This window comes from Neoarius graeffei, chromosome 8, assembly GCF_027579695.1.
Source record: "Neoarius graeffei isolate fNeoGra1 chromosome 8, fNeoGra1.pri, whole genome shotgun sequence".
Classification (NCBI taxonomy): Eukaryota; Metazoa; Chordata; class Actinopteri; order Siluriformes; family Ariidae; genus Neoarius; species Neoarius graeffei.
The window spans coordinates 48,109,168-48,168,641 of NC_083576.1; the positions used below are offsets into that span (position 1 = coordinate 48,109,168).

Sequence of the window (59,474 nt, forward strand, 5' to 3'; positions counted from 1 at the left end):
CAAAAACAGCAAGCAGCTTTCTCAAAGTCTCGAGAGACACATGAAGGTTCGTTTTAATATCATACATCATCTTCAGTTCTCCTTTAATGTTAAATGCGGCTGTTTTCAAAGAGGGGTGTCTCAGTATCCTTGTTGTACATTTTATTTCATGTTAGGGGCAGTGAAGGCGAGCTACATCATCGCGTGGGAGATCGCAAAAGTGTCCAAGCCATTTTCGGAGGGTGCATTCGTCAAGGATAAATACGCATCTGTTGGAATCCAATCTTTCTATCAGTCATTGCCACCAGAGTACCCAATTATCACGGCCTTTGCCGGTAAAATACTCTGTATGTTCGAGACAACATATTTATGTGAACAGGCATTTTCAGTAATGAATATTAATAAATCGAAACTGCGTAGTCGTCTGACCCATGGACATCTCAACGATGTCATGAAAATAGCAACTGCCCAGAGTCTGTCCCCCAATGTCGACAAGCTGGTAAAAAGTAAAAGACTTCTGGCTTCCACATGTAAAATGTAGCTGGTATTTCTCCCCCATGTAACCTTGTGCTGTGTGCTTGAGGGGGAATAAACAGGATGGGTGTGTGGAAATATATGTGGGACTTGACCAGCAAAGTTAATGTGCCATCTGTAGTTTGTTTTTATTGGTATGTTCAGTCATATTTGGCTCTTTTAAACTAATGCTACTGGATATTTAGTCACTTGACCTATTGGTGGAATTATTTACCCTGGCACTTCTTTCTTTTGACTCGTTTAGGCCTACTTGCCAATCGTTTTAATTGGCCTAATTAGGCCTATGCATTGACATGTTTTTGATGTGCAAGATCAATAAATCTGATCTAAGTCATTTACAGTTTACACTTGTGTTATTTGTGTCTTAGTCCATTTCTGTAGCATTTTTTTTTATAAATGTAGGCTACTTGCATGCTTAGACTGTTACATTTTCAGAGGGTAAATTGCTTTTGTCTGCCATGTTATTGTGCGCCTCATTTTGAGGCTATAGCTTTACAATTCCTTTTGGGCGTATAGGCCTTCAAAAATCATATAAAATAATATCCTTTTGTTGAGTTAGTGTCTGGTCTTTTCAGGCCAAAAGTTTAATTCGGCCCCCAAGGTCCCACTTGAAAAAAAATCTGGCCCCCTTACCAATTTCACCCTGGCACCCCTGTAACACTACCAGCAAATATTACTTCAAGGCTACTCTTAACTAATAGGAGACAACATTGTGGCATGAAGGGCTGATAGGAACAGAGGTGGTGGGGAATTTGGTGTAATTTCTTCGTCCAAAATGCTTAATGAATGTATTTATAGTGCTCACTGTTCCTGGCAGAGGCTCTATATCTACTGTAACCCTGACCAGCATAAAGTGGAACATTCTTGTTCCCAGCTCTTTTGAAAACACTACGACCCCAGAGAAGCCATTAATGTTTATTTTTTTGCGTTGAGTGGAATTAAAGGATTACCACCAGGGTTCTCCACGGATTGAAAATATAGGGGGGTGGGGGTCAATCGGATGACCTTGAAACAAATTTGCATAAATTTACATATGTCATTTTGCATAAAATTTGCATAAAATACTCTCAAATAGTAATCATTTAGAATAGAGGAATCAGTGGGACTGGTACAAAACACAAATCAACATTACACACTTACACATCATATTCAGACATTGAAATGGAACTGGAAATTTTTTTTTTTTTTTATTTAGCAAACTACAAAAAAAGAACAGAAAAGTACAGAAAAGTTTTTGTATTAACTATATTCACACTGCTCCACAAAAGCTGACATTGTTTGAAATGGAAATGTAATTGCAGGCACCACTGGAAAAAAAAATTTTTTTAGAGAGTAAAGTAAAAGATGAAAAAGAAAAGAAAAGATGTTTTAACTATATTTACACTGCTCCATGGCTATATTTGCCGCACCAACTTTGAACTTTTTGTTTTTATCCTTTATTTCTCTGCCGACAATAACAATCAGTTATCTCGAACTTGGTATCGATTCACATTATTATAATGGTGTGTGTGGCAGCGGGGGCGTGGTCAAGCATCTGTCTCTGTCAGGAGGGCGTAGTCAGGGAAGGTAAGTGGCAGAATCACTACACCTGTCGTTAATTAATGTTTGTGTGTCTTCCCAATGACCGCGCCCTATTTAAGAAGAGAGAGCGAGAGCAGAGGGAGCTCTCTCCCGAACCAGACGGCTGATGTGTGTGAGAGTATATATGAACGCTGAAAAGCTGAATAAAAGAGAGTTTTGTGAACTCAGTTCTGGCCTGCCGTCCTTCTGTGCTCCACCCACCTCCATGAACTGTCACAGTGGTGCTGAAACCCGGGAGAGCACAGAAGGACGGCAGGCCAGAACTGAGTTCACAAAACACACTCTTATTCAGCTTTTCAGCGTTCATATACTCACATCAGTCGTCTGGTTGGGGAGAGAGCTCCCTCTGCTCTCGCTCTCTCCTTAAATAGGGCGCGGTCACTGGGAAGACACACAAACACATTAATTAACGACAGGTGTAGTGATTCTGCCACTTACCTTCCCTGACTCCGCCCTCCTGTCACAGACCGATGCTTGACCACACCCCCGCTGCCACAGCGTGTTATCTCCCGGCGCAAGAGCAATGTGTCAAAAACGCCGAAGTGTGAAACGCTTTTCTTAGACTATAATCGTCAGACTGACTAAACTAATTGCTGGTAAATGAGTTTCACACTTGGGTGTTGTCGCGTTGTCAGTACTCCAACAGAGAAAGGCTATCTGTCACAAAGAAAACAAAGGGACGTCTCTTCCTTTTGTAAAGGGGCGGCAGAAATTAAACGGGGGCGGGAATCACAGAAAGGGGGGCGGCCCGCACCTCTAAAACCCCTCGTGGAGAACCCTGACCACCACCTCCACCTGAGAATTCTGGTAGTAAAAGCAATTACTTCTTAAATAACTATATTCCACTATTTTTTTTTCAAAAGTTGTTTTTCAAAGGTGGTCCAGTTTTTTTTTAATTATTAAAATGATCAATTTAATCTCAGTGGTTTATATCTAATTTTCAAATGTATTAGTACAGGTGAAAAATAACTTGCCTTTCAGATCTCACAGGACACATCAATTCTGCTAATATTACCATTACTACGACACCTTTTTTTATCCAGCCCTATAAAAGTTGGATGACTTGAGTTTGATGAATTTTCAGTGTATTTATTTGTACATGAAATGTATTTATTAGCACCGTCTAGGTTTTAAATTCAGACTCCAATACTGTTTATGGCTCTCTGAACTTTAATACAATAGATAATCTTTAGAATCAAAGCTTTTTAATTTGAGAGGAAAAAAAACAGCGAAAGGTTTATGAAATTCGTCATTTTGCACAGTAAGAACTCAAACAAGGCATAAGCATGAATTTTAAACAATTCCCATTAACTTATAATACACAGACACGCAGGACTGGCATTTTATAATAAATAAAATTTATATAGTGCCTTTCAAGAAACCCAAGGACGCTTTACAATAATAGACAAAGAAAAAATTTAATTAAAAAAATAAATAATAAAAAGTAAAAAGTCCACGAAGTAGGGGTCAGGATGTAATTCCCATGGTGTAGCAGCCAGTCCCACATCTCCAGCACCGCCGCCGCCGCGACACCGTCAGCAACATCGCTCTAACACCACGCCATGGACCCACAAAGCGAGCAGAGAAGCTCCGCCACGCAGAGCGCTGGTGTGTCCCAAACCCCCTGCACAGCCGCCGTGACGCCACTGAGCAACATCGCTCGGAACATCACGCCAACCGTTAAAGCGCAGAGCGCTGGACAACCATGATGTAAAATGAGCAACGAACTCACTGCAGTCCACAGCTGGGAGCGCAGGCATCACCCACAGCGAACCAAGGCCTGGAGGGGACCGACGCCTAAAACTAGGTACAGTATTGTTACTTTTTAAATCAAGTATCTTTTATAAAAGTTTTTTTAACCAATATTTACTTTTAATTCACCAAATTATGTAGTGTATGGCCAAAGGTATCTGGACACTTGACCATCACACCCATATGCAGGACTTCCCAAACCTTTCCCACAAAGGTATAGGATGTCTTTGTATGCTGCAGGTTTACAGTTTCCCTTCACTGGAAGTAAGGGGCCTAAACCTGTTCCAGCATGACCGTGCCCCTGTGTACAAAGTGATCTCTATGAAGAAATGGTTTGACAAGTTTGGAGTAAAAGAACTCAAGTGGCCTTCACAGAGCCCTGACCTCAACCCCACTGTGCACCATGGCTCTTCACCCAACATCAGTGCCTGACCTCACTAAAGCTCTTGTGGCTAAATGAGTATAAGTCCCCACAGCCACACTCCAAAATCTAGTAGAAAACCTTCCCAGAAGATTGGAGGTTATTACCTCGCCTGGGACAGAGTCCACCAGGGGGTCAGGTATTGTTTTTAGTTGGGTTTCTCTGTTTTTCTTTTTTTGTTAACGATATTATGGGAAAACAGCTGGATCAATCTTCATGAAACTTTCAGGATAGATGGGCATTGGTCTCAAATAGAACCTCCAACATTTTGAGGGTCATCCAGTCAAGATCACCAAAAAGGTCAAAATTGTTTTGTTGTGGCTACTGCCTCATATCGAGGTGCGAGCCACTATGTCGTTGTGCTGCACATGTGCATATACGTGTTCCAATTAAATTGGCTGGTGAGTGTATATGATTCGGTTCACCATTCAAAATAAATGGACAAGACTAAAGAAATTGCTTTCAGACATGTTTATGCTTATTAAGCCTAGGTCACAACCGGACGTACGATTTTTTTTGGCCGTGCGATTTTTTGCGTTTCCCAAATCGCTGCGGTTTTTTTTTTGTTCATGGAGAAAGACGCACGTTGGCCGTAAGTTCGTCTTGCAACCTGAAAAAAACGTAAGCTCCCGTAGAGTTTGTTTGACATGACAAAGAACTTCTGCGGCCAGCCTATGGCTCGAAAATCAGCACGTCACATGCACGCCCTCCGTGCATTTCTTGCGTTTTTTGCACGTAGACTGGCCATAGGAGCATGTACGGCCGGTTGTGACCAAGACTTTACAGAGGGAAAGTGCGTTCCACTGAACTCTAGTGCTGGGCCATTTCCGGGAAATATGAGTTTTGGTTATGGCAACAGCGTGTGTATGTCAGCCTGTGTTCGGAGGTTTCAGTTTTGAAAACTGTAAGAGTAGAATAATATAAAAAGTACATACACGTGGTATATTTTACTTCTGTGATATATATTTTTTTAATTGTTCATTTTTGGATTACGCTTCATTTTTGTGGCTACTGCTTCATAGAGTAAATATATTTACTGTATGGACATGGTATCAGAAAACAATCTTATTTATAAGCTGTAGCTACATGTACCCATAGGGTACCTATTTTTTTTTCGTGATATCTTCCTTCATATTAATCATAAATGCTACCTTATATGAGAGAATCTGAAATGGAATGTTCAAAAAGCACATATGGGTGTGATAGGTGCCTGTATACTTTTGGCCATATTGTGTATTTCTTGTCATTTGGAACATAACTGACTCGGTCACTCATCTCAGCAGTTTAGCTCTCTGACCAGGTTATTGAACCATAAGTGCTAAAGAAGTCAACTGGACTTGCTTGAAATTCTTGAAGATGTTTCACCTCTCATCCGAAAGGCTTCTTCTGGTGGGATCTGAGGCGGGATTCCACCAGCAGTTACAAAAAGAAAAGTTGTGAGCTGTCTACAACAGCTAGAAAAGGACCATGCCATCAACCTATCTCTGTACTACAGACTGTACCCTGGGGAAGCCATTCCTCTCATTTATGGACTCCAAGATTCACAAGGAAGGAGCTCCACCCAGACCCATTATCAGCAGCATAAACTCGGTCACCTATAACATTTGGCAAACATCTAGCCACCATTCTGGCTTCCGTTGTCGGAAACACGCCACATCACCTCAATAACTCCCAATATTTTGCCACTAAAGTTGTAGACCTAAAGCTAGACTCGGATGAAACCATAGTTTCCTATGATGTCACTTCTCTTTTAACCTGCATTCCCACTACAGAAGCAGTCAAACCAGTTAGGAAATGACTACTTGAAGACAGCACCTTACCAGACAGAACAAACCTCACCACGGATCACATTTGTACCTTGCTTGTCCGCTGCCTGAACACCAGCTATTTCCAGTTCGATGAATGTTTCTACAGGCAGAAGCATGAATGCACCATGGGCTCACCAGTGTCCCCTATAGTGGCCAATCTATACATGGAGGAAGTGGAAAATAAAGCCTTGACCACTTTTTCAGGAGTTGCTCCCAGTCACTGGTTCAGGTATGTGGATGACACCCGGGTAAAAATCAAAACCCATGAGGTGGAAGCCTTCACAGAGCACATCAGTGCAGTGGATCTCAACATCAAGTTCACTCAGGAGGATGTCGGTGGAAACAACCTAGCCTTTTTGGACTACAGCATGCACATCAAACAAGACGGAAGCCTTAGCAGAAAGGTCTACCGGAAACCCCCACACACAGACCAGTATATACTGTTTGACTCTCACCACCCACTGGAACACAAATTGGGGGTCATTAGGACCTTACCTGACAGAGCTCAGAACATTCCTATAACAGTAGAGGGAAAAGAAAAGGAGCAAAAACACATCAAGGAAGCACTTCAGAAGTGTGGGTATCCTAACCGGGCTTTTGTCAAGACCAGAAAAAGAAACAAATGCAAGAACGTAGTCCAGAAATGTAGTGAATGACAATCTGAGAAACTCAGGAGGATCTTCTACAAACAATATCCCTGTACACTTCAGACCCAGCAACACTCTGAGGCAGAAATTGGTCCATACTAAGGACAGAATACCCAGATACAAACAGTACAACGTAGTGTATGCAATTCAGTGCAGTGAGGAATGCACAGAACTGTACATTGGGGAAATGAAACAACCACTTCACAAGCGCATGGCTCAACACAGGAGAGTCAGTTCCTCAGACCAGGACTCTGCAGTTCATCTTCATCTCGGTAAAAAAGGACACTCATTTCAGGACTGCAGTGTCTGCATTTTACCCAGAGAAGACTGGTGGTTTGAAAGAGGAGTAAAAGAACCCATTTGGTCCACTAGAGAATAAATACCTGGAACTCCCCTCTAGTCAGACAGAACTGAAGAAGACTTTCGGATGAGAGATGAAACATCTTCAAGAATTTCAAGCAAGTCCAGTTGCCTTCCTTAGCACCTATGGTTTACAATGACCTGGATGACTGAGAACCTTCACAGACAGACCAGGCTATTGATATCATGATTTTGCATCCAAGTATATGAGTGTCTTTGGACCTTGGATGCGTGTGTGTGTCATTTTATATATATATAAAATGTGAGTGAGAGAGAGACATGAGTGTCTAGGAGAAGGTCATTGCTGAAAAGGCTAGCTGGAAAAGGTGCATAAGCAACAGGGATAACCGCAGACTTGAGAGGGTCGTCAATAAAAGTTGATTCAAGTACTTGGGAAAACTTCACAAGGAGTGGACTGAGGCTGGTGTGAGTACATCAAGAGCTACAACGCACAGACATCTTCAGGAAAGGGGCTACAACCGTCGCATTCTTAATAGCAAACCACTTCTAAACCAGAGAAAACATCAGAAGCGTCTTTCTTAGGCTAAAGAGAGAAAGAACTGGACTGTTGCTCAGCAGTCAGGAGGCTCAACTCCCTCCCTGTTCTGCCCCCTGCCATAGATTCTGCTCGTACACCCCCCTGCCCCCCCTTCAGCATCTGACGGCACCCTCACAGTCGTCCCCCCCCCCAAATACCCCACACACTCAACGCTCATTAACACACTGAACTCAGGGACTGCACATTTCACTTTACCTCGCTCATTTGCACTATTCCGCACTACCTCACCTTAACAGCTATTAGTTTGTTTATACTGCTTATTTCATGTTTACCTGCTATACCTCAATTGCCCTTGACTGTTTATTTGCTCCAGTGTGTGTGTGAGTGTTTAGTCTATGTCTAGTTCTTATCTAGTGTTTATACTGTTTATATTGTTTATTTCAATTATTCTATTTTTATTTATTGCATTGCCTGTTTGCACCGTGGGTCAGAGAGGACTGCAATTTCATCTGTGCTGTACGTCGAGCATGTATAGCATATGTGACGATAAACTTGACTTGAATTTGATAAAGCACAGTGGACCAACACCAGCACATGACATGGCACCCCAAATCATCATAGACTGTGGAAATGTCATGCTGGACTTGAAACACCTTGGATTCAGTGTCTTCCTCCAGACTCGAGGACCTTGATTTCCAAATAAAATGTAAAATTTTACTTTCGTCTGAAAAGAGGACTTTTAATCACTGAGCAACAGTCCAGTTCTTTCTCTCCTTAGCCTAGGTAAGACACTTCTGACATTTTCTCTGGTTCAGGAGTGGCTTGATATTAGGAATGTGATAGTTGTAGCCCCTTTCCTGAAGAGGTCTGTGCATGGTGGCTGTTGATGCACTGACACCAGCCTCAGTCCACTCCTTGTGAAACTCTCCCAAGTTCTTGAATCAACTTTTCTTGACAATCTTCCGAAGGCTGCAGTCATCCCTGTTGTTTGTGCACCTTTTCCAGCCAGCCTTTTCAGCAATGACCACCTGTAGCTTACCCTCCTTGTGGAGGGTGTCGATGATCATCTTCTGGACAACTGTCAAGTCAGCAGTCTTCCCCATGATTGTGGTTCCACGTACTGAACTAGAACAAGAGCTAGACAGTATTTTTACTGTTTTGCTCAAACTAGAAATGAAATATTCTAATAGTTTGACATACTAGATTTCTGATTTTCATGAGCTACAAGTCATAATCAAAATTAAAACACAAAATCCTTAAAATATTTCACTTCACATGTAATGAATCAAGGATATATTAAACTTTTTAAATTAAATTACAAAAAAATTAACCTTTTCATGATATTTTAATATATTGAGATGCACTAGTATACAGTGGTGCTTCAAAGTTTGTGAACCTTTTAGAGTTTCTATATTTCTGCATGAATATGACCTAAAACAACATAAGATTTTCACACAAGTCCTAGAAGTAGATAAAGAGAACCCAGTTAAACAAATTAGACAAAAATATTATACTTGGTCATTTATTTATTGAGGAAAATGATCCAATATTATATATCTGTGAGTGGCAAAAGTATGTGAACCTCTAGGATTAGCAGTTAATTTGAAGGTGAAATTAGTCAGGTGTTTTCAATCAATGGGATGACAATCAGGTGTAAGTGGGCACCCTGTTTTATTTAAAGAACAGGGATCTATCAAAGTCTGATCTTCACAACACGTTTGTGGAAGTGTATCATGGCACAAACAAAGGAGATTTCTGAGGAGCTCAGAAAAAGCGTTGTTGATGCTCATCAGGCTCGAAAAGGTTACAAAACCATCTCTAAAGAGTTTGGACTCCACCAATCCCCAGTCAGACAGATTGTGTACAAATGGAGGAAATTCAAGACCATTGTTACCCTCCCCAGGAGTGGCTGACCAACAAAGATCACTCCAAGAGCAAGGTGTGGAATAGTCAGTGAGGTCACAAAGGACCCCAGGGTAACTTCTAAGCAACTGAAGGCCTCTCTCACATTGGCTAATGTTCATGAGTCCACCATCAGGAGAACACTGAACAACAATGGTGTGCATGGCAGGGTGGCAAGGAGAAAGCCACTGCTCTCCAAAAAGAACATTGCTGCTCATCTGCAGTTTGCTAAAGATCACGTGGACAAGTCAGAAGGCTATTGGAAAAATATTTTGTGGACTGATGAGGCCAAAATAGGGCGGCATGGTGGTGTAGTGGTTAGCGCTGTCGCCTCACAGCAAGAAGGTCCGGGTTCAAGCCCCATGGCCAGCAAGGGCCTTTCTGTGCGGAGTTTGCATGTTCTCCCCGTGTCCGTGTGGGTTTCCTCCGGGTGCTCCGGTTTCCCCCACAGTCCAAAGACATGCAGGTTAGGTTAACTGGTGACTCTAAATTGATCGTAGGTGTGAATGTGAATGGTTGGCTGTGTCTATGTGTCAGCCCTGTGATGACCTGGTGACTTGTCCAGGATGTACCCCGCTTTTCGCCCGTAGTCAGCTGGGATAGGCTCCAGCTTGCCTGCGACCCTGTAGAAGGACAAAGTGGCTAGAGATAATGAGATGAGACCAAAATAGAACTTTTTGGTTTAAATGAGAAGCGCTATGTTTGGAGAAAGGAAAACACTGCATTCCAGTATAAGAACCTTATCCCATCTGTGAAACGTGGTGGTGGTAGTATCATGGTTTGGGCCTGTTTTGCTGCATTTGGGCCAGGACGGCTTGCCATCATTGATGCAACAATGAATTCTGAATTATACCAGCAAATTCTAAAGGAAAATGTGAGGACATCTGTCCATGAACTGAATCTCAAGAGAAGGTAGGTCATGCAGCAAGACAAGAACCCTAAACACACAAGTCGTTCTACCAAAGAATGGTTAAAGAAGAATAAAGTGAATGTTTTGGAATGGCCAAGTCTAAGTCCTGACCTTAATCCAATCGAAATGTTGTGGAAGGACCTGAAGCGAGCAGTTCATGTCCACCAATATCCCAGAGTTGAAGCTGCTCTGTATGGAGGAACGGGCTAAAATTCCTCCAAGCCGGTGTGCAAGACTGATCAACAGTTACCAGAAACATTTAGTTGCAGTTCTTGCTGCACAAGGGGGTCACACCAGATACTGAAAGCAAAGGTTCACATACTTTTGCCACTCACAGATATGTAATATTGGATCATTTTCCTCAATAAATAAATGACCAAGTGTAATCTCATCTCATTATCTCTAGCCGCTTTATCCTTCTACAGGGTCGCAGGCAAGCTGGAGCCTATCCCAGCTGACTACGGGCGAAAGGCAAGTCGCCAGGTCATCACAGGGCTGACCAAGTGTAATATTTTGTCTTATTTGTTTAACTGGATTCTCCTTATCTACTTTTAGAACTTTGTGTGAAAATCTGATGTTTTAGGTCATATTTATGCAGAAATATAGAAAATTCTAAAGGGTTCACAAACTTTCAAGCACCACTGTATATGGCTATTTGTTAGACCCATAGAGCTTGTAAATTCAGAACTTTCCACTGGTTAAATACATTCGGTCCAAGTAGCTATTATTCACAGACAGATGTTTTAATATTTGGATTAAACCCAGTCATTTCCAATGAGCTGTCAAATAGGCTAATAATTTTCCCATTTCAGAGCTGATTAAGTCCGTGCAATAATTCTGTTTCTTATGGAAGCAAAAAAAAAGGCAGCTCAGTTATCCCAGTCCATCAGGATAACTGGCCAGATTTTTCTAAGTACTGTGGTGGTCGGTTTTTTTTTTCCATTACGATTTGCATAATTAGCATAAGAGATTACATCAATCAAGGATGTCACCAAGAATTCTCCAAACTGTTTGTCACAATCAATTTAGTGTATGTAAATTTCTGACTTTGATCTAAGTAATTAAAAATTCTCTCTCCGATTATTCTGCCATTTTACAAATAAAAAAAATTGGGGGATCCTAACTGACCTAAAACAGGAAACGTTTCCTCAATTTTACTGTCAGATATGGAAGGGGGGGGGAGTTTGTGTCTTTTTCTAAACTGTCTGTAAACTTATGGCTGCAAATGTATAGGGATGTGATGGTCAGGTGTCCACAACTGTTTGGCCACCTCGTGAAGCTTTAATACATATATTTGCTCATTAAAATGATAGTTTACTTTTCCATCACTACCTGGAAAATTAAATTGGATTTACACGAATAAGCTCTGATTATGTGACTATAGGTCCACTGATGAGATAAATCAAGTGCTCACAAAATATGAATCCATAGACACAAAACAGATAGTATATATAAATTATTTTAATAGATGGCTGGTCAAAATGCATGTTGCAAAACTTTTGGGCAGGGGCATGGCATGATCTTCATTTAATGTTTTCAAGTCCCTGTGAAGAAAAGAAAACATTTCAGAAAGCTCTTCAATAAAAGCACACTAATATAAACAGACATACACATCTGATGACAATGACAAAATACAAAGAAGAAAATGAAGACATTTAAAAGGAACTTTACTTTTGACTGGTAATATAGTCCGGTCCCTGACACCCGCTTGTCTCTCTCCATCAAGTACCACTGGTAAGGAACTCTTGCAATTCTTTTCTCCTACAAGAAAAATTAGGTTAAGTCTCCAAAACATTTGTCAAATTCAAACTTTCTTTAAACCTTGTACTGCAGATGATAAATCTTCTAAGACGAACCTTTCTTGCAAATCTAAGCTGATTGTACGAAGCAAAGATCCAAAGAAATTAAGTGTTATTTGCTCCATTTATGCTAAAAAGCATAATCTTAACTTTTCATGTCTGGCTGGCTCAGTGGTTTGTGGGTTACAAATGGTGATCAAAAGCAAACAATGTTCTTAATCTTATGTCCAAAATAAATACATGACATTTATGGTAGCAGTGTTTATACAGAGCTCCAGTCCAAATAGACTGTACTGGTGTTTTTATACCCTTCATTTACACATCCGTGAGTGAGTAAAATAATTTGCTACTCCTGCCTACATCATTCCCATACCAATTAAGATGGAGCAATTTTAGTACAACACGTTGGCAAATGGTTTGCCTCAGTGCAATTTCCAATTAAAAAAAAAGTTTTTAAGCCAGTTAAGTTAAATAACTGCTCATAGTATATGAAGTGCTCAAGGTGGAAAGAGTACTTTGAGGATTTATTAAATGAGGAGAATCCAAGAGAGAATAGGTCAGATTCGTTGGAGACAGCAAATCAGGACCAGATGGTATCCCGATTGAGGCTTGGAGATGTTTGGGTGAGACGGCTGTGGAGTTCCTAACGAGATTGTTTAAGATCCTAGAGAATGAGAAAATGCCAAATGAATGGAGAAAGTGTGCGCTAGTCCCAATATACAAGAATAAGGGAGATGTACAGAGCTGCAGTAATTACAGAGGAATAAAACTGATGAGCCACACCATGAAGCTATGATAAAGGGTATTGGAGGCGAGATTGAGAAGAGAGGTAGCAACCTGTGAACAGCAGAACGGATTTATGCCAAGGAAGAGCACGTCAGATGCAATTTTTGCTTTAAGAATGTTAATGGAGAAGTACAGAGAAAGCTACATTGTGTGTTTGTAGACCTGGAGAAGGCATACGAAAGAGTGCCGAGAGATGAGTTATGGTATTGTATGAGAGAGTGGAGTGAATGAGAAGTATATTAGAGTGGTGCAAGACATGTATGAGAACAGTGAAACAGCAGTGAGGTGTGCAGCTGGAACAACTGAACGGTTCAAAGTGAAGGTGGGACTCCATCAAGGATCTGCTTTGAGTCCTTTTTTGTTTGCCATAGTGATGGACAGCTTAACGGACGAAGCAAGGCAAGAGTCACCATGGAACATGATGTTTGCGGATGATATCGTGATATGCGGTGAAAGCAGAAAGGAGGTTGAGTTGGGTTTGGAGAGATGGAGGTATGCATTGGAACGAAGAGGAATGAAGGTGAGCAGTAGCAAAACAGAATACATGTGCATCAGTGAGAATGGGGATGAGAGTGGAGTGAAGATGCAAGGAGTAGACGTAAAGAAAGTTGGTGAATTCAAGTACCTGGGGTCAACTGTGCAGGAAAATGGGGGCTGCGATAGTGAGGTGAGAAAGAGAGTGCAGGCAGGGTGGAGCAGTTGGAGAAGGATTTCGGGAGTCATTCGTGAGAGGAAAGTCCCAGCAAAAGTGAAAGGTAAGATGTATAAGACAGTAGTGAGACCAGCTGTGATGTATGGATTGGAGACCGTACCTTTAACGAAGAGACAGGAAGCAAAGTTGGAGGTGGCGGAGTTGAGGATGTTAAGGTTTGCGATGGGAGTGACAAGGTTGGACAGGATAAGGAACGAGCACATCAGAGGGACAGCACATGTGGAGAGCTTGGGAATTAAGCTAAGAGAGATGAGACTGAGATGGTATGGGCACATCCTGAGAAGAGATGCAGAGCATGCTGGAAGGAGAATGTTGAGGATGGAGCTGCCAGGCCCATGAAAATGAAGGCCAAAGAGGAGATACATGGATGTGGTGAGAGAGGATATGAAAGTGGCAGGTGTGGTAGAGAATGATGCGGAAGACAGGGAGCAATGGAGACGAAAGATCCGCTGTGGTGACCCCTAATCGGGAGCAGCCAAAAGAAGTAGTAGATCAAGTGCTCAGAAACAAAGACAACAGAAATGATTCTTGTTTTTGAGTTTGAACAAGCTTCCAAAAGATTGTGGAAAAAAAAAAAAAAGAGACATATTACTGAGCAAATTACCAACTCGAGCAGACTAATATGCAGAGATATTTTATGGACACGAATGTTTTACTGGAAAATACACCACTCAGTTTTCATACAAGCTACATCCGGGACATGAAGAACCAAAACTGTGACATAAATCTCTGTGTCACTCATGAGGAAATTGATGAATTGTTTTGATAAATTTGGGTACTTTGTTTGTGAATGTATCTATATAATAAAAAGAACAATCACACTGTGGCTTGAAGATATGAAGTTTATCTTCTCGTGTTGAAAAATTCACATTTTCCATATGAAATACATCGCGGATCTGAGTGACAAATAATATTGGCTGGCGTTGAGTGGTCTATCAGATATATTCCATTCAGCTAGCATGATATTGAACGAGTCGAAGATGAGTAGCTGAATGGAATATATATCTGATGGACCACAAAAAAAAACCCCAGCCAGTATTATTATTATTATAATAATACATTCCTTTCGGACATTCAACGCTTCTTTCTCTTTCAAAAATCTCTCAATCTTCCATACGTCACGAAGAAAACCTGGCAGCCATGTTTGTTTACAAACTGTCACAGTCACTCGCTAGCCCGGAAGTTTTACGTCTCCGACATGTGGTCATGTTGTCCTGACAACCATGCAATATCAAACCATATTAAATGCTCATTCTCTATTGGGTAGAGTGACATAATACACATAGGATAAGCGATATGCTAACAATATTGCATGCTATCAAACCAAATGAATGAAACCCCCTAGAAGGGAGAGGAATACATACATGTTATTTACCAGCTGGGAGGTCTGTATCGTGAAATACCGTGACCAAGGTCTTGAAAGTACTGAGCGAGGCCCTCTGGGCCGAGGTCAGTATTTAAAGGAACAGTCCACCGTACTTCCATAATGAAATATGCTCTTATCTGAATTGAGACGAGCTGCTCCGTACCTATCCGAGCTTTGCGCGACCTCCCAGTCAGTCAGACGCGCTGTCACTCCTGTTAGCAATGTAGCTAGGCTCAGTATGGCCAATGGTATTTTTTGGGGCTGTAGTTAGATGCGACCAAACTCTTCCGCGTTTTTCCTGTTTATATGGCCAGTGATATGAAACAAGTTCAGTTACACAAATTGAAACGTAGCGATCTTCTATGCTATGGAAAGTCCGCACTATAATGACAGGCGTACTAACACCTTCTGCGCGCTTCGGCAGCGCATTGATATCTGAGCTCCGTATCAATGCGCTGCCGAAGCGCGCAGAAGGTGTTAGTACGCCTGTCATTATAGTGCGGACTTTCCATAGCATAGAAGATCGCTACGTTTCAATTTGTGTAACTGAACTTGTTTCATATCACTGGCCATATAAACAGGAAAAACGCGGAAGAGTTTGGTCGCATCTAACTACAGCCCCAAAAAATACCATTGGCCATACTGAGCCTAGCTACATTGCTAACAGGAGTGACAGCGCGTCTGACTGACTGGGAGGTCGCGCAAAGCTTGGATAGGTACGGAGCAGCTCGTCTCAATTCAGATAAGAGCATATTTCATTATGGAAGTATGGTGGACTGTTCCTTTAAGGCCGAGGTCACGGTATTTCACCATATGGACCGACCTTAAGCTGGTAAATAATATTTTTTTCTTTACCAAATTCTAACAGAAAATGAGAACGCCTGAAAGGGAAAACCGAGCCAAGCCGCCATTTTGAATCTTCATTCACAGCTGTAATGCAAATTGCTTTCTCCTCAGTATACAATTGCACTCCCATGGCAGGAAGAAAACTACATTTTGCCACCTACGTAGTCCCCTGTTTATACAAATAGGAGCCATTCAGGAGTCAGCCATGTTTTTGCTTGGCGTTAGCAAATTGGAGGTTTTTAGCTTTCTCCCAAAACGTTCTCTTTAATTTTGTCTTCCTCAGGGTAGTAAAACTCGCTTTCGCTGTGAACACTGTCGTTATCGCCATCCATGCTGGAAAATTAATGCTATTCTCCTGAGAAATGCGAAAATAAAATGTTGACAAAAATTGCTACCATGTTTGTTGTTGTGAACGAGCGAGTCGCCAGAGGTCCATAACCGGGGTCCATACCGTAGGATACAGACCCGCTCGCCAGCCAATCAGAGCGCAGGATTTGGACCACAAAAAAAATAAATGGTTTTTATTCCATCAGAAAAGTGTCCTGTATGTATAATAATTCCTGATATTTCACTCTGGTGATGTCACTCCCAGTTTTTTCCCCTGCTGACTAGACATGTCGTCAAAATGGTGAACGAGTTCAAAATTAAAATTATTTTTGATTAACTTGCTTTTTTTGTGTGTGGATGTGTCTATATCAGCATTTCTCAGCCTTTTTTCAGTCACGGCACCCTTCAGAAGTATGCAAATCCTCAAGGCACCCCCATATAAAATATATGCATTCACACTGACCATACGCTGACCCCGGCAGTGACATTGTGAAAGGGGGCCGTGAGACAAATTTTGATGATGCATGAGGTAGCAATGATCTGCATTAGTGTAACTATCATTTTTCATCTCATCTCATTATCTCTAGCCGCTTTATCCTTCTACAGGGTCGCAGGCAAGCTGGAGCCTATCCCAGCTGACTACGGGCGAAAGGCGGGGTACACCCTGGACAAGTCGCCAGGTCATCACAGGGCTGAAACATAGACACAGACAACCATTCACACTCACATTCACACCTACGGTCAATTTAGAGTCACCAGTTAACCTAACCTGCATGTCTTTGGACTGTGGGGGAAACCGGAGCACCCGGAGGAAACCCACGCGGACACGGGGAGAACATGCAAACTCCGCACAGAAAGGCCCTCGCCGGCCCCGGGGCTCGAACCCAGGACCTTCTTGCTGTGAGGCGACAGCGCTAACCACTACACCACCGTGCCGCCCCTACTATCATTTTTTGGAATTTTAATTCATTTTATTTATTTCAATGTTAGAATATATCATTTTTTGACAGCACCCCTAACGAAGCCAGACGGCACCCCGGTTGAGAAAGGCTGGTCTATATGATATAAAGAACATTACACGGTGGCGTAAAGATGAAGTTTATCTTGTTAAAAAATATAGCACTCGTTTGCTTCACTCACTCATGAAATATGTTCACCACTTATAAACTTCATATCTTCATGCAACCGTGTAATATCCTCCATGAATGTGAAAGAATATGACAATCGTCTCCTCTCTTCTTGATTGTACTTTCAGGTGAGGAGCACAATGAACTAGCATCACCATTCTGCATGGATGTCCACTGCACATAATATGAAAAGTAGCTGGACTTTCCATTAACCATGTAAGCTTGTGGTTATTTTAAGATTAACTCAAGGGGGACGTCGTGGCTCAGGTGGATAAGGCGCCATACCATAAATCCGGGGACCCGGGTTCGATTCCGAGCCGAGGTCATTTCCCGATCCCTCCCCGTCTCTCTCTCCCGCTCATTTCCTGTCTCTACACTGTCCTAACCAATAAAGGTGAAAAAGCCCAAAAAAAATCTTTAAAAAAAAAGATTAACTCAAATCAAAAGATACAGAGAGAATGTCCTTTTTTACATTATAACAGTACAATTATTATCCATTGCTTATCTAATCACAAAAAAGGGGCACATAACCACTAACTGCATTATGATGTTCAGGGCTCAATATTAAGCACTGCCCGATTGCCCGGGGCAAGTGAAACATGCATTCGGGCAAGTGGGATATATCCCCGACATGCCGGACCGAGCAAGTTGGAATAAGCATTTATTATGAACTAGCACCACAAAAATTAGGCTTTTTGATCTTTTATTTCATTTCCTAAAAGCATCCCTCACTACGTATCCGCCATTATGTCTTGGCTGTTTTCTTAGTCTCTGTTTCATTTACTGCTTTGCAAGTTATTTTATATACCTCCGCTGTTGTATGGTACGCATACCGTTTATAGACCCCTTGTGCATGACGTCACACATCACGTGATAATTACAGCTGTGGTCAGACAGACACTGTCTTTCATGCAAGTAAGGCTTAATCTGTCTTCAGTCTGGTGAATTTTTGTGCTGTTTTTGCTTGTTCAAACAGAGAAATAGATAAAAGGCATTATCATCTCCCCGCTATCAAGAAAAATGTTAACAAATAGAAGCAAATGCTTCAAGAACAACGAGGAGAGGAGCTCAGCCTGAAAATGCCAGAGAAATTCACGATTGTATTTAAAATGCATTTTACAAAAACAGAAAGTCAGAAGTGAGGATGGAAGTGTTGAAGAATCTCGTTTCATTTTTTTCTTCCTGCTCACATTCAAGTCTACGCCTTCATAAAAGTGTTTGATTTTCTTACAGATGAAGCAGCTTCCTTATTCTACACAGAAAACCCAGATTGGTTTCAAACAACTTGGGCATAAAAAAAAAAAAAAAACCTCAACAAGGAGCAATATGCACGATAAATCATGAAAGAACAGAACAGATTAAGAGCAGAGAGAGAGCTGGAGCTTTGTTTCTGTTATCAGAGGAACACAGTCCTGTGCAAAATATTTATACATCATTCACCTCTAGGTTTATTAAAAAAAAAAAAAGTCCTGCTTCATGACAGACCGGCTGCACTGATTCAGTTACAGGTTGCCAGGTCTGTATAAAAACACCCACAACCTACACATTAAACAATTTTTAAACTCAAATATCCTGTCTGTCATGATGCAGTGGGTTTTTTTCAAACCTAGAGATGGATGATACAACAACCACCCAATATATAAATATTCTCAAAAGCAGTACTGTTCAAAAGTCTTGGCACCCTATTGTTTTCTTCATACAAACTTTGCTATAGATTTCTATTTTATGATCTCTACATTATAGAGTAATGAACCTACAGTCTGAGAGAGTTCTACACAAACACACCGAACTTTACAACAGCTGCATGCATGTGAAATAGAAATAAAATCAACTAAGGCAGGAAAAACTATTTTGGATAAAATTATTATTGTCCGTTACCAGTAAAAAGTAACCAATCACCAAACTTAATAATAAACCATTTTATGTTGCAATTCACAACTATTCTATGGTTTTCCTTAAAAAACAAACAAAAACAAAGTAGTACTCGCAAAATTGGGGGAAAGTGATAATATTGGGGGGCAAGTGGAAATTAAGTCCCACTTTCCCCCCAGGGCAAGTGGGTTTAAAAGTTAATGTCGAGCCCTGATGTTTGATTTAGGATATGAATCTCATCTCATTATCTCTAGCCGCTTTATCCTGTTCTACAGGGTCGCAGGCAAGCTGGAGCCTATCCCAACTGACTACGGGCGAAAGGCGGGGTACACCCTGGACAAGTCGCCAGGTCATCACAGGGCTGACACATAGACACAGACAACCATTCACACTCTCATTCACACCTACGGTCAATTTAGAGTCACCAGTTAACCTAACCTGCATGTCTTTGGACTGTGGGGGAAACCGGAGCACCCGGAGGAAACCCACGCGGACATGGGGAGAACATGCAAACTCCACACAGAAAGGCCCTCGCCGGCCCCGGGGCTCGAACCCAGACCTTCTTGCTGTGAGGCGACAGTGCTAACCACTACACCACCGTGCCACCCTAGGATATTAATACTTTAATATATTGTCATTAGGTTACCTCTTATAAAAACATACACAAATATTAAAAGGCAGTGGTGGCTCAGGTTTGAGCTAGATTAGAAAATTGAGTTAAAATCCCAGGACCGAGTCACTGGACCCTAGAGAAAGCCCTTTAAAGTGAATATCCTGGACCAATTTTGGGTTTTTTTTATATGAAAGCATGTCCCTTTACACACTCATCCAGAAGGGTAATTTTGCACAAGGCTGTCTGTCTACAGGAGAAAAAAATAAAATAAAACGCGTCTGGAAAAATCCCAAGGGAGTCTGGAGCCAGATTCGTGACGTCACCTGCGGAAGCGCCAGCAGGCTGCGCGAGCTTTGCACGGTTTCAGTGCACAGCCTGTGTAGACCAAGCGCTCCCATTTCTCTCTCATTGTCCGGTCTTTTGGGAAACGATGAGTACTAATCCCATCAAGATTGGTGTTGCTACACCCTCCTACGATACATCTGTTAACCATTTTAATAATTACGCGATAACGTTGAAGAAATTTGCAGAAAACCACCAGGTCGGAGGCTTCCCGCACGCGGCGCCACGAAAATCAATGTTTGCCAGGAAATCCAAATGCCAAGTTTTTTCAGAGACTGACCAATTCGCCTCAAATGGCTTGATTTCAACTGAGTTTTTCTGGTATTGCGCAAGGTAAAAAAATTGCAGAGAATGCAGAATGTTACAGATATTTGATCAAAGTTTAATATAAAATAGGAGAATTACATTGATCTCGCTCCTGAATTTACCCGTGATGTGCACTTTAACCCTCCACTCAGGGGCATTGCACCAAATTCTGGGCCCTATGCACAAGCAGTGGCCATGGGGCCCCCCCCAAAAAAAGCTCACCAGTTAACAATGCTGAAAGTATCTAACAACAAGGGCGTACTACCAGTCCTGTCAGTCATGTAGCCACACATTAATCTAACAACTCTTAAATGAATAAAAATCCCTAATCACACAATACGTCACTGAATCTTTGTTTTATTTGCAGAATGATTAAAAGTTGCAACAGTAAATGCCACCAAAGGTCACCAAACATAATAGGCCTGCATGAAAATTGAGCACCTTTGCATTGGGCTGAAGAGAACAGATTTTTATCAAGTAGCTTATTTATTACATAAAAGAAATGCCATTTCCAGATTTCTACATTAACAAAATACTTCCTTTAGAATGAAAGGTAAACAAAACTTGACTCTCGTCATTTTTCAATTTAAAAAGGGCAAAAAGAAAACAGGCTTCCACAAAGTGCTAAACACTGGAATTTATACCCCAGCTATTAGCCTAATTATGTTATGGCCCAATATAATTTAATTTTAGATTAGTATACTATTGCAATGCAGAGAAAAAAGGCATCATGTTATTTCTAATTGTGTGTTGTGCAGTTTTGAGCACTGACCATCGCGGTGGTATTGAAGCATTTATAACCACGGGTGTTCATTTAATGTAGGCTATTTGCTTTCACACTTGGGCTCACCTTTCTTGGGAAAGAAGTTTGTGAGCAGTTGCTTTCCCTCATTTCTTTTCTTGTCTCTTTCCTGCCTCTCTTTTCGTTTCTAAAAACCGGATTTTGTTTTCTTGTGTATCATCTTCCATAGTACAATGCGTAGCGCTGCTTCAGCGGAATGAACGCTACGTTAAATGCGCCGAGTTAAAAAGTCCGGTGAAAGCGGACTAAACCATTTCGTGCAAAGGGTGGGGGGGCCTGTCCCCAGACACTATATGTAGGCTAGGACAAACAATTCAATCCATTAATCAAACGATTTATTTACCCAAAACATTACATTTACATTAGTTAGCAACATATATTGTGATCTTTAAATGGTATTGATATTTAAAGGAAAATAAAATTACAGACTCCTCAAGGGCCCTCCCCCCACTTGGGGCCCTGGTAACTCAGTCCCCCTTTTCCCCCCACTACGACGTCCCTGCCTCCACTACTGTCCTGTATGTCTGGATTATAACACGTAGGGCCAAATTACTCAATTCTGATTGGTCAATCAAGGAGGGATTTTTTTTCCCTTAACACGGGGCTGTATTTCTGAAATGCTATTGGCTAGTTCGTTGCTTGGTTACGGTTACAAAAATTAGCAAATTTTGTCAACAAAATGGCTGACTCAGCAATGCCGCGTTTCGCTATATTTGACGAAGAAATGATAAACCAATCGAAAGCTGCAAGCGAAAATACCCCCCCCCCAAAAAAAGTACGAATTCTCGGCTTTCCGTGTTTAAGAAATGGGCCGCAGAAAGACAAATAAACGACTCTCTAGTGGCATATGAATGCTGAGAGTTAGACAAGGTGCTATCGCAGTTTTAGCAGACGTGAGGAAAGCAAATGGGGGGAAAACTACGAACCAGACTCTCTTAAAGTAATGCAGGCTTTTGTAAAGAAGTTCCAATAATTTTGTAAACCACTTTCAAAACCCTCCTGTCGTGTCATGATGAAAGACGCTTTAGAAACTGATTCAAACGTGCGAGATAGCCTTGCGCCCTGATTGGTTCAGAAAACGTGAATGACAAAATAATGTTGTGAACTTGAATGGCTTCCGAAGTATGAATTTGGCCCTAAATATTATAAACAAGTAATCGTATGGCTCCTCGTAAAATTAAAGGATCAATTTCACTCGTGATTTCGATCCTTAATTTTCCTCGGCCCCACACAAACAAGCCTCAAACTAGTTTGTTCTCAGCACTCACCTTTCCACCATTAGTAAATTTCTGTATGTAGGTAGTGGCCACTCCAGGAATAATCAAACAAACCGTCATTACAGCAAATCCAGGCAGGATTTCATACCACATGATGAAGGTAAAAATTTAACAAGGGTCTTGCTGTACTAATAAAGAGAAACTGCAAAGTCCTCTCCTGTTCGTGTTGACGGTCATGTACAGACTTCCGCTACACGGTCCTCCACTTCCTGTTTACAAACGGCGCCATACTTTTTCAGCTCCCTCTTGTGGTGCGTTCATGATTTCTACGTACGAAGTACAGAAGATGTTAAATGCAAAGAAGTGTAACAGTGACTCAAATATACATATATCTATATAGAAAATATACATAGTTTGAAAAAGAATGACTCTTTTTAGTTGAAGAAAAGCATCACTGTGTGTCAGTGGACCAGAGACCAGGCAGCCAATCAGAAGCGGCCGTCTGTTCTCGGGAAAGTGCTACAGAAAGTTGGGTGAAGTCCGAGTGAACTCCTCACAGTTTTGTCAGTAGCTGCATTTTGAACCATGAAAGAAGACAAAGAAAATACGCGACCCAAAGACAAGAAAGTGGAGATTAAATGTGAAGAAAATGAAAAAACCGAGAAGCCGAATAAAGAGAAGAAGGAGGCCATGACAAAGGTAGCTAGTTTGTTGATACGAGCAGTTAGCTTCTTAGCTTCGTCTAAGACCGAGCTTAAATATTTAAAAAAAAAGTAGATAGTTGTGCCGTTTTTTTTACAGTATCGCATTTTTTTTACTTTATTAACTGTTTAAACAAGCAACCAGTTAGAGTTATGACTTCGTTGTATACTTTCGTGCAAACTGGCGCTAATCTAATATGGAGCTAATCTGATGGAACAGTTAGCATAAACTCACATCTGTACAAGTGTCACGGATTGAAAGGCACAGGGTTTCTTATTCCACAAGAGTATTTACAAATAAATATCTTAACCACACACACACACACAGGTTTTCCTCAGAGTTAAAACAGCTAGGTAACTTAATGTTTTGGTGGCAGCGATAAAGCCTTTCGAGCTCCTGGTGAAATGACTGAACTTGTCCTGAAAACGTTGTTCGGTTTGTGTTTGAATCAGATTGTGATCCGTCGCCTCCCTCCCAGTCTAACTAAAGAAGAGCTGGAGGAGCAGTTACAGCCTCTGCCAGATGTGGATTATCTCGAGTTCTTCTCCAGTGACACCAGGTTTGAGGCCGACTCTGTAGGAATCGAGCTCAATGAAATGACAGCTATCCGAACTAAAACATGCTCTCATGAAAGGTGATCAAATGTTCTGTTTCTTTACAGCCTCTATCCTCATCTCTTTGCAAGAGCATATCTAAATTTCAAGAACCAGGAGGATATTGTTCTTTTCAGAGACCGATTCGATGGTTATGTGTTCATTGATAATCGAGGTTTGTATAGAAATCTTTTGCAGTCTTTCTTTGTGTCACTCCTCCACCCCACCCCACCCCACCCCTGAGCCATTTATAAGATGATTTTTTTTTTATTGTGTACAATAGCAAGATAGAATACACTGTGTGCACAATTATTAGGCAAGTTGTATTCCTGATGATTAATTTTATCGTTGAACAAATACAGTGCTCTCAGTCAATCCAAATTGTTAATAAACCTAAAACCAGAATGATTAACAAAGGAAAGGGGAGTTTAGGCCTTCTCAGGGGAATATATAAGTGTGCAGAATTATTAGGCAACATTTAGTGTGCAGAATTATTATACAACTAAATGAAAAGCTTAAAGTTTCCCATCTCACTTGTTTATTTTAATTTTCAGTGTAACAAATAAACAACTCAGAATTAACAAATAAACACTTCTAGCATTTCAAAAATATTCAGTGACCAATATAGCCACCCTTCTTTTCAATAACTGCCATGAGCCTTCCATCCAGTCTGTTAGTTTTTTGATTTGTTGACGATCAACTTTTTGTGCAGGAGCAACCACGGCCTCCCAAATGCTATTCAGAGTGGTGTATTGTCTTCCCTCGCTGTAAATCTCATGCTTAAGAAGGGGCCACAAGTACTCAATAGGGTTTAAGTCAGGTGAGGAAGGGGGCCATGTCATTACTTTGTCATCTTTAAGGCCTTTGCGGGCTCGCCAAGCAGTGGAGTACTTGGGTGCATGTGATGGTGCATTGTTCTGCATAACAATCATGGCCTTCTTGAATGATGCAGACTTCTTCCCATACCACTGCTTGAAGAATGTATCTTTTAGAAACTGGCAGTAGGTTTGGGAGTTGATGTTAAGTCCATCTTCAACCTGAAATGGTCAAACTAGCTCATCCTTAATAATAGCAGCCCATGCCATTACCCCTCCACCACCTTGCTGGTGTCTGAGTCAAAGTGCCCTGTGTCCATTAGTTATCCAGCTATGGGCCCATCCATCTGGTCTATCCAGAGTCACTGTCATTTCATCCGTCCATAAAACCTTTGGAAAATCTGTCTTCAGATATTTCTTGGCCCAATCTTGACATTTCAACTTGTGAGTCTTGTTTAGTGGTGGTCGTGTTTCAGCCTTCCTTACCTTGGCCATGTCTCTGAGCACCGAACACCTTGTCCTTCTGGACACTCCAGGTCGGTTGCAGTTCTAGAATATTGTGGCGCTGGAGGATAATGGGTTCCTGGTAGCTTCATGTTTAATCCTTCTCAAGTCTTTTGTGGTTAATTTGTGTCTTTTCTTCTCCACACATTTTTTGCGACCCTGTTGACTATTTGCAACAAAACGTTTGATTGTTCTGTGCTCACATTTCTATAGCTTAGCTATTTCAAGAGTGCTGCATCCCTCTGATAGGCATTTTACAATTTTTGTCTTTTCAGTGTCTGTTAAATCTCTTTTTTGGCCCATTTTGCCTGAGATAAAGAAGCTGCCTAATAATTATGCACACCTTAATATAGGGTATTAATGACTTTAGGTCACACCCTCCCTCATTACACAAATAAATACAACCTGAGAATGCTTAAATCCAATTAGCATTCAAGTGCATCTAGCTTGCGGTTGGAAAACATGCATAGAAATAATGGTAGGGTCAGAGTACTCACTTGCCTAATAATTGTGCACACAGTGTACAATTCCACTCTGTAGCTCGTCTGGTAGTGGGAGGAGTGGTCAGAAGATGCCTGTGGACCCTGCATTTAAAGGCCCGGGGGCCAGTGTCTACGGGTCCAACTACATGTTTTGGAAGGCTATTCCATACCCGGACAGCAGTGTGGAGGAAGGTTCTGTCCAGGGTGCGAGTATTAGAGGCTGGGAGGTCCAGGGCATGATCTGGCATAGCTGTGCATAGGCGGGTGGTTCGCCGTCTAGGTTATGGTGGGGGGAGCGTATCCCGGAGTTCCGTAGGGCAGTGGTGGGTGTGCATTTTGAACAGGACTGTAACAGAAGCAACCTATCTTCTGTGGCCAAGGCTGGGGATGGAGAGTTTTGTGCTGGCAGTGTGCTGGTCCGCTCCTATAATCTTTAGGGCCGCCTTCTGGATGTTGTCGAGTAGGCCAAGATGTGTTGGTGAGGCACTCATCCAGCTGAGTGAGGCGTATTCCATGACGCTGCGTACCTGTAGCTTGTAGACAGTTGCTCGGCTTTCCGTGGTGAGTTTACTGGCCACTCCCCTCAGCGCTGCTGATTTAATGTTAATGTGCCATAGGGATTTGTTATTCTGAATTAATCTTGCTTTATGTGATATGATGTGTAATAACGATAATGTTACTTTGATATAAAGGACAAGAATATCCTGCAATTGTTGAGTTTGCACCATTCCAGAAGATTGCTAAAAAGAGGAGTAAGAAAAAGGATTCCAAAAGTGGAACAATTGAAGAAGGTAATAAATGAGACCACGGTGTGGGGGGGGACCCACACAACTTGAAGATTTCCATCATCGATCAGTTGCTAATATGACTGTGCTTTTCACAGATACTGATTATAAGAAGTTTTTGGAGCTCTACAATGGTGATGAGGAGAAGTTTACTTCAACGACTGAGACATTATTAGAAGAAATAGAGGCCAAAACAAAGGAGCTAGTTGGTAAATTGATTTTTGACCCGTACAGCAAAATTTGAATTTCTATTTGCCCAAAATTGTTTCCAGGATGAACAATTTAAAAAAATTTTTTTTTCCCTTTACTCAGCCAAGAAAACAACTCCTCTCTTGGACTTCCTTAAGAATAAGCAGGTAAACATTATGTCTAAATGTATATCTCTGGTTGATACCAAGAAAACGCAAGTGGCAGAGCTTCGTGCTAGTTTGTTAACTTAAAATGAATTATCCAGGACATGAATTTCATTTGGGGCGGCACGGTGGTGTAGGGGTTAGCACTGTTGCCTCACAGCAAGAAGGTCCTGGGTTCGAGCCCAGTGGCTGGCGAGGGCCTTTCTGTGTGGAGTTTGCATGTTCTCCCCGTGTCTGCGTTGATTTACTCCGGGTGCTCCAGTTTCCTCCACAGTCCAAAGACATGCAGGTTAGACTAATTGGTGGCTCTAAATTGACCATAGGTGTGAATGTGAGTGTGAATGGTTGTTTGCCTGTGTGTCAGCCCTGCGATAACCTGGCAACTTGTCCAGGGTGTACCCCACCTCTCGTACATAGTCAGCTGGGATAGGCTCCAGCTTGCCTGTGACCCTGTCAGGCCTGGAATTTCGTCATTTTAGGGGCAAGGCCACTTGGCCTTTTGTGCTGTCAATTTTTTGAGGGCACGAAGGCCAAAAGCCAGGGCACCAAGGCCATAAAATAAAACAATGATTTTAAGTTCACGTCTATAATGAATTTAATTTAAGGACTAATGACTCTTCTGAGGAAGATTGGAGTCTCAGTCGACACTATCAAGCAGGTAAAGAAACATCTCCTACACTATTATGTCTGAAGATAAGAAAATATCGAACACATCTAAACTTATCAATCCATCACTCACTTCAAAAATTGTAAAACTTATTAAACCTATATCCTCCCATAATTTTTGTTCAATTGACACCGAATGTGCAAGAGCATCTTCAGACTGTACTACTACGCAGATTTTTGATTAATCAAAATTGAGCCTGGAGTCCATCAAAATGTTTGACTGTAAATGGAACATATACTAGAATGTATATGAAAATGATTAAAAGTTAATGTTGTAATGATGCCAAAAACAATGAGATGAAAATCTCTTGCGATGGTGATCTTATCAAGATGACAGCAGTTACACTTCGGTTAAACAGCAAAAAGAAACATACAATACTAGTAACAAAACAATGCTAACTGCATAGATTAAAAAAGTGGCTATGAACAGACAACAGCACATATTACGGCAGGAACAAGCAGTAGTAACATCCATGACCTTACACTTAAAGCTCGACAAAGGAAAAACTTGACAGCAAGCTAATTAGCATTTGTTACCGGCTGCAGTCGGTACTCGGCACGTTAAAAGTGGGTCAACGTTGTAACGACATAACGTTACTGTACAAGCAATGCTTATTTAATGGTAACAAACTTAAGCCCTATATGTTGAAATTCCTCTCTTATTCGTTCGTTAATTTATCACACAGTCTTACCTCAGTCAACTTCTTCCCTCCTTCTGTGAAAATTCAACGTCTCAGACGCGGACACAAGTGGGCGGGGGATGCGTTTGATTAAGTCTCCAGGTTGGCTGGTGATAGATTGGTGTCATTATAGCACGTCGGAGCGGTTCATGCCAGGCTCGAGTCCGATCCACCACTGATATGTTGCCCAATAAGAATCCAGAATGTCATCAAAAGACGTATTTTTTTCTCAGTAGACGCAGGTGATGTTAAAGCCTATTGGCAGTCACGAGGCAAACTACAAAACCGCAGGGCATCAAGGCCACTGTGGCCTTACGGCAGATATTTTTTTCCAAGGGCACAAGGCCAAATTGAGAGGGCACGAAGGCCGTGGCCCTCGTGAAATTCCTGCCCTGGACCCTGTAGAACAGGATAAGCGGCTACAGATAATGGATGGATGATTTTCATTTGACTGAATGTAAAAGGACTCTTTCACCATTCCAAACTTGTTGAGCGTATATTGATGATCACTGTTATAAATTCATCAATCTGCATGCTGAATAGAGTCCAGTGCCTAACTTCTTCTCAGCAAATTACAAGATTACTAACTTGAGAGTCGGCTAATGTCTTTGCTGACTGCTTCTCATCACGTACCATGCTTGCATGTTATTGGGCAGTTTTTGTATTGTGCATGATTAGAAATGCTAATTCACACCCGCTTTCCAGCGATTAAGAGAGGAAAAGAAAGAGGAAAGGAGGAGGAGGGAACTGGAGCGCAAACGCTTGCGTGATGAAGAGCGGCGGAAGTGGAGAGAAGAGGACAGAAGGAAGCGCAAAGAAGCTGAGAAATTAAAGAAGGCAGAAAAGGCACCTGAAAAGGACAAGGACCAATCTAAAGAGGAGCAGCCAAAAATCAAGGTACAATAGCTAATAGACAAAATCTGTATAATTTACTCATAAAAGTAGCTAGTAATTAATTTCCTTATCACTTAATTGGTCTGTGTTATGAACCACACTGTGTGCGCAGCACATCGCTTCATTTAGACTAAAAATGCATTTGATGGGAACGTTAGAGCAGATAAAACCGAATGACCAAAGTGTGGGAATACCTTAGACTCGAGTGTTGGCCCCATGACAACTTATTATTTCTCACATTTAAACATTTTATTCATCATTTGTGACCAACCTGAGAAACAGGACATCACTTCAATGTCCTGAGTTGAACAGTGCTCATTGGACTAGTTATTGTATTGAGTTGTCCAGCTGAAATTATAAGTTTATTTTCATTTTTGCCAAGTTTCCTACCCTGTCAGAAAACATTATCTTGTGATATGTTGGCCAAAAAGATTGTAGTTACAATACAATGCATGTCATCGATCCAGACTTGTTTGCATAGTTTTTCTCATATGCTTATTTTATTCATAGTTACAGTGGTGCTTGAAAGTTTGTGAACCCTTTAGAATTTTCTATATTTCTGCATAAATATGACCTAAAACATCATCAGATTTTCACACAAGTCCTAAAAGTAGATAAAGAGAACCCAGTTAAACAAATGAGACAAAAACATTATACTTGATTAATTTATTTATTCAGGAAAATGATCCAATATTACATGTCTGTGAGTGGCAAAAGTATGTGAACCTTTGCTTTCAGTATCTGGTGTGACCCCCTTGTGCAGCAATAACTGCAAATAAACGTTTCCGGTAACTGTTGATCAGTCCTGCACACCGGCTTGGAGGAATTTCAGCCCATTCCTCCATACATTTCGATTGGATTAAGGTCAGGACTTTGACTTGGCCATTCCAAAACATTAACTTTATTCTTCTTTAACCATTCTTTCATAGAATGACTTGTGTGCTTAGGGTCGTTGTCTTGTTGCATGACCCACCTTCTCTTGAGATTCAGTTCATGGACAGATGTCCTGACATTTTCCTTTAGAATGCACTGGTATAATTCAGAATTCATTGTTCCATCAATGATGGCAAGCCGTCCTGGCCCAGATGCAGCAAAACAGGCCCAAATCATGATACTACCACCACCATGTTTCACAGATGGGATAAGGTTCTTATGCTGGAATGCAGTGTTTTCCTTTCTCCAAACATAACGCTTCTCATTTAAACCAAAAAGTTCTACTTTGGTCTCATCCGTCCACAAAATATTTTTCCAGTAGCCTTTTGGCTTGTCCACATGATCTTTAGCAAACTGCAGATGAGCAGCAATGTTCTTTTTGGAGAGCAGTGGCTTTCTCCTTGCAACCCTGCCATGCACACCATTGTTGTTCAGTGTTCTCCTGATGGTGGACTCATGAGCATTAACATTAGCCAATGTGAGAGAGGCCTTCAGTTGCTTAGAAGTTACCCTGGGGTCCTTTGTGACCTCACCGACTATTACACACCTTGCTCTTGGAGTGATCTTTGTTGGTCAGCCACTCCTGGGGAGGATAACAATGGTCTTGAATTTCCTCCATTTGTACACAATCTGTGACTGTGGATTGGTGGAGTCCAAACTCTTTAGAGATGGTTTTGTAACCTTTTCGAGCCTGATGAGCATCAACAACGCTTTTTCTGAGCTTCTCAGAAATCTCCTTTGTTCGTGCCATGATACACTTCCACAAACGTGTTGTCAAGATCAGATTTTGATAGATCCCTGTTCTTTATATAAAACAGGGCGCCCACTCACACCTGATTGTCATCCCATTGATTGAAAACACCTGACTCTAATTTCACCTTCAAATGAACTGCTAATCGTAGAGGTTCACATACTTTTGCCACTCACAGATATGCAATATTGGATCATTTTCCTCAATAAATAAATGACCAAGTATAATTTTTTTTTCTCATTTGTTTAACTGGGTTCTCTTTATCTACTTTTTGGACTTGTGTGAAAATCTGATGATGTTTTAGGTCATATTTATGTACAAAATACAAAATTCGAAAGGATTCACGAACTTTCAAGCACCACTGTAACAGTGCGTGGGTAATAATGTATGTATGAGGATCAGAACATATATTGTGCCGTACTGTTACCATAATTAGCAAAACTGTTTTGAAAGAATTTACTTGTAAGTAATTAAACATTTTTCTTTTTTCAACCCAATAACACTCATAAAACATGAGAAGCAAAATGAATTTGGCATCTGAGTGTTTCAGTTACCAAAACAGCCAGTGGATATTGGTTTTTATTTCAAATTTTATTGGTTGGAATTGGACAAACTCCAAAAGCTTGGAGTTCACAAGAGCATAATTGTCTGTTTCCTTTGGGTGGGAGTGATAGCATATGCTCTCGCCCCTTTCAATCAAGCTACACCAGCCAGTTGTGAGTATCTGTAAGTTCATGTGGGAGGGTAGAGAGTTCAGTTGAGTATGTTGCACAAAGAGATGCTGGCAGACAAAGATGTAATGTCTGAATAGCCAACGGAACTTCAGAATAGCTTTTCAGTGCTAACTAGAGGTGTGCCGATTCAGTTTTTTCATGATTCAATTCGAATCACGATTTTGACCTTCCGATTCGATTCGAATCACGATTCACATTTTTTGTCCTCCATTTTATAACTGATGCAAATCATTGTCAATATTCTGTTAACTGTCAGCCTAGAAATGTAGAGCAATAAAAAAACAAACAAGTGGTGTTGCCTTTTTAGTCTTTATTCAGACTCCAGTCACTCCATTGACTTTGAATGTGTCACAGTTCAGTTATTTTTGGCACATTTTTAATTTTCAAACCGCAAAACACTAAGAAACAAAAAAGCAATGAAAACTTCATTACTTTTGTCTCAGTCTTTTAAAACACAAAAATACAGTCACTTGTGTTAAAGTGAACACCTCTTGAGACACAACATTCATTGTCCAGAGAGAACATAAGGCACCGAGATTATAAGAAATGCCGCCAAACTGGGCTTTTAAAAGCTGGTGGCTTCAGGAATTCCGAGTCGTCCGACATGTTCACAAAGCAATGGGTGATCTCGCAAGATTGCTATAGCAAACACAAACATGGCTGCGGCCACATACAGCTCCAGATACCAAATCGAATTTGTAATATCAAAGTTATGCCGTTTGTCGAAATTTGTTATGCATCTAGGGTTATCGGGATGAAATTGGGTACATGGATTAAAGTTTTCCGTCGTGTGACGGATTTCCGTCAACTGAACTCTCCCAAGGCCAAATGTGAGGTCGGTGCTGATCCGAGGAGAATTAAAATGACGGGTGGTTGGGTAGAGATTGGGTTATAACACTGATGTGTTGCAACATCATCAACTATCAGCAGGGTTTATTTAACTTTTTTATTTTTGAGCCATGCTTTGTGTCGTTCATTTCTTATGTTTGATCATGTTTAAACCAGGGCTTTGAACCAGAATTTTTTTTCCTATTGGTTCGTTCCGAACAGAAACGGAATTTTAACGTTTCCGGTTTTGGGTTCCACCATTAAATAGACGTTCCCGAACCAGTTAGAACAAAAAAATTTCGTTCCCGGAACGGTTAATTACGTTCCCTGTCAGCTGTTTAACAAATGGCTATAAAATTATGTCTCTGTCTCATCCAGCTTAAGCCAAATGTAGGCTAATTCTATTCCAACCTTCATTAAATAAGACAAGAAATAATTCAAAACAATTATTATTTCAAATGTTGGCGATTTGGATTCTCAGTATGTCTTCCCATCTACACAAACAGAAAAAGTGCCAAAAATGAAAGCTAATTCGTTTAGTGTGTTACCAAAGGCTAGTCAGGCCCTATGCATTGATAGGCTAACAGAGGTTAATGTCATTTAATGTTCGCGAGCCTCTCATTAACGTGGACAAATATATTGATATCGTGTTTGAAATTGACGTTTTTGAATTACGATAGACTGCAATATTTACCTCTTATTTAAGATGTGGAGACGTGATAGTAGTCCACCCTCCCGCTCTCTCCATTCAGTCAGCGAACGTCACACAGGAAGTGAACCCCAGCGGGTCATAGAAACTTGCGCAGGAGAAGAATGACTTTTTTATTTGTAGGCTACGGAAACTTTGAGGAACGAAATAAAAACCGGTATTAACCGGTTACCATTATTTTTAATAAGCGTTTCTGTTCCGGAACATAACAAATAATAAAGTTTCTGGTTTCGTTTCTGTTCCATGTGAAATAGAAAAAGTTCCCGGTTTTCGTTTTCGTTCCTTGAACCGGTTCAAAGCCCTGGTTTAAACGTTCGCTGTCTACAGTGCGGCATTAAAAAAACATGCGCTGTCAAAATTGGCAAAAATACATTCTCATGTGCTTGGCGTGCTTGTGTCTGACCATTTCTGTTTTGTATTAAATTAAATCTTGCCAAAATGACTCAGTTCAAACTTGGACATATAGAAATAGAGCATGTTAAAAAAAAAACGAAAAAATAAACCCCGAAAAGCCCGCTCCTCTGCTTCAGCCAGACTTGAAGACCCAACGGTGCAATGCTTGCAGACTGTCAGAAGTAATTAGACCTAAATTTATAGCGAACAAATCAGCAGATGCCCCAACAATTATTATTTTCGTTAGGCCAATGTGTAAGGTATGTTAGAACCGTGCCTTATAGCCTACATTATATCACAATTTAAAGGACGTTTGAGGAATTGGAGGCTGCAAGCGCAATGATGTTCCGACATGCGCTAAACTTTATTCCCTGAAAATCATACACCAGCGTTCAATGCCCCAAACAGTCAAAATGTCTAGAAGACTACGGTTAAATAATAATCATAGCCTACTAAGTTAAATTACGTCAAAACATCTGTTTCTGGCCTATGAAATGATGGAGGAAAATGAGAACGAACGCGAAGCAGATAGCAGCCAACTTCACGCGATCTTTTAGGTAACTTAACACTCGTGTTGGCCACAATATTTCTCTTAATAAAATCTTGAATTGTTTTTGAAGTCGTATTCAACACAAAGTAAGGTCAAACCCCAATTTTAATTTAAGCTAAGATCCAAACTTTTTTCTATATTGACGTCGAGCATAGAGGAGCATGTCATTCTGCTTTCGGTTTCGGCAGCATGGATGCGCTTTACATGAAAGAAGGCACTGATGTGTCTGCCATCGATAAAGGTGTAAAAAACAAGTGGAAGTGGGCTTGGCTGTACGAAATAGGTGAAAACGTAAAGCCATTCAGTTCATGGTGCAAAAAACTAAACATTCCAGGCCCTTGCATTTGTGTGGTTTGCCACAAAAAAATAATATACGGAAGCAATGGAAAGAAAGCGCTGTCGCGCCATCAACTGGAAGCCAGCCACAAGGCCAATGTAAGGGGTCTTCAGCACACCTCTTCTTTACCAGGAGCAAGTCTCACCTCAACGGAGGTCAGTCCATCTATGGCTGGTCGCGTCTGTGCACAGAAAATACGTGTCTGTGCTTTTATAGCGCAGCATGACCTGCCGTTGACCATATCGCAGCCATTGGTCGATTTGATGCGATCAGTCTCGGAAGACAGGAGCACCCTCTCTAGGTTGTCACTGTCAAATGCTCATGCCTCATATTTGTGCACGCATGGCATTGCTGCACAATTCAAAAAAGAATTGTCTATGAAGCTGCAAACAAAAATGAATATCTCAAAAACGAACAATGGTGAAGAATCACTCAACAATAAATTGATATTATTGTTAATGGATTAAATATTAATCCATTAATTAATTGATAATAAAGTTATCAGTTCTAAGTTAACCATTCTCAGAATTTCATCGAAATCAACCCATAACACCCCCCCACCCCCCCCGTAAATTTTCAGTCAAATAATTTTTTTTTGCTTTAATCCATGTGGGTATTGTTAATGAATCATGATTCATTAAATTTTAATCGATTTTTGAATAGCGGATTGAAATGGATCGATAAATCGTCACACCTCTAGTGCTAACTATGGGTAACTAACAGTAAACACTACTCTTGTGTAGTGTTAACACTACTTGCGTTGCTATTCATGTTTTTAGGACTCTTGAATAAGCATGCATATTTACCAGCTGGAAGGTCCATATCGTGAAATACCGTGACCTCAGCCTTGAAAATACTGACCTTGGCCCAGAGGCCGTATTTTCAAGGCCGAGGTCACGATATTTCACGATACAGACCGACCTTAAGCTGGTAAATAATCTATTTTTTTTCTTTACCAAATTCTAACAGAAAATGAGACCGCCCGAAAGGGAAACCATATTTAGAACAAACCTGCTACAAGCTCATCAAAAACCTGTTTGTCAAGCTACGTCAGCTCAGAATTTTCCAAAATTAAAACTCACTTTCGCTGTGAACACTGTCGTTATCGCCATCCATGCTGGAAAATTAATGCTATTATACTGAGAAATGGGAAAATAAATGTTGGCGAAAAATTGCTACTACAACCCCGATTCCAAAAAAGTTGGGACAAAGTACAAATTGTAAATAAAAACGGAATGCAATGATGTGGAAGTTTCAAAACTTCATATTTTATTCAGAATAGAACATAGATGACATATCAAATGTTTAAACTGAGAAAATGTATCATTTAAAGAGAAAAATTAGGTGATTTTAAATTTCATGACAACAACACATCTCATAAAAGTTGGGACAAGGCCATGTTTACCACTGTGAGACATCCCCTTTTCTCTTTACAACAGTCTGTAAACGTCTGGGGACTGAGGAGACAAGTTGCTCAAGTTTAGGGATAGGAATGTTAACCCATTCTTGTCTAATGTAGGATTCTAGTTGCTCAACTGTCTTAGATCTTTTTTGTTGTATCTTCCGTTTTATGATGCGCCAAATGTTTTCTATGGGTGAAAGATCTGGACTGCAGGCTGGCCAATTCAGTACCCGGACCCTTCTTCTACGCAGCCATGATGCTGTAATTGATGCAGTATGTGGTTTGGCATTGTCATGTTGGAAAATGCAAGGTCTTCCCTGAAAGAGATGTCGTCTGGATGGGAGCATATGTTGCTCTAGAACCTGGATATACCTTTCAGCACTGATGGTGTCTTTCCAGATGTGTAAGCTGCCCATGCCACACACACTAATGCAACCCCATACCATCAGAGATGCAGGCTTCTGAACTGAGCGCTGATAACAACTTGGGTCGTCCTTCTCCTCTTTAGCCCGAATGACACGGTGTCCCTGATTTCCATAAAGAACTTCACATTTTGATTCGTCTGACCACAGAACAGTTTTCCACTTTGCCACAGTCCATTTTAAATGAGCCTTGGCCCAGAGAAGACGTCTGCGCTTCTGGATCATGTTTAGATACGGCTTCTTCTTTGAACTATCGAGTTTTAGCTGGCAACGGTGGATGGCACGGTGAATTGTGTTCACAGATAATGTTCTCTGGAAATATTCCTGAGCCCATTTTGTGATTTCCAATACAGAAGCATGCCTGTATGTGATGCAGTGCCGTCTAAGGGCCCGAAGATCACGGGCACCCAGTATGGTGTTCCAGCCTTGACCCTTGCGCACAGAGATTCTTCCAGATTCTCTGAATCTTTTGATGATATTATGCACTGTAGATGATGATATGTTCAAACTCTGCAATTTTACACTGTCGAACTCCTTTCTGATATTGCTCCACTATTTGTCGGCGCAGAATTAGGGGGATTGGTGATCCTCTTCTCATCTTTACTTCTGAGAGCCGCTGCCACTCCAAGATGCTCTTTTTATACCCAGTCATGTTAATGACCTATTGCCAATTGACCTAATGAGTTGCAATTTGGTCCTCCAACTGTTCCTTTTTTGTACCTTTAACTTTTCCAGCCTCTTATTGCCCCTGTCCCAACTTTTTTGAGATGTGTTGCTGTCATGAAATTTCAAATGAGCCAATATTTGGCATGAAATTTCAAAATGTCTCACTTTCGACATTTGATATGTTGTCTATGTTCTATTGTGAATACATTATCAGTTTTTGAGATTTGTAAATTATTGCATTCCATTTTTATTTCCAATTTGTACTTTGTCCCAACTTTTTTGGAATCGGGGTTGTATGTTTGTTGTTGTGAACGAGCGAGTCGCCAAAGGTCCGTAACCGGGGTCTGGATCGTAGGATTCCGGACCGCTCGCGAGCCAATCAGAGCGCATGATTTGATGGAAACCGGACCACGAAAAAAATAATCAGAGAGTATGACTTGTTCTGGCTTACATGGTGGTGCAGTGTTTAGCACTGTCACCTCACAGAGAGAAGGTTCTGGGTTTGAACCTCGTGGCCAACTTGGGCCTTTCTGTGCAGAGTTTGCGTGTTCTCTCCTTCTTTCCGGGTGCTTTGGTTTCGTCCCACAGTCCAAAAACGTGTGGATTAGGTCGAATGGCTACTCTAAATCGCCCATGGGTGTGAATTGTTGTTAGCCCTGCGAGAGATTGGCAACATGCCCAGGGTGTAACAAGGATTGATTTGTTCTGATTGAAAATTGGAGCCTGAAGTTTTTTCTCATCTATTACTGTTTGTTTTCTGCCTCAGCTCCTGAAGAAACTAGAGAAGCAAGAGAACAGTGACAATGAAAAGCCAAAAGAAAAACCTAAGAAGCCAGATCGAGAGAAACTGAAGGATGACCGAGCTCCAGGGGGAGCAGATGCAAAAAAACGTCAGAATGGTGAACACCGAGAGGACAAGCCAAGAAAGTTTGTATTCAGAGCATCTTTGACTTCTTTTTTTTGGTTAAGAAAAAAAGGAAGCTGTGGTCTGCCAAGCATGCCACTGCATGGTATTTAGTTCTAGTTTCATCTTTTAACTTGGGTCCATATAATTACAAAATAGTAACCGGATTAGAGCTTTTTCTCATTTCATTGCAGATATGACGAAGATGGCCGCAGGGAGCATCGGGATCGTGAAGTGGACAGAGAGAGAGACCGTGAACGGGATCGGGAGCGCCGGCAGAAAGAGAAGGAGCGAATCAAGAGGCAGGACGAGGAGCGTCGGAAGAGGAGGGAGCGTCACGATGGAGAAAACGCCTACAAAAAAAGAGAGGAGGAGAGCAAAAAGGAAAAGGAGTATGTATGGGAAAAGAGAAAGAATGAGAATATTGGCGAATCCACAGGTCATCTTCAAGCTGACAAATCTGAGAAGTCTTCTAAAGACTCTAAAAAGGAAGAAAATGTGAAAAAGGATCGTTTAAGGAACAAGGTACATTGTCTTTCACAATATATTCTTGCATGCATGTCTCCAAAGGCATGGAAATGTTAAGTGTTTCTTCATCTTGCAAACCACTGATTTAATTACTAAAATAATTATTAGATATTTATTTTTAGTAATATACTCAAATGAAAGTGACTTAACAGCTACTTGTCTCTTTTTGGTGTCAAGAAAATGATATATTTACTTGCTACTGTTATCTTGCATGTGGTAATCATTTCATGGTCAAATATCACAATTTTGTGAATGAAGCTTTTTTTTTTCCTGACACTCAAGACCTCCTGATTCAACTTCAGTTATTAAACCCTTCAGAGAAAACAAAACACTACTGGTCTATGAGCTGAACGTGTAGTAATATTAGACATGTTTGTAAGTGGGCACCACGGCCGATTGCTCTAAGACAACAAGGGAGGCTCAGCCTCCTCTAAAAATGACGAACATCGTGTAGGATGAATTGCGCTAGGCTTATGTTATAGCCGACCTTATAACATTGCTATTTCAGATCCAGAATCATAGAAATATATGTGCTCAACCCACTACAGTGCGAAATCATTCCCTTATAACTTTAATGTGTGTGTGAGTTTTTCCCCCTCGTGACAGCGCGATGCAGCCCAGCCTCAGTGCACTTCAATGGCATTTGGGAGCAATGCGCTTTTCAATCTCAAAATGCAATACGATTATTGGACAAATACTGCGAAAACACCCGCCCACGGAGTCTCACGGACTCCCAGCCTCAGTGCACTTCAATGGCATTTGGGAGCTATGCGCTTTTCAATCTCAAAATGCAAGGCGGTTATTGGACAAATACTGCGAAAACGCCCGCCCACGGAGTCTCACGGACTCCCAGCCTCAGTGGACTTCAATGGCATTTGGGAGCGATGCACTTTTCAATCTCAAAATGCAAGACGATTATTGGACAAATACTGCGAAAACGCCCGCCCACGGAGTCTCACGGACTCCCAGCCTCAGTGCACTTCAATGGCATTTGGGAGCTATGCGCTTTTCAATATCAAAATGCAAGATGGTTATTGGACAAATACTGCGAAAATGCCCGCCTACGGACTCCCAGCCTCACAGTGGGAGGGACATGGCAGTTTCCGCGAGGAGACTGGTGATTGGTGAAAGCGGCCGGATATTTTCTTTGATTGACAGCTCGTTTCAAATATAGACAGGCAGCGGTGAATTTCAGTTCAGTCCCATATGGATTCGCAAGTGCTGTGGTGTATTGTAAGAGATCAGCTTACGTTTCGATTTCATTCATTACACACGGTTTCTACCAGCTTTTTTAGTTTGTATATATTTTCATTGTAAATAAAGTGTAAATATAGTGTTGTCAAGTTTGCTATCTTAGTTCCAGAAATTTCGTTTATTTGAGTGACTGAACTTGAACTTGAGGGGGCTAGTCAGCTAGCAAGAAAGCTGCGCACGGATGCCAAGCATTGCTGATTTAATTTTGGCGAAGCCATTTGCCAGTCTTTCTTTTGAGGAAAAAATTAAAATTAAAGAGCAGGGTAGACCAACGCCTCAAATTGACTTGGTGAAAAAGGTAGGGAATAATACTCGTTCCTTTCAGCTCTCCTGGTACGAGAAAGTGAATTGGCTAACAGCAAGTGACCCACATCAACAACAGTAAATAGGCTACTTTAGTAATATGTCATGGATGGACCAAAAATATAGAATCTATTTAAAATGTTTATGCTGAGTATATTATATTGGAATATATATTTTTCTGGATATGAATTAAACACCGCTACAATTTGGAAAACATTTTTACACAAAAACACAGCCGAGAACATTTCACACTACAGACCTGGATTAAAAGTGAAGGGTTATCAAAATTGTCAATAAAACATTTCTCAGTCAAAATAAGTAAAATATAGGGAAAGTGTCATTGAATGAAATGTGTGGCACCCAGTTCTATGTTTGGCTCCCCAAGGTCAGTGCTTGTGCCTATTCCAGAACACTCTGCTGTTACTGCTGAGGTTCCTGACAAAGAGCTGCTTTCAATAATGATCAATTTTTAAACAACATGCCACAATTTTTAAATATAAAATGTTAAAATATACCCCCCCAACACCACCATCATGTATATTGGACAGTAGGCTAATGGGCCAAAAGAACCTGTTATTTCACAGTTTGTGACCCTGCCAACAATCAGCCAGATCAGAGGCAAGAGTATGGGCAAAATTGATGTTTTTTCTTTTAAAATCTGGAAATATCGTAACCGACCAGCCTCCCCTGTTTGAAAGACTACCAGCCGCCACTGGTGGGCACTTGTTAAAGCACCAATTAAACATATAGCTGGGTTGCATCCAATGCCACATTCACCTCATTAGTTATGCAAGACATGAAGTGGTGGTCAGCTCAGCTCACTGTTCACAAAGCGGTGCAATTGCTGGGGTGCCTTGCTAGTCATTAAAATGCCCTGTGCTTGCGTTGTTTTGGGCTGCTCAAATTGAACAAACCGTGAAACTGAAAAAGGTTTTTTCCATGTTCCCCGTGAAGTGGTAAAAAAAAAAGGGGTGAAAGAGCAAAGGATTTTACCAAAAGATGATGAGAAAGGTGGCTCTTGAACCTTTCACGGCAATCAAAGAACGCTCGAGTTTGCAGTGATCACTTCGTGAAAGGTTTGTAAATTCCTCTGATTTATTTCGTTTGGATTTGCAAATCGCTTTTCTCACCGTTTAGTTATTTTGCAATGTTTTGAAGTTCAGGAGACGCTTTAGTCCTCAGATGCGTTTTTGTTAACTGTTTGATTGTGTTCGCCATATTGTAAACTAACGTGCATGTTTTCACTTTATTTATCAGGATGTCCTAATAATCCGTACAAGAATAATGATGTAGATTGGGCTCGTACACTGAACTAGATAGATAAGATAATCAAGATGATCCACCTAAACATAAAAGCAGAGCTCACGAGTTAACAGCATGAAACCGCTTCTCTGACCATGCAGTTATAGTGAGCCGTGATAACGTCTCCGTCCTGTTTCTTTAAAGGGGGTTCTGTGGACCTTTTGTGAATGATTTACCTGAAGAGAAAACCAGGGAGGATTGGGAATCGAGCAGCTGTTGTTTGTGTACACCCGATGCTAAAACTTGTACCGTTCTAGCAATCATCACAAAGACGCGTACAAAAAGCCCAAAAATTCCTACTTACCTGGGTATGAACGATACAGGATTTATCTTCTAGTGTCTTGATCCTTAGATCTTTAACCCAGCCACATATAAAAAGTCGTACGCCTCCATGCTCTTCCAGGTTTTCATCTGTTTGTCCGTGTAGAACAACATCTGCAGCACCAGGTAGTTTGAAATGTCAGGGAACTCAACGGATGGATCATTTTCCAACTCTCTGTAAAAATCCTTCTTTGTTAACGTGTAAGGATCAACTTTGCAAAGAGCAACTTTTCTGAAGGTATTTTGATCGTGCATTGGCCTCTAAACTGCGAAAATAGTTGATGACGGTTTCACTAGCTCTTTTCATAACAGCAGCCAAATCAGTTTGCCTGACCACCACTTCGTTCACCGGAAGTAAACTCGCAAGCAAAAATCACATGACTGGATACAACCTATTCCTCTCAAAGACTATGGCTGTGTCCAAAATCACTCACTCATTCACTACTCTTTACTCACTATCTAGGGAATTCTATATAGAGGACTATATAGTGAGCTCATTGGTAAAGTGAAAAAAAGAAAGGGGAAAAAAACCCACTTTCGGACACTACTCCGCCGCGCTGTTATTTATGTCATTACTGTTGCACAATTAAAAGGTGCCGGATCAGTCGGCTGGTGGGTTTTCAAAATAATAAATCCATGCATGTATCTTTGTGATAAATACATATTATACCGAGCGTATTTCCCACATTTAATAAATGCAAAGTACTTTGTGTCTGCTGCATCTTTCAGTTCTTTTAAATCAAGGCTGAATACTTTCTTTTTTTGCCGCTGCCTTTTATTAAAACAAATTTGAGGCTTTTGATTAATTCCTCACTCTGCACTGGAACTTTTATTCTTGTATTTTATCTCTTATTCTATTTTAGTTTTTTTCTATTCTTAATTGTATTTGAATATCCGTTTATAACATGTTTCTTTCTCCATCCATTCACCCCAACACACTTTTTTTTTTTTTTTTTTGTCCCCTTTCTCCTTTCAGTGCAACCGCAATGCATGATGGTGTATATATTGCTTGGTTAGTGACCATCAGTTGTACACTACTTTTCACGGTGCATTATGGGATACTATGAGTCCACTATATAGGGTGTAATATCTCTCACTATACATTCGGACTCACTATATAGTAAGTAGCGAGTGATTTCGGACACAGGGTATGGATGTAGCATCCTTGGTGTTTACCAGTCAGTGATCTTGCATCACTAATGTGCATTCTTTATGTATAATGAGTAGGGCTGCACGATATCAGAAAAATATGCGATATTCAATAACATGACTGAATATCTCGATATCGATATGTATCACGATAATTAAATATATATAATGTTTTTCTTACCTCTACTCGCCGTTCTGCCATATCGTTGGTAGCTGCCACCACTGTTTTACATGTCTTGCAAAGTACCCGAGTTTGCAGTACGTCATCCCTCCTGAATCCAAAGTACTTCCAAATAGCAGACGTGCATTTTTTTTTTTTTTTTGGAAACCAGTTCCTCCTCACACAAGTTTGTCTCACCACACTTGCTACCGCTCCCACCTTCCACCATCACCACGAGGCTTTTACTTGTTTTGCAATAGGGGGCGGAGTTATCCAGCGGCGCTTGTTGACATTCAAATGTGATTGGATGGCACAGAAAAATGTGCCTTTTATCGAAATTTAAGTAATTTTTGCGGTATGTGTATCGCAAACTATGATATCGCGATATCGATACTTTTTCGATATATTGTGCAGCCTTAATAATGAGTGTTTTTCACTTCACCTCAGGATCGTCCTGCCATTCAGCTGTACCAGCCAGGCGCGAGGAGCCGCAACAGAGGAGCTACCGGAGATGGCCAGGCAGTGGATAAGAAGGCTGAGAGGGACGCCAAAAATACACAAGAGAAAGGGGAAGAGTGAAGAAAGACCACCACATGGTGATGAGAGAGAATTCTGACCAAATGAAGGCAATTTAGCACTGCTGCTAAAGCAAGAGGTTCCCGGCCCTCACAAGCTCTCTGACAGAGATACAGAAGTAGACATTGCCACCTTACAGTGCCTGATTAAGCCCCCTTTACTTTCCGTTTGCTTATAGTACAGCCGAGCAATGGGGCAAAGTGAAAGAAGCCAAAGTTTTTGGGCTATGAGCACTCCAAGTGACCTTACCCTTGGTACACAATCAGACACATTGTACTTCAGATATTCTGCTTTTCTGGTATTAAAGGTTACCAATTCAATCTGTTTCCTCTTCCACACTTCCAAAATAATCAAGTTTTATTTCATTTAAATATTTTCATTTTAAAGCAGTTACTACTGTGCTTCGCAAGACACTCAGCATGTTGTACCACATAGGCAGACTTTCAATTTGAAGAGAGTATTTTTTGGAATATGAGATGCACAGTGGGTGGGGTTTTGTTATAATGGGCTTTTGCCACTGTCAGTTTTTTTTTAATTAGGAAAGTCTTGTTGAATTTGCTGAGTGGCCCTCCCTACTTTTGAAATAAAGCTTTACCTCATGATGAGTTTAAAAAAAAAATTGCATCAAATGTTTCTTCATCTTCTTATAGATAAGGTAAACTGGGCAGTAACAACATGTCACTAAATAAAAACTAATTTAGCTCTCTGAGTTTATCAGTAATTTGAATCCTCGAAGTTGGGATGCTTTATTAACCGTTAATTTGCTATTTACCATTGAGGAAACAAAAATGAGCAGTTAATGGAAAATGGGAATTGCTCTTGGGAACATTAAACACAACTTATTATTTAACTAAACGGGAATCCTTTTTTTTTTTTTTTTAATCATACAGAGCTTTAGAGATTTACATCCTTTACAGTCGTGCTTGAAAGTTTGTGAACCCTTTAGAATTTTCTGTATTTCTGCATAAATATGACTTAAAAACATCAGATTTTCACACAAGTCCTAAAAGTAGATAAAGAGAACCCAGTTAAACAAATGAGACAAAAATATTATATTTGGTCATTTATTTATTGAGGAAAATGATCCAATGTTACATATCTGTGAGTGGCAAAAGTATGTGAACCTTTGTTTTCAGTATCTGGTGTGACCCCCTTGTGCAGCAATAACTGCAACTAAATGTTTCCGGTAACTGTTGATCAGTCCTGCATGCCAGCTTGGAGGAATTTTAGCCCATTCCTCCATACAGAGCAGCTTCAAGTCTGGGATGTTGGTGGGTTTGCTCACATGAACTGCTCGCTTCAGGTCCTTCCACAACATTTCGATTGGATTAAGGTCAGGACTTTGACTTGGCCATTCCAAAACATTAACTTTATTCTTCTTTAACCATTCTTTGGTAGAACGACTTGTGTGCTTAGGGTCGTTGTCTTGCTGCATGACCCACCTTCTCTTGAGATTCAGTTCATGGACAGATGTCCTGACATTTTCCTTTAGAATTCGCTGGTATAATTCACAATTCATTGTTCCATCAATGATGGCAAGCTGTCCTGGCCCAGATGCAGCAAAACAGGCCCAAACCATGATACTACCACCACCATGTTTCACAGATGGGATAAGGTTCTTATGCTGGAATGCAGTGTTTTCCTTTCTCCAAACATAACGCTTCTCATTTAAACCAAAAATTTCTACTTTGGTCTCATCCGTCCACAAAACATTTTTCCAATAGCCTTCTGGCTTGTCCACGTGATCTTTAGCAAACTGCAGACGAGCAGCAATGTTCTTTTTGGAGAGCAGTAGCTTTCTCCTTGCAACCCTGCCATGCACACCATTGTTGTTCAGTGTTCTCCTGATGGAGGACTCATGAACATTAACATTAGCCAATGTGAGAGAGGCCTTCAGTTGCTTAGAAGTTACCCTGGGGTCCTTTGTGACCTCGCCGACTATTACACGCCTTGCTCTTGGAGTGACCTTTGTTGGTCAACCACTCCTGGAGAGGGTAACAATGGTCTTGAATTTCCTCCATTTGTACACAATCTATCTGACTGTGGATTGGTGGAGTCCAAACTCTTTAGAGATGTTTTTGTAACCTTTTCCAGCCTGATGAGAATCAACAACGTTTTTTCTGAGCTCCTCAGAAATCTCCTTTGTTTGTGCTATGATACACTTCCACAAACACATGTTGTGAAGATCAGACTTTGATAGATCCCTGTTCTTTAAATAAAACAGGGTGCCCACTCACACCTGATTGTCATCCCATTGATTGAAAACACCTGACTCTAATTTCACCTTCAAATTAACTGCTAATCCTAGAGGTTCACATACTTTTGCCACTCACAGATATGTAATATTGGATCATTTTCCTCAATAAATAAATGACCAAATATAATATTTTTTTGGGGCCTTTTCTACCTTTATTGGATAGGACAGTGTAGAGAGAGGAAATGAGCAGGAGAGAGACGGGGAGGGATTGGGAAATGACCTTAGATCAGAATCGAACCCGGGTCCCCAGATTTATGGTATGGCGCCTTATCCGCCTGAGCCATATCTAGTTGGCAATTAGCTAGATACTAGTACTCTATAAATAAAGTGTTACAGACACTGATCAGCCAAAACATTAAAAACATATAAAGGTGAAGTGAATAGCGTTATCTCATTACAGTGGCACCGGTCAAGGAGTGGGATGCATTAGGCCGCAAGAGAACAGTCAGTTCTTGAAGCTGATGTGTTCGAAGCAGTAAAAATGGGCAAATGTAAGGATCTGAGCAACTCTCACAAGGGCCAAATTGTGATGGCTAGATGACTGGGTCTGAGCATCTCCAAAATGGCACATCTTGTGGGGTGTTCTCGGTATGCAGTGGTTAGTACCCACCAAAAGTGGTCCAAAAAAGGACAACTGGTGAACCAGCGACAGGGTCATGGGTGTCGAAGGCTAGCCCATATGGTCCAATCCCACAGAAGAGCTACTGTAGCACAAACTGCTGAAAAAGTTAATGCTGGCTAAAACAGAAAGGTGTCAGCGTTAACTGCAGTGTTCATTTCTGTTTTATAATAAACCATTTCTGTTGTGTTTTTGAATTATTGCAGTTTCTGTATTTGCCTGTGTTTTCTGTATTTAGAGGGCCAAGCACAGATGTGTAGGTTTTCTTCTGCTGCTTTTATCTCATCATCTCTAGCTGCTTTATCCTGTTCTACAAGGTCGCAGGAGTCTATCCCAGCTGACTATGGGCGAAAGGCAGGGTACACCTTGGACAAGTCGCCAGGTCATCACAGGGCTGACACATAGACAACCATTCACAGTCAATTTAGAGTCACCAGTTAACCTAACCTGCATGTCTTTGGGGGAAACCGGAGCACCCGGAGGAAACCCATGCGGACACGGGGAGAACATGCAAACTCCACACAGAAAGGCCCTCGCCGGCCACGGGGCTCGAACCCAGACTTTCTTGCTGTGAGGCGACAGCGCTAACCACTACACCACTGTGCTGCCTGCTGCTTTTATTATTATTATTATTATTATTATTATTCCTCCTATGGGAGCATATGGCAACCAGAATGCTTTTTATACTTTTTTATTATTAAATTTAGCACAGAGGACAGTCTCAGCTACCTTAACAGCAATTTTGGTGCATGCCACTCAAGCCCTCTAGCGCCACCAATAGGGCAAATTTGGGTAAATGTTTGTAAGTTAATAGTAACTCTACAACGGAATGTTGTAGAAATATTTACTTTCCTCTGATTATTTGGGTCGAGCCGAGTTCCAAACTTTGCAGATGAGCAAATGATCTCGTTCTTAGGGACTTCAAAAAGTTTTATCTAAATTCCCTCTAGGGGGCACTATAATTCATGTTAGTAAAACTATTCACAAGTTCCAGCATTACTAAAGCGTGGAGATAAAATGTCTTATCAAAACATTTATAAATGAGTGATTAGTTAAATAAAACTTTATCAGGAAACATTACAAAAAAATCTTTGGAAACCCACTGATCTGCCGTTTCATGTTCAGTATAAATGCATCTGCTTCAATAAATGCCGCTAGTGAGGTACACTGAACATTGTACTAGTGCATCTCAAAAAATTAGAATACCATGAAAAAGTTCCTTTTTTTCATAATTTAATTCAAAAAGGTAAACTTTCATATATTCTATATTCATGACATGTAAAGTGAAATATTTAAAGCCTTTTTTGTTTTAATTTTGATGATTATGGATTATAGCTCATGAAAATCAGAAATCCAGTATCTCAAATTATTAGAATATTCCCTAAGATCAATCAAAAAAAGGATTTACAATACAGAAATGTCCAACTTCTGAAAAGTATATTCGTTTATACACTCAATACTTGGTTGGGGCTCCTTTACCATGAATTACTGTATCAATGCGGTGTGGCATGGAGGTGATCAGTCTGTGGCACTGCTGAGGTGTTATTGAAGCCCAGGTTGCTTTGATAGTGGCCTTCAGCGTATCTGTATTTTTGGGTCGGGTGTTTCTCATCTTCCTCTTGACAATACCCCATAGATTCTCTATGGGGTTCAGGTCAGGCAAGTTGGCTGGCCAATCAAACACAGTAATATCATGGTCAGCAAACCATTTGGTAGTAGTTTTGGCACTGTGGGTAGGTGCTAAGTCCTGCTGGAAAAGGAAATCAGCATCTCCAAAAAGCTCCTCAGCAGATGGAAGCATGAAGTGCTCTAAAAGCTCCTGGTAGGTGGCTGTGTTGACTTTGGACTTGATAAAATACAGTGGACCAACACCAGCAGATGACATGGCACCCCAAATCATCACAGACTGTGGAAACTTCACACTGGGCTTCAAACACCTTGGATTCTGTGCCTCTCCACTCTTCCTCCAGACTCTAGAACCGTGATTTCCAAATTAAATGCAAAATGTACTTTTATCTGAAAAGAGGACTTTGGACCACTGAGCAACAGTCCATTTCTTTCTCTCCTTAGCCCAGATAAGACACTTCTGACATTGTCTCTGGCTCAGGAGTAGCTTGATATTAGGAATGCGAAAGTTGTATCCCCTTTCTTGAAGATGTCTGTTCGTGATGGGTCTTGATACACTGACCCCAGTCTCAGTCCACTCCTTGTGAAGCTCTCCCAAGTTCTTTAATCAACTTTTCTTGACAATCCTCTCAAGACTGCGGCCATCCCTGTTGCTTGTGCACCTTTTCCAGCCACCCTTTTCAGCAATGACCTTTTGTGGCTTACCCCCCTTGTGGAGGGCATCAGTGATCATCTTCTGGACAACAGTCAAGTCAGCAGTCTTCCCCATGATTGTGGTTGTGTGTACTGAACTAGACCGAGAGATACACTGTGTTCATACTGTTTTACTCAAACTCGAGATGAAATATTCTAATATTTTGAGATGGGGTTTTTTTTATGTTTTTGTACTGTATGCCACACTGATTAAAATTAAAATAGAAAAATGCTTGAAACATTTTAGTTTATGTGTAATGAGTCTATAATATATAACATTTTCACTTTCTTAAGTAACTGATGGAAAATATTGAACTTTTTCACAATATTCTAATTTTTTGAGATGCACTAGTACATACCTGAAAGAGAACCCTTCGTGGTTTGGGAGTTTTATGGGTCTGACAGGCTCATTTGGCTGCCGAGTGCTTCAGCATGTTGAGAGGCAAAGGCTGAAGAATACTTCTTTGTTTCACAGGCTTTGGAATATTGCTAGTTTCAGACAATGAACAGTGTCGATTGTTATCATCTTCTATAACCGAAGGCCGTTCCGCAGACCATGGAAATATTGCCGGGTCACAGTTTAAGTACATCTTTTTCCCACCACAGAAATGTAAGCTACAAACACTTGCCCATTTCGATTCAGTTCAAAGGTTTTCATTGTGGATAAAACTTACCCATTTCTTTCTTCTCTTCTTGACTGGCAGCTGATAAAAGCTCAAATTAGATGTTCTCTTTGTTGTGGAGACACAGTAAGGCACACAGCAATTCACTTTAGGCACGGTTAAAACCAGTCAGACAGAACAATGCAGCGTTTAACAAAGGTGAAAGTAAACAATACAGTGGAGCTGACCCCGGGTATAGCCCATAATGCATTGTGGTAAACAAACAGTTACATAGTCAGAGATCAGGGTTATTGTTGCTTGCAGCTATACTTAGAATAGAATACCTTTATTGTCACTGTACAAAAGTACAACAAAACTTAGTTTGTCATAGGACAGCAAAGCTGTTGTGTATGTGTGCGCCAACACTCTTGGACACTTCAGCCCAAGGCCTTCGCATGTTAACCTAACTGCATGTCTCTGGGGGGAAACCAGAGCACCCAGAGAACATGCAAACTCCACACTAAAAGGCCCCCATTGGCTGTTGGGGTCGAACCCAGAACCTTCTTGCTGTGAGGCGATAGTGCTAACCACTTACACCGCCCACGTCGTTTCTGATTTTGCCTGTATTTTCTGAATTTTTGTGTGTTTGTAGTGCATTACCTCTCTGTCGGCCATCGTAAACAGCACACAAAAATGACGAACAAAGAATATGAGGGCTGCAAAATAAACTTGATACTTCAGTGATGGGCGGCACAGTGGCGTAGTGGTTAGCGCTGTCGCCTCACAGCAAGAAGGTCCGGGTTCGAGCCCTGTGGCCGGCGAGGGCCTGTCTGTGTGGAGTTTGCATGTTCTCCCCGTGTCCGCGTGGGTTTCCTCCGGGTGCTCCGGTTTCCCCCACAGTCCAAAGACATGCAGGTTAGGTTAACTGGTGACTCTAAATTGACCGTAGGTGTGAATGTGAGTGTGAATGGTTGTCTACGTGTCATCCCTGTGATGACCTGGCGACTTATCCAGGGTGTAGTCAGCTGGGATAGGCTCCAGCTTGCCTGCGACCCTGTAGAGCAGGATAAAGCGGCTAGAGATAATGAGCCGAGATGAGGACGTTACAGTGACTCTCCGCTTGGGGTCGCTGTGTCTCTGTGAGGTCGTGTAGCCCCGCCCCTTAAACTCGGAAATACAACACGGCCGTTTTGCCAGGGTTCCTCCTCTTCAGCCGCCGCCATTGTGGTGTAAGGGTAGTGTGTCTAGAATGGTGAGGAAATAATCAGTAAACATCGTAATGGATAAAAGTATTTTGTTGCAGTTCTCATTATTTTTAAGTGCTAATGATTGTCCCATGCCCGTTTATTTAAGAATTGCACCGGTTTTTCACTTATAACGAGTTTAAATAGTTAAAAATAACCCGCAGTGAGTTGCTCAGGAGTATGTTTAACACAGACCCAGGGATAATGTGAATAATTGTTGTTTCCTGTTTAAGGAAACAAGTTTGGGTTGAAGTTCGCCAGGCTGTGTAATTTGTTATAAACATTAAACGTGTCTTTCGTATGGGGTGTGATCGGAAGTCGTGCTTGTAGCCGTGTTGCTAACTGCTAACAGCTAACATCACCGTTTCAGGCGTCCCACAAGACTTTCAGGATTAAACGCTTCTTGGCCAAGAAGCAGAAGCAGAACCGGCCCATTCCTCAGTGGATCCGAATGAAAACCGGCAACAAGATCAGGTGAGAAGAAGCCTGCAGTTTGCACTAAGGTTACACACCGTGTGGGCAGAGCAACAGAGAAGTTAGCTTTAGTGCTAAAGCTAAGCTAAGGCCTATGTGCTGTCGTGATACCAGAATGGAGACAAACCCTGTTTTGTTGTCGGTTAAAAGCAGGACGCAATTACAGTGCTTCATTTTGTGGAAGGACTGCCATTACCCTGCTGAGAGCAACATCCTGATTCAGAGCAGTAACTCATCACCTCTTGGGGATAGTATACACTCTGTAGTAGGGACAACTTGGACAACCTTAATTGTCATTCAGGATGCAACAAGTGTACACAGAACTAAATTTCCTTGCAGTTTGGCTCACCACAGAAGTACAATAGGATAAAGTGACCTGTGGAATTCGGAAACGTTCAAGTAGAAGTTTGGATTTGGAGTGGTGGCCTGGAGGGAGAAGCTGTTACAGAATCCTGGTGGTCCTTAGGGTGGTCCCCAAATTTTTTTTTTAGGATTTTGTTACGACCACCTTACCTTTTTTTTTTTTTTTTTTACATTGCCTAAAAGAAGTTCATCTCATCTCATTATCTCTAGCCACTTTATCCTTCTACAGGGTCGCAGGCGAGCTGGAGCCTATCCCAGCTGACTACGGGCGAAAGGCGGGGTACACCCTGGACAAGTCGCCAGGTCATCACAGGGCTGACACATAGACACAGACAACCATTCACATTCACACCTACGCTCAATTTAGAGTCACCAGTTAACCTAACCTGCATGTCTTTGGACTGTGGGGGAAACCGGAGCACCCGGAGGAAACCCACGCGGACACGGGGAGAACATGCAAACTCCACACAGAAAGGCCCTCGCCGGCCACGGGGCTTGAACCCGGACCTTCTTGCTGTGAGGCGACAGCGCTAACCACTACACCACCGTGCCGCCCCCTAAAAGAAGTTATTGTGCGAAATTTGGTTAAGATTGTTCAATGTTTAGAGGTGCCACAAAGCCATTAAAGTTTTCACTCAAGACACAATGTGGCTTATTAACTGTTTCATATTAATACAAACAATACAGTAATATAACTTCCCGTGTTCAAAGTAACAATAGCTATTACTTGTCTGTGACTTTCTAAACCCTTCGGTATTATGGTATCTTGTGGAGATCAAAGAACACACTAAGGACTTCCCGAGCAGAAGGAAGCTTTCTCCCAGACAGTTGCTTGGAAGTGGGACCAATTAACCAAACATAATTGTCCTTTCTGGTTTTGTGCTTTGCACCACCGGTACTACTTGTACTACTGTTGCTAGCCATCTGAAAAACGTGGAAAGAAAAACATTCACAACTTCATCAGCATATTACGATCAGTGCTCATTGTTTAAGAACCCCTTAGTGCATGAAAGTTAACCTTCTATCAGTCTATAAACTCTTCCTGCCTCTTCTTTTTCATAGAAGTGGCATATTCCCTCTAGAACTGCGACTTTTTGGGGGTTTGAGAGCTTCTCTGCAACAGTCTACGCACCAACTAATGTTAATGGCTTAAGCTGATTTGCAACCTCGTGTGGCATCTCTAAATATTAACCAATTTTTCTGAAATTTTGCTTGTTGCCTTCTTTAAGCCTATGTAAAAAAAAAATGGTAGGGTGGTCGGAATTTTTTTTTTTTTTGGTAAAAAAAAATTTTCCCATACATTTCGGGACCACCCTAGTGGTCTGGCACCGAATGCTGCGGAACCTCTTTCTGGAGGCCAGAGGGGAGAACGGTCCATAGTGAGGGGTCGCTGATGATGTTTCTGGCTCGAGACATGCAGTGCCTTGGTGCAATGTCCTGAATGGAGGGAAGAGAAGTCCCAGTGATCTTCTCTGCTGTCCTCACAGTCGTCTTTTGATAGGTTCCACCTGATCTGATCTGATTTGATTTGATTCAAAAAGGCGCTTGAATGTGTATTGGAGTAAAACTGCATGTGTTTTTAATTTTTGAGGTTCTGTGTGATTTCACTTTAATCATATGTTCATCAAACTGCTCCTGTACAGCAAATTTCCAATCCTTATGTCATTGAAAGATGAGACAAGACTACATGTTAAGAGATGCGCTTCATGTACGGTATTCAATGGGTTTGCTTTTAACCCGTACAGTGATGTTTGTTTTTTATAATCGTGAACAAATGATCAACGTCCATATTTTATGTTGGATGTGTAGGAGCCCTACAGGCTTCACTACTGCTCATGTGGAAGCCTCGAGTGTTGGTCCTAGTACAGTAATTTAAATACTTTTCTTTATTTTGCACAATTTTTTTAATGCCATGTAGTTGTAATTTTGGTATGCACATTGTTTGATTCAGTGCTGTTCGACCTCGCACTTTGGGCTCAGAAGCTTTACGTTTGTGGGGTACATATTAAGTCGTAATGCATTAATTAATAAATTAAACTTTAAGTACCATTTGTGTGGACGTTGTTAAATCAGTCTGAGGAGAAATCCTAATTGTTTAACTGTAGTAACAGTTTAGCTGATTAGCTGTCGTGCTGTTGGTTTTTATGCGCGTGTACACGACACAAAAGCAGCATATGAAAATTTTATTAGGATTTCAGTTACTGAACTTGCTGTTCATTTCTGGATTTTGGTGAACAGGTGACACTTCTCCAGAGTCCGAGGCTCACGCATGTAGGGTTATTTCCCTGCTGTGACCTTGCCTTTTTGCTTCAGTTGTGTAGGTGTAGAGACGTTCCCATGTGAATTTTCTTTACGCATAACAAATCAATGTAAGCTGGAATCAGTGTTCAGGGTTGCTTTAATATGACTTGGTTTTTGCCTGCAGGTACAACTCCAAGCGCAGACACTGGAGAAGGACAAAGCTTGGCTTGTAAGCTCAGGACTCGCCTCTTCAGTTTCGATTACATCTGCACCCTGCAAGCATCACCACCTCTGCCCAGATGTTTGGCGAGATCATCTGTTTTGTCAATCAGAAGTCTCTTTTGTACAGATACTGAAAATGCCATTGTTAAACAATAAATGATGACCCGATAAATGAATGTCTCTTGCCTTTTCTTTCTGAATATTCTTTTATTTGTGGGGCGGGTGAAGGTGCTTGGGTCTGTCGTGTTGGTCTTTCTTCAAGTGCTGTAATGTAGTTAAATCACAATTGATACACTGAGTGAATGTAGGTTGAGGTCCAAAACCCAGCTTCAAGCACACAGGCCACTACCGGTACTTTTTAATTTACATGAATATACTTGTAGGGAAGGTGAATATACACAAACTGACAAGACACATTTGTACATTTTATTAGCTAGTAGTTGAATTAAAAAAAAAAACAATTACAAGATTCTTTCAGTTCAAAGCTAAAACATATGCTTGAATATATTAATACAAGTGTATTACCATGTTTTTTTTTTTTTTTTAGCATTTCCAATAACACCTAGTAAATAATTAGGCTATTTTGGATGTCCTTTACTTCTTACCTCCAGAGAATAAGGGGGAGAGTAACTTTCTAAACGTACCAAAGCGCCGCAGCCCATTTCTACTGACAGTGTCTGTGCTGTTTGTGTCCTTTTGGCAGTCAGCTATAGGTGCCCCTTCACTAGCATTATTATTGTTAGCATTTAGGTGCCAGTTAGTGTGTTCATCATCCCATGCACCGAGGAGCTCCTTCATCTCTGGTGGTGCATTTTCTTTGAGATATTGCCATGCCCTTTTTCCATTGTAGTCCATGGCATCAACACTGGCACTGAATGCACCTACTAAGATCTTTATGACCATGTACTGGCTGTGCATAGCAGCAACATGAAGAGGTGTAAGACCCCCACTGCCCTTTAAGTCGACGTTCACTGGGTACCCTTTCTTCTCAGAGTCTTTTAGAAGCTTTAATAACGTCTCGTGTTTCCCTTTCTTGGCTAACCAGTGGAGAGCTGTGTAACCACTCACATAGTCCTTCCTGGTCAGTAAACTGGGGTCCTCCAAGAGAAACTTTGCAATAGTATCGTAATTTCCATCCACAACCGATAGCGTCCATGCGTGTTCGGTGGGGTCCAGTACCCAGCATGCATTGCTGTCGTCCGCACCCTGCTGCGTCGCATCCCCACCGTCCTTCGACGACTGGCTGGCGCTTTTAAATGACAAGATTGTTGACAGGCCACTGTGCGAATTATAGTTCAAAAATAGGTCCTTGAGGTATTTTTTGCGCATGGCAGGAGTGATGGAGCCCTTCTCCTGGAACTCGGCCGATGGGTTTGGTTCAGAACCGTCCAGCTGTTTCTGAAATCTGGACCTGCGCACAGCAGCGCCGAGTGTGAGCGACACCGCACGCGCTCCAACTTTAGGCGCGCGGTCCTCTTGATTCGGTTCAGGTGTAAACCCGGACTCATTCGAGTTTCTCGTTTTGAGTTTAGCTTCACGTGCTTCGGATTCGCCCATCTGAGAACCCGACGGGGATTCGATATGGTCTCCTTCTGACAGCTCACAGCTGCCCGCGCGCTCACACATGTTTATCGGATCTCACCGGCCTCAGCTTCCCTTGTTTACATTTCCGCCCAAGAAGTTTACATATCCAAAAGCTGTCCTCTCCAGAATGCGTTTTCTGTTCCGGAAGACAAACATTACAGCTAGATATAAGGAAGTTCTTCATTTAAGCTGCTCTTCCTGTTTTTAAATCCAAAACTATGAGCATGAGATTTCCCAGCTGCTCCCACATATCCGAGTTTCACTTCTATCCAGCTGCGCCATGACACTGACTCGAACCTTCCCTCTCTCACCTGTTCAAACCTCCCAGCCTCTCTCAGGCGAGGACTCCTTCAGCAGGTCCCTCAGCCTTCACACTCAGAACTTTTCATGAACGTTAATCCATAATCTCGAAGATACATCGCATATCTGTGAACCAAAGTGTATTTTCTTTCCAAATCAAGCACCGATTTGACTACACCCGACTCGAACAAAACGCACCACCCATTGAAGTCTCACTCAACTCAAAGGTCAGCTATAATATCTGACAACTCGGATCACGTGACCATTCAAGCTGACTAAGAATACAGAAGTGGAAAGCATCACTATAATCGTTAACTTGGGCTACTTGCGGAAGATAGACTGGGGCATGTTTTAGTTTGTCTTGCAGTGAAGGAAACTGCTCACCAAGCATTTCTTCTTCTTCTTCTTTCTACAGTCTCAGTAGCAGGCCAGCTTAATCATTCTGCATCTTTAATAGCTGGATTTTGTAGATACAGCTCGTCCTGAATGACTAAGTTTTCTAGGTTATAGAAAAGTAGAAGGTCTGATATTCGCCTACAGTCTGAAAATTTACGTTAGATTTGAAGTGGTGTAGTGGTTAGCACTGTCGCCTCACAGCAAGAAGGTCCTGGGTTCGAGCCGACGATGGCCTTTCTGTGTGGAGTTTGCATGCTCTTCCCGTGTCCGCGTGGGTTTCCTCCGGGTGCTCCGGTTTCCCCCACAGTCCAAAGGCATGCAGGTTAGGCTAATTGGTGGCTCTAAAATTGACCGTGAGTGCGAATGGTTGTCTGTGTCAGCCCTGCGATGACCTGGCGACTTGTCCAGGGTGTACCCCGCCTCTCGCCCATAGTCAGCTGGGATAGGCTCAAGCTTGCCTGCGACCCTGTAGGACAGGATAAGCGGCTACAGATAATGGATGGATAGATTTGATAAATGTTAGTTTGAAATTTAGGTGCATAGCTTAAGGGCGATGCTGATTTTATGAGAATTTTTTTTTTTAAATCTAGATTTTGTATTAGCTGTAATAATAGCATCTCAAAATAATGCCATCTTATTTAATACTTTATTATACACCAATTAGACATAACATTAAAACCACTGACAGGTGAAGTGAATAACATTATCTCATTACAATGGCACCTGTCAAGAGGTGGGATATATTAGGCTGCAAGAGAACAGTCCGTTCTTGAAGTTGATGTATCGGAAGCAGGAAAAATGGGCAAGTGTAAGGATCTGAGCTACTTTGACAAGGGCCAAATTGTGATGGTTAGATGACTGGGTCTGAGCATCTCCAAAATGGCACATCTTGTGGGGTGTTCCCGGTATGCAGTGGTTAGCACCTACCAAAAGTGGTCCAGTGAAGGACAACTGGTAAACCAGTGACAAGATCATGAGCAGCCAAGGTTCACTGATTTGCATCAGGCTGAAAATTTATGCACTGCTGAAAAAGTTAATGCTGACACCTTTCTGTTTTAGCCAGCATCAACTTTTTCAGCAGTTTGTGCTACAGTAGTTCTTCTATGGGATTCTATGGGATATGGGCTAGCCTTCATGCCCCATGTGAATCAGTGAGCCGTCAACACCCATGACCCTGTTGTCAGTTCACCGGTTGTCCTTCCTTGGACCATTTTTGGTAGGTACTAACCACTGCATACCAGGAACACCCCACAAGATGCGCCATTTTGGAGATGCTCAGACCCAGTCATCTAGCCATCACAATTTGACCCTTGTCAAAGTTGCTCAGATCTTTACACTTGCCCATTTTTCCTGCTTCCAACACATCAACTTCAAGAACTGACTGTTCTCTTGCTGCCTAATGTATCCCATCCCTTGACAGGTGCCATTGTAATGAAATAATGTTATTCACTTCACCTTTATATGTTTTTAATGTTTTGGCTGATCAGTGTACGTAACGCTTTATTTATAGAGTACTAGTATCTAGCTAACTGCCAACTAGATATTTATTTGTTAATGTCAAACTACTCCAGTGACAACACTTTTTAAGGCAGAGTTGTCAAATTTTAGGTCTACAGGCCACATTACACTTAGCCCAAAATCAAATAGGCCGGACCAAAAAAATAAGACCATTAAAACATCAACAATTTATCTTAACCCATTGACGCCTGAAACGCCTGCAAAAAAACGTCTACAAATGCCTAAGCCAGTTTTTAGAAAAGGTCCCCATCTGCCTGAGGGTTTTCTGAAATAAAAATAATTAATTGAAAACACCTATGAAAAATTCAATATCTCAGCCTCTGAAGCACATAAAGACATGAAATAGTTGCATTTAAAAGATAAAATTCTCTGCTTTTATTGGATCATGCTCATTCAGCATTAACACTAACACATTTTTATAAAAAAAAAACAAATCTGGCATGCGTCTTGAAAATAATGACAAATCAACAATGCTGCGTTATGCAGCAACCAGCATTTGGGGCAATGTTGCGTTATGCAACAACCGGCGCCAGGGGCAATGTTGCGCGACGCAGCATCTGGCGTCAATGGGTTAAGTAAGTTAATTTATCAGCCTTTATCTCAAAGGTACATTCTGATTGTACAAATAGATTAACCATTAATCAGCTACAAAACAGATGAACAGACTTCATTACACTTAGTGGCCACCTTAATAGGAGCACCTGTACCTCTGCTTATTCATGCAATTATGTGGCAGTAGCACAATGTATAACGACTACTATTTAAGTTTACTTAAAGCATAGTTGTGTTTGGGGCGGCACGGTGGTGTAGTGGTTAGCGCTGTCGCCTCACAGCAAGAAGGTCCTGGGTTCGAGCCCCGGGGCTGGCGAGGGCCTTTCTGTGTGGAGTTTGTATGTTCTCCCCATGTCCGCGTGGGTTTCCTCCAGGTGCTCCGGTTTCCCCCACAGTCCAAAGACATGCAGGTTAGGTTAACTGGTGACTCTAAATTGACCGTAGGTGTGAATGTGAGTGTGAATGGGTGTCTATGTGTCAGCCCTGTGATGACCTGGCGACTTGTCCAGGGTGTACCCCGCCTTTCGCCCGTAGTCAGCTGGGATAGGCTCCAGCTTGCCTGCGACCCTGTAGAAGGATAAAGTGGCTAGAGATAATGAGATGAGATAGTTGTGTTTGCTCAATTGAGTTGAGTTGTTCCCACTTTAAGTTAAGTAAATATAGCTATTACTTTCAAGTTAAATTTACTTCATACTTTTTATTTAAGTTTACTTTAAATAACATGTACACATAAATGGTCATTTCTAAGTATTACCAATTTGTATAATCCAAGTTAATGTGACTTCACAAGAGAGTCCTGCTTACCTAATAGAATTCAGGAAGCCGATTGGCTTAGAAAAATAAAGTAAGCACAACAAAGAATTCTTAGTCAGAAGTACTTTAATTTGAACAAAACCACATTTCAGTCTAACTGAAGAGTTTTTAGTGTTTTATAAACAGCATAAGTACTACTGCAAAAGTGCATTTTTCAAACTCTGGAGTTTTGGCCTCAGGTCACCTCCTCCCAGGTTCAACATGACCCACTGAATTAAGTCAAAGGTGTTTGTCCAAATGAAGGTTATAAATTAGTCCGTAAGTCAGGAAAACAGCTTGAGCGTGGGTTCCAAGGTGATCCATCCTGGCCTCTATTTTCACATGTAAAGTTGCAAAACTTACATGTCCACTGCATTAATGTCATCTGTCTTCAGGTTGTCTTCAAGCTGCAAAAAAAGAGAGAAAGTCTCAAATATGGATTCAAAGCCACATATTTTTTAAAAACAATGCAAAGAAACAACTACTTTCAATGTTCACATGAGGTAATGGGAAGTAACATTGGCTAAATTAATTGTTTTCTTCAACAACTCACCTGAAATAAAGTTTAAACTAAGAACCTCTACAGCGAGTCCAGATAACATAACTCTGAATTCGTGAAAATCGACTAACGCGATTTCACGTACCGACCAGCCATGAGAGAAAAAATTCTGGCGGCATACCTAGCAGCCTGAACAACATACACCTACACAAGTGGCATGCACCACCAAGCCCTATATTTGTTTTTTTTAAAATACAACCCCGATTCCAAAAAAGTTGGGACAAAGTA

At 41.3% G+C, this 59,474-nt stretch overlaps 4 protein-coding genes and 1 non-coding gene across 5 annotated transcripts; 3 read left to right on the forward strand and 2 right to left on the reverse strand.

Moving 5' to 3' along the window:
- Positions 1 to 11,836: 11,836 nt before the first annotated feature.
- On the reverse strand, positions 11,837 to 22,775 carry ndufa1 (NADH:ubiquinone oxidoreductase subunit A1). The gene is made up of 3 exons (XM_060927717.1): positions 22,560 to 22,775; positions 12,065 to 12,154; positions 11,837 to 11,937 (listed from the first exon to the last, which is right to left on the reverse strand). The coding sequence occupies exons 1-3, from the start codon at positions 22,659 to 22,661 to the stop codon at positions 11,917 to 11,919; spliced, it is 213 nt and encodes a 70-aa protein (XP_060783700.1). The 5' UTR covers positions 22,662 to 22,775; the 3' UTR covers positions 11,837 to 11,916.
- A 52-nt stretch (positions 22,776 to 22,827) lies between these two features.
- Positions 22,828 to 43,524, forward strand: upf3b (UPF3B regulator of nonsense mediated mRNA decay). The gene is made up of 10 exons (XM_060927716.1): positions 22,828 to 23,207; positions 23,663 to 23,769; positions 23,872 to 23,978; positions 26,297 to 26,395; positions 26,488 to 26,598; positions 26,702 to 26,745; positions 28,794 to 28,985; positions 37,474 to 37,634; positions 37,806 to 38,136; positions 43,076 to 43,524. Exons 1-10 carry the CDS (start codon positions 23,094 to 23,096, stop codon positions 43,205 to 43,207), a joined length of 1,398 nt encoding a protein of 465 aa, XP_060783699.1. The 5' UTR covers positions 22,828 to 23,093; the 3' UTR covers positions 43,208 to 43,524.
- Positions 43,525 to 50,146: 6,622 nt separating this feature from the next.
- Positions 50,147 to 53,717, forward strand: rpl39 (ribosomal protein L39). The gene is made up of 3 exons (XM_060927719.1): positions 50,147 to 50,253; positions 50,616 to 50,719; positions 53,508 to 53,717. Exons 1-3 carry the CDS (start codon positions 50,251 to 50,253, stop codon positions 53,554 to 53,556), a joined length of 156 nt encoding a protein of 51 aa, XP_060783702.1. The 5' UTR covers positions 50,147 to 50,250; the 3' UTR covers positions 53,557 to 53,717.
- Positions 50,866 to 50,996, forward strand: LOC132891093 (small nucleolar RNA SNORA69). Its single transcript, XR_009655270.1, has one exon. It is a non-coding gene; the product is annotated as a small nucleolar RNA SNORA69 (small nucleolar RNA).
- Positions 53,505 to 55,633, reverse strand: sowahd (sosondowah ankyrin repeat domain family d). Its single transcript, XM_060927718.1, has one exon. The coding sequence runs from the start codon at positions 55,169 to 55,171 to the stop codon at positions 54,140 to 54,142; it is 1,032 nt and encodes a 343-aa protein (XP_060783701.1). The 5' UTR covers positions 55,172 to 55,633; the 3' UTR covers positions 53,505 to 54,139.
- Between the last annotated feature and the right edge of the window lie 3,841 nt (positions 55,634 to 59,474).

Bases quoted from the DNA above. Each gene is read 5' to 3' on its own strand.
- upf3b (XM_060927716.1), top strand. From the start codon at position 23,094: ATGAAAGAAGACAAAGAAAATACGCGACCCAAAGACAAGAAAGTGGAG. The intron at 23,770-23,871 runs GTTTGAGGCCGA...GTTTCTTTACAG, and splicing joins TTCTTCTCCAGTGACACCAG to CCTCTATCCTCATCTCTTTG. The intron at 26,599-26,701 runs GTAAATTGATTT...CCCTTTACTCAG, and splicing joins CAAAACAAAGGAGCTAGTTG to CCAAGAAAACAACTCCTCTC.
- sowahd (XM_060927718.1), bottom strand. From the start codon at position 55,171: ATGTGTGAGCGCGCGGGCAGCTGTGAGCTGTCAGAAGGAGACCATATC.
- ndufa1 (XM_060927717.1), bottom strand. From the start codon at position 22,661: ATGTGGTATGAAATCCTGCCTGGATTTGCTGTAATGACGGTTTGTTTG. The intron at 12,155-22,559 runs GTGAGTGCTGAG...TTTTTCTTGTAG, and splicing joins AATTTACTAATGGTGGAAAG to GAGAAAAGAATTGCAAGAGT. The intron at 11,938-12,064 runs GTAAAGTTCCTT...TTTTCTTCACAG, and splicing joins GACTATATTACCAGTCAAAA to GGACTTGAAAACATTAAATG.
- rpl39 (XM_060927719.1), top strand. The intron at 50,720-53,507 runs GTGAGAAGAAGC...TTTTGCCTGCAG, and splicing joins AAAACCGGCAACAAGATCAG to GTACAACTCCAAGCGCAGAC.